Below are 70829 nucleotides of genomic sequence, written 5' to 3'. Positions count from 1 at the left end.
CAAGTAAGGGGTCTAAGATAGAGTTCCAAAAACTGTTCCAGGATCTGGCCCCACCTTCCAACAATGTACAATGTAAAAAGCTTTAGGCAGGGCTAAGGCTCAGACAAGAGATTAGGTGACTTTTCAGAGTCCTAAAAACCTTGGCCTGATAAAGGCATGCTAAGATTGTCCACTTCTTCTCCCAGTAAGCAAAAGAGAAGGTGGAAGGAGGCCCAAATACTTACACAAAGTGGGTCTTTCAGACAAAGAAACTCTCGCCCCCAAAAGCAAGACAAAGAAACTCTCACCCCCAAAAGCAAGAAAGTTAAGGGTTTTATAGCAGAAGCCAGAGAAGCCTCCAGGGCTGGGCTACAGGCTTGTCTTGTACCTCCTATCTTCCACTGACCACTTGTTCTGCTTACAGAAATTTGCTATAAAAGAAAAAAAGCAGGGGTATGATTATAATATAATCAGTTAAAATTGATTCTTCAGGGCCTCAATCTGAGACCATATACATGACAGGATAAAGCATCCTTAGCAGTTTGCATCTCATAGCCAGACTAAGAAATAATCAGGTGGGAAGCAAAGAAACAGAATGGGAAATTGAGTCAGAAGGATTCCCACTTTAAGCAGAGACTCAAGTTGTCCTCCCAGTTCTTGCCCAGATACCACATCCACCTATAAAGCAACCCTCTGAGTAACTTATGGCATATTTCTTTCTAATGGTAGACCACTGGTTTGATGATCTATCAAGCAATCATATCCAAATTTGAAACTCAAAACAATATTAGTTACAGTCCCAAGAGACTTCATCTCATTAGCAAGTTTCATCAATCTGCCTTCAGATCTATATAAAAACAAAAAAATCTTACAAACCATTGTGCATAACCCATCAAATGCAACTGCAAAACAGTCAAAACTAGTGCAGGGATATCAGGTTAAAATTCTGCTGTAGGTACTTCAAGAAAGCTATAGACCACATTTGTTATCATATTCATTAAACAAGGAGATCATTATGCACTTAACTAAATATTAAATAATCTGCTGAAGACACATGGAGACCTTGGTAGAAACAATCACTTTCAGAGAACTTGCAGTTCTAAAAACCCTCTTAAAAGTTTCTTGCATTGCTAAGCAGTGGAATATTTGATAAAGCATCAAAAATTACCTTGCCTTCAATTGGAGAATGGCTGAATAAAATGTGGTATATGAATATTATGGAATATTATTGTTCTGTAAGAAATGACCAACAGGATGATTTCAGAAAGGCCTGGAGAGACTTGCATGAACTGATGCTGAGTGAAATGAGCAGGACCAGGAGAGCATTATACACTTCAACAACAGTACTTTGTGATGATCAATTCTGATGGGCGTGGCCCTCTTCAACAATGAAATGAACCAAATCAGTTCCAATAGAGCAGTAATAAACTGAACCAGCTACACCCAGCAAGAGAACTTAGGGAAATGACTGTGAACCACTACATAAAATTCCCAATCCCTCTGTTTTTGTTCACCTGTATTTTTTATTTCCTTCACAGGCTAATTATACATTATTTCAAAGTCCAATTCTTTTTGTACAGCAAAACAACTATTTGGACATGTATTTAATTTATACTTAATATATAATATAATAATATATACTTTATTTTTATTTAATTTATACTTTACATATTTAACATGTATTGGTCAACTTGCAATCTTGGGGGGGAGAAAGGAGGGAAAAAATTGGAACAAAAGGTTTGGCAATTGTCAATGTTGTAAAATTACCCATGCATACATCTGGTAAATAAAAACTACATAAAACAAAACAACAACAACAAAAAAACATATTAGAGATTTTGCCACACACCTAGCAAATCAAATCAATACATTTAATTTTTTAAAAAATGACCTTGCCTTAAAGAAATCATAAACTTGAAAAATAAAGACAAACATTCAGTTATTAACATCAATAAAAGCAATTAATGTTAAAGCAATTTCATTTAAATAGCAAGGGAAGGCAGTGAGCTCCAGTGAGTGCAGTTTGTTCTCTCACTTCTAAGAAATAGCCACACCCAGTGGGGATTGGGAGGGAAAGAGGTTGAATTAAATCTTCACCTTTCCAAGCTGAAAGATCTTTCCCTTTCCTGTCCCCCTACTTCATGTAGTGTCTCTCCCAATTCCACCATGCTTCCCAACCCCACTTCTTTTTATTGCTAACTCTTTTAGGGTGCCAAGTCCCCTCAGGACCCAGTCCTCTAGCCCCAAATCATGAGGTGTCTCCTTTTCCCTGGCAAATAGCAAGTACCACTAGGAGTTTTCCTTTTCCATAATAAATCTACCTTTTACCAAAGATAATGGCGAGTGCAAATTCCTCACATGACCAAACCCCAACTTTGATGCCTATCATTTGGTGTCTACATATACCACATAATACCCAATAATTTTTAGGTTTCAATATTATGACAATAACTCCAAATAATTTAATTAGCAATTTCACAATTTTTATAAGTGATAGCCAAATAAACATAGGCTTTCACAAAAATGGTAATTTATAGTTATTTACCATTTTAAAGTATACACCAATTTAAATTTTTTTTTTTAAAAATCAATACTTGGGGGCAGCTAGGTGGCGCAGTGGATGGAGCACCAGCCTTGAATTCAGGAGAACCCAAGTTCAAATCTGGTCTCAGACACTTAACACTTCCTAGCTGTGTGACCCTAGGCAAGTCACTTAACCCCAGCCTCAAAAAAAAAAAAAAAAGAAAAGAAAAGAAAAGAAAAGAAAAAGTCAATACTTTACCTTTTGATTTTTTAACTAGATATTCCATTCAAACTATCAATTGCTTTTTAAAATAAAGTTTTCTTGTCCCTTGTATTTAAAATCGCCTTTTTTGGTCTTAAAATGACCAATTGACAAAGTCCCCAATCATTGCTCTCAAAAATTAGCTAACTTTTTCTGCAGCCCCCAGCTTGGCCAGAGCTGAAGTCTATAGGAAAAAGTCAGCCCGCCCCTCCATTTAAAAAAAAATTTTTTTAATTTAGATATATCTTTATTCCCTTATATGCCATTTTTTAAAATTATTTATTTTTTTAAACTTTTTTTTTGACAGTACATATATGCATGGGTAATTTTTTACAACATTATCCCTTGCACTCCCTTCTGCGCCAAATTTTCCCCTCCTTCCCTCCACCCTCTCCACTAGATGGCAGGCATTCCCATACATGTTAAATATGTTATAGTATATCCTAGATACAATATAAGTGTGCAGAACTGAATTTTTTTTTGTTGTTGCACAGGAAGAATTGGATTCAGAAGGCAAAAATAACTTGGGAAGAAAAACAAAAGTGCAAACAGTTTACACTCATTTCCAGTGTTCCTTCTCTAGGTATAGCTGATTCTGTCCATTATTGATCAATTGGATCTGAATTAGATCTTCTCTTTGTTGAAGATATCCACTTCCATCAGAATACATCCTCATACAGCATTGTTGTTGAAGTGTATAATGATCTCCTGGTTCTGCTCATTTCACTCAGCATCAGTTCATGTAAGTCTCTCCAAGCCTCTCTGAATTCATCCTGCTGGTCATTTTTTACAGAACAATAATATTCCATAACATTCATATATCATAATTTACCCAACCATTCTCCAATTGATGGGCATCCATTCATTTTCCAGTTTTTAGCCGCTACGAAAAGGGCTGCCACAAACATTTTGGTACATACAGGTCCCTTTCCCTTCTTTATGGGATATAATCCCAGTAGTAGCACTGCTAGATCAAAGGGTATGCACAGTTTGATAACTTCCCCCCCCCCCATTTTTTAAACAAAATCTAGCTCACAGAATAGATATGACATAGACATTCTGCACAAAGACACAAACACAGACAAAAATTAAAAGGAAGAACACCATCCCTTCCCCACACAAAAGAAAAAAATACCTCATCAAGTGCACACTCTGGTGATATTTAATTTTTTTTTTTTTTTTTTTTTTTTGGCTCCAAAGATTTGGTTTGGATTGCTCCTTCCCCTCTCCCTCTGGGGAGAACAGCTCCAATCTCATGGTTTCAGATCCTATAATACACAGATCCAACTTCTCCAGATCCCAAAATCACCCCCAATCCAGCAGTCATTCAGAGTGCCCCTGGCTCTGTGCCATTTATTAGGACTTACTAGGTGCCACCCCATAACCTTGCATCACCAAGCCTGATCCCAGGATACCTTTCTACTTAAGGAAAGCCCAAGGACACAGGCAGTGCCCTGGGGAGAACAGCTCAGATCTGATCTCTGGGCTGCTCTTTCCCCTTCCTTCCCTGGATTATACCTGAATAAATTATCTGATTGTTCACTTGCCCTTGGGCTTTTTCTTGGGAGACTTGTGCTTCTGTTTCTATTTGGATGCCTCTGCTTCAGGTCCATACTTCACAGAGAGGGAGGCTGAGAGTCCAATCTCAAGGACAGTGAGAGAAAACCCAACCTGGCACCTCACCTATATCAGCCAACTCTCTGGGAAGTCAGATCCCAGAACAAGCTTCCATAAACTGTAGGATGGGGTGCTAGATCCCCTTATCCAAACTAACTACTCAGAGGTATCTTCAGTTACAAACAGAAAACATTTCATTGATCCTTGCAAGGAGAGGCCCAAACATACTGGCCCAGAGCCCTTCAGCTTCCATCTCCCAGCATTGTGCCTGAGCTAGCAAGCCAGAAATGGTGAATTTGGTTAAATAGCAAAAGACCCAACTCTTTTCATTAGATGGACTGAAAAAATAACCATAGAACAATGGTCAGGAATGCTGTTTACTTCCTGTGGGTCATGTAACTTCCTGAAGCTTAGACCTAGGGCCTGACCTACTCCATCTCTTTTTTGAGAAATCTTGGACTGATCCCATTCACATGTAATTGGAAAAAATAAATACTATTAAAAATAAAATATTATAGGTGATTTAAGATAATTTCAATAAAGAGGTCAAAGGCTAGATTAAAAGGGGTTGAAAGGAAGTGAGAATAAAAGAAAACAAAGACAAATGCAGAAAAAAGATACAGAATAATAGTTTGAGGAGATGGTAGGCTTTTGTAAGGCTGGGAGAGATCTGGTCACTGGCAGCAGGAAATAAGATAGCAAATAAGGAAAGATTGAAGATAAGATTAAAAAAGAAATTGAGAGCAATCTGCTAGAAGGAATCAAGATACTAGCACAGTTGTTGAGTCAAAGGGCCATCTTTTCCTCAGAGAGAAGGAGGAGAAATTGAGGACATCAACAACTATTAAGATGTAGACAGTTAATGTATGAAGAGAGATCTGTGAAGGAGGAAGGAGCTTGAGGAGAAAAGTCACTGTGAGGAATGGGAGAGAGAACTATTTAGAAAGAAGTATCAGGATTGACATACGGCTAAGAACCCAAATGATATTCTATATCATAAATCTGTGGTGGAGATAGTCAACAGTTCTTGTCATACCCTTCAGGAACACACAAACAGAAGTCACAGTTGTTAGTGGTAGGAATTATACAAGGTTGAGTTTTGGCAAGGCAAATGAAGTGATAAAGAGAAGGCAGCAAGAAAACGAAATGAATTAAGGAGGTATGTGCCTTCCTTCATAAAAAATTTGCATGTAATCATTGACACTAAGGGAGTATAGTGTTCTCTTGGTTTGGTTTCCTTGGGGTCTCTGGGAGCAGCCTTTGTTTCAGTTCAGTAATCACCACACAAGTAGCCAGGGGTTAAGGTCCAAATCCTTTATTATCTCTTTTAAAGTCTTGTCTCCTTTCTTGGGGTCCTGTTAGCTTTCTTAGAGGCCTTTTGGAGTCTTGGTTTCAGTGGAGAAGCTAAGGAGGAGAGCCTGCCACCAAGTGGTGTGAGATGGGATGAATGAATATGGCTGTGAGTCCTCAGGCTTGTGCTCCAGCCACTAGCCTTCTGTCTGCTTGTCTTCTCTGGCTCTGCCCCTGGCTGAGTTTGTCTGAGTTTATATGCTCTCTTATCATAGGTGTGAATCTTGTAGAACTATATTAAGTACTAAGTATTTGTACTGAACTACCATTGTCTTTATCAATTCTACTGACTTATCATCTTGTAAGAATCCTTTGTTTCAAGAATTCTGGCCCATAACATCTCCCACTTTCTTTTGTTTTAGTGGTTACTCTCCCTGACTTCTCAAGGAGGTGAGAATCCCCAAAAAAGAGGTGATCATGCCTTCCCTGACTGCTCAAAAAAGGGGTGAAAACACCATAAAAGGAGGTGATCACACCCTCTCTGATGTCTCAGGAAGGGAGATGAAAACACCAAAGGAAATGGGAAATTAAATCAGATTAGTGGGTTTCTGAATGGTCTCATTTGAAACAGGTATACATAAAACCATCAACATGGGAGGTATTATACATAATTACATAATTTACATAAGCACATAATAACAGTCTAATCATGATGTAACAAATAACATGAATCAACATGAGAAATTATACATGTCCATAAATCCTAGAAATAATCCCAAACCAATCTATTGTCCATTAGTTCATGTGTCAGGAAATCCAATGATTCCTTCAAGTTTTGAAGTCCTGCAATAGTCTTATCATGTCTCAGAGAATCTAATGATTCCTGCTGGTTTTGAAGATCTGCAACAGTCTCATTATCAGCCATGCTCTTTCAGTGTCAGATCTTTCTTAGGTCTTCTCCTTTTTTTGAGATTTTTCTCTTTTTCTGTCTCTCTCCAGGTGCTCATTGGCACCCATCTGATTCCTTCTCCATCTGTAGAAATACAAGCAAATCCTTTCTCCCATGTAATTAACCTTTCTAGTCCCTTCTATTTACCACTTTCAAATCTCTCTTCATCACCTGGTAATTACATTGGAGCTGCTTTCACTGGACACTGCCCTTCTGTTGGGTTAAAAAACCTATATTCTCTCCAATTGTAATCCTTTTCTCCCATCTGATTGCTTTTTGGCTGATTGATCATTTCAGAGTCCTGAACTTCTAAAGACTCTCTGGGTGTAACCTCTGCTGCCATCATGCCCCACCTGGTTTTTTGTTTGAGGTCTTAGAGCTGGGCTCCACCTCTCGTTTCCCTGGGTCAATCTACATTCTGAGGCCCAGTGGAAACCTCGGTTGCATTTTAGACATAGGGTTTTGGGTTTTATTCTTTCATCCTGTCTTCTCGCTCTATCTCTTTGCCTACATTGAGCTCTCAGATGCCCTATTTTTCTACATTGAAAGCATTGACAAGTTTCTCTGGAAGTCCCTTGCCAAGAGGGACCCTGTCTTCCCATGTTCATCACAGTCTGGGTATAATAAGCATTTGGGTCTACTGTGGCACAGCATCTTATGATCTCCTCTAAAGGAGCATCTTTGTGTAGTCCCCATACAAACCTCATTAGCATTTTCCTTAGCCAGTTGTCTTATCATTATTTCTGTAGCTGCATTCTCTCCAATGGTTCTTGTGACAGCTATTTGCAAATGTCCCACAAAATCAGCAAAGGGTTCATTGGGACCTTGCTCTATTTTTGTGAAGGTTTCTCCTTGATTTTTCCCTGGGAGGGAACCCCAAGCTTTGATTGGAGAGCAGCAATTTGCTCATATGCTGCTATGGGGTAATTAGTCTGTGCTGAATTATCTACATACTGACCTTTAGCTGCTAGTTGGTCAAAGGTGACTTGTATGTTAATCTAGTTTGCCTATTTCATTGGGCTTGTACCCTGCAGAATTCACTATACTCTGAAAGCCACAACAAGTTTTGTCCAGGTTCTAAACATGTCCTTGCTATAGGTTTCCAATCATTAGGGGTTAGGATTTCATAAGCCAAATTCTCTAGTAGCATCTTAACATAAGATGATGGAGCCCCATAAAGAGTGCAACCCTTTTTCAAATCCTTAATTTTTTCCAGATCAAAAAGAGTGTATCTTCTCCTTGGTTGACCTGAAGAGTCAAGCTCTTTAATCACAGAATATCCATTTATTTTTAAATCAGATATATCCTGTCCTTTTTTTGCTTTAACTAATGCCTTTTGTAATCTTGTCATAGGCTGCTACATAGGTGGTGCTGATTGTGTCACTGTCTCTTCCTCTCCTCCTTTTCCTCCACCCATGAAGGATTAATTGAGGGAGGGAGGTCAGGAGATGGGAAATGCCCTAAGGGCTCCTGCAGAGAAGCAACAAACTCAGAATTGCACTTAACTCCATTCTTATCTGTTTCTTCATCCTTTTCACCTAGCTTATCTGGATCCTCCTTCTCCTGTACTTTCTTCTTTTTTCTTATTCTATAACTCATATAATTTCCTAAAGCCAATTGTATTCTTACCTGATTTTTCATCCTTTTCACCTAGTTTATCTGGATCTTTCCTCTCCTGCACTTTCTTCTTTTTCCTTATTCTATAATTCATATAATTTCCTTGTTATATGGAAATTGAATCAGTTCCATTATCAATGTAGAATTGACATAGTTGCCCTCCTACTAATTTCCATTTCTCTAGATCCAATTCTTTTTCCTTAGAGAACCAAGGAGATGTATACTATACTGTTTCTAAAATCTGCTCCAAGTTACACTCAAACCTTGGTTTTTCATAAGTCTGACAATGTTCTCTACACATTTTCCTTGAATTGAAAATGGCTGTTTTCTAAACATCTGTCCCATTTTAGCTGAAGCACTAGTTTATCCCTTTCCTTCTTGTACTTACTCTAATTTCTGGGTCACAGATGAAGGTCCTTGACCCCATACTGGGGGCCAAAATGTAATGTTCTCTTGTTCAGTTTTCCTGGTGGTCTCTGGAGGTCTTGGGAATAACCTTTGTTTCAGTTCAATAATCTCCACAAGAGTAGCCAGGTATTAAAGTCCAAATCGTTTATTATCTCCTTCAAAGTCTTGTTTCCTTTCCTGGGCCCTGGTTAGCTTTCTTAGAGGCCTGTCTCTCTTCTTGGTTCTGAGAGCTTGAGCTCCCACCTGTCTTCTCTGTCTTCTGAGTCTTTCCAAATGAATCCTGACTGAGGCTCCTAGCTTATATGCTCTACATTGAGTATAAACCAATCATTATATCACTAGGAAACCATTATTTGTTGTAAGATTAAATCAATCATACTGAACCATGCTAAACTAGATAACCATTGTTTCTATCAATTCCACTGACTTAGCACCTTGTAAGAATCCTTTGTTTCAAGTTCAGAATTCTGGCCCATAACAAGGGAGAATAACTGAATAGTTTCTCAGAGTGTGTTATCTGTTATACAAACCACTGTGTAGATTTTAAGCTTGACTTTTAACTCACTTCCTCCAAAAAGCAGGAACATCCTCTGAGAACTCTATTTTTTCCCTTTCTTTCTTTCTGAAATTTAATAGTTTTTTTTTATTTTTCCAAATACATGCAAAGATAGTTTTCAACCATTTACAAAAGTTTTCACTTTTACAAAACCTTGTGTTCCAAATTTTTCTCCTTCTCCTTCTCCTTCTCCTCTCCCCAATACACCAAGTAATCCAATATGGGTTAAATATATGGAATTCTTCTAAACATATGTCCATATTCATCTTGTGCAAAAGCCCAAGAAAAATTAGATCAAAAGGTAAAAACAAACAAAAAAACCCAAGCAAACAATAGCAACAACAACAACAAAAGGTGAAAATACAATAACTATTCTTTCATCCACATTCAATGTCCATAGTTCTTTCTCTTGATGTAGATGGTACTTTCCCTCATGTCTACTGGAATGGCCTTGAATTACCTCATTGTTAAAAAGAGCCAAATTCTTCCAAATCACTATTGATCAGAGAAATGCAAATTAAGACAACTCTGAGGTATCATTACACACCTGTCAGATTGGCTAAGATGACAGGAACAAATAATGATGAATGTTGGAGGGGCTGTGGGAAAACTGGGACACTGATGCATTGTTGGTGGAGTTGTGAAAGAATCCAACCATTCTGGAGAGCAATCTGGAATTATGCCCAAAAAGTTATCAAAATGTGCATACCCTTTGAACCAGCCATACTACTACTGGGCTTATACCCCAAGGAACTACTAGAGAAGGGAAAGGGTCCTGTATGTGCCAAAATGTTTGTGGCAGCCCTTTTCATAGTGGCTAGAAGCTGGAAGATGAATGGATGTCCATCAATTGGAGAATGGTTGGGTAAACTATGGTATATGAATGTTATGGAATATTATTGTTCTATAAGAAATGACCAACAGGAGAAATACAGAGAGGCTTGGAGAGACTTACATCAACTGATGCTGAGTGAAATGAGCAGAACCAGAAGATCATTATACACTTCAACAATGATACTGTACGAGGATGTATGCTGATGGAAGTGGATTTCTTCAATATAGAGAAGAGCTAATCCAATTCCAATTGATTAATGATGGACAGAACCAGCTACATCCAGAAAAGGAACACTGGGAAATGAATGTAAACTGTTATTTTTACCTTCTGAATCCAATTCTTCCTGTGCAACAAAAAATTCGGTTCTACACACATATATTGTATCTAAATTATACTGTAATATATTTAACATATATAAGACTGCTTGCCATCTGGGGGAGGGGGTTGGGGGAGGAAGGGAAAAAATCTGAATAGAAGTAAGTGCAAGGGATAATGTTGTAAAAAATTACCCATGCATATGTACTGTCAAAAAATGTTATAATTATAAAATAAAATTAAAAATTAAAAAAAAAAAAAAAAAAAAAGAGCCAAATTCATCACAGTTGATCATCACATAATCTTGTTACTGTGCACAATGTTCTCTTGGTCTGCTCACTTCACTTAGCATCATTTCATGTAAGTCTTTCCAGGATTTTCTGAAATCAACCTGCTCATCATTTCTTATAGAACAATAATATTCCATTATATTTATAAATCATAACTTATTCAATCATTTCCCAACTGATGACATCCACTCAGTTTCCAGTTCCTTGCCCCTATTAAAAAGGGATGCTACAAACATTTTTGCACATGTGGATCCTTTTCCGTCTTTTATACATCTTTGGGATACAGACCCAGTAGAGACACTGTTGGATCAAAAGGTATTCACAGTTGGATAACTCTTTGAGCATAGTTCCACATTGTGAGACCTCTAATTTCTGAGCAACTTTGCATATGAGTGGATGGGACCTTTGGTTTTGTTTTTTTGACTCACTAAGTGTATTGGGAGTTTGAACAATTGTGTCCACTTGAATCATTTGATGAAATTTTAGCATGTAAGAGCAGGTGTAAAATGACAATAAAACATTAAAGCTTTTGCCCTTTTCAAACTTCAAATGATTATACTGACTGCCTTGTGAAGGGAGTGAAATCCACAAGAGGATCACATTATAAATGACCAGGTTTAAAAGTTATGAAACTGAGAGGACTTTTCTAATTTTAGAGTTTATCTTTTTCAGCCAGTGCAAAAGGAGCATAAAATAATTCTCCATATCTTTATACTTTATTAATAGGTATGAAGGAGTTTCTCAGTTTGATGGAAATTTGGGCAGCTAGCCATTGGCTTGCTAAAGGCTTAGTTCTGGTGACCTTCAAAAAAGAGCATATTCTAAGAGAATCTTCTTGTAAAGAGAACTAGTCAGCTTATGGAGGAATAATCCAGCTCTTGAAAGGAAATAGCATTTCACTTTTTCCCTTGCACCTGTTCCAAAGTAGGTTGGGGGGATGGAAAGAAGAGCAAGGGACCTCTCTCTGTCCTACCCACCCCTATTTACAATGGCATCTTGAAAAGGAGTAGTACCCAGTAGGAGATGCTATACTTAACAGAGAACAGACAGAAGTCAGCAACAGAATATGTTTTTTTGGTGTCAGGATTGGGGCCAGAAAAACCAGAAAGAAAAAAAAATCTGACTTGTAGAAATGTTATGTGAAATAGTAATCACAATTATTTTGAAATATCTTCATGAACTTCTTTAGTCATTTCAGTCATATCCAATTTTTCATGATCCCATCTGTGGGACAAAAGGTTAAATGACTTCCTCAGAGTAACATACCTATTACCCTGTTCAAGGCTGTTCAAGTATTCAAGGCCACATTTGAACTTGGATCTTCTCCTTGATGGACTGACAACATACAAATCTCTCAATCAGCTAGCAGGCTAATTAATAGTGGAAAATAAGGAGAAATTTTAAAATTACAGTAAAGCAGGTATCATTCACTGTTGTAACAAATATTTGCTATCCTTCTCCTCTTCTGATCCTTTACTAAGGCATTTTTTCTTATTCTGGTAATAAGTGCTGCCATTCTAAATACTCTCCATTTCTCCCTTGCCTGATCTTTTTCTCTACCCCTAGTGAAATGCTTTCCTTATCTATCCTAAATTGCCCCAGAATGTTAGTTACTAAGTGGGCCTGAAAGGTTACAAAAACCAAGTATCCCAGGAATCTAAATCTGTAATAAAATTCTGCCTTTCAGATTTGACCCACAGTCATCAGAACTTTCCTAATGAGTATACATCTCTCGAGGAAGATATACTTACCATTTTCCATTAGCAGTTTTGCTTGGTTTCCACTATCAGGAATATCTTGCTTTACCCAGGATAAGCTGATCACTTGAAATCTCATGATTCTCAAAACTTCAATTTCTTCAGTTGTTTTTCACCTCTGATTGGAGGGCTGAAGAGAACACTGAACTTGTCCCGAAATCTTAAAGGTCTGGATCTGCCTTCCTGGGAAATCATACCCCTGGTCTCCCGGCCTCTCTCCTTTGTGGATTGTAAACTCTTTGAGAGCAGAGACTATTTCTCTTATTTGTATTTCCCACAACTTTAGCACTATGCCTGACACATAGGTGCTTATTAATATTTGTTGGATGAATTAAATTGCAATGAATTGAAAAAAGTGGACAAAGTTTCCCAACATGGATCTCCCAAGACCTTTTTTCAGACTTCTTAAGTTTACCACCAGACTAAGATACATTCCCTGGATACTCATTTGCTTTATATCTATCTGAAAACAGCAAACATAAAAGACCAAGGTAGTCATGGCCTCTGGAGTCCTCTTGAAGGCAGAGTTGGGACAGAGTAATCATTCCTCTTTCACTAGTTTGTCTAGATGTAGCTAGAAATGATCTATCATATTTCATAGTTTGAAAGAAGAGGGGGCAGCTAGGTGGTGCAGTGAAGACAGAGCACCAGCCCTGAAGTCAGGAGGACCTGAGTTCAAATCTGGTCTCATTTAACACTTCCTGTGTGACCCTGGGCAAGTCACTTAACCCCAATTGCATCAGCATTTAAAAAAAAAAAAAAAAAAAAAACTAATGGCTTTTATCTATCCAATAAGTCAGCTTTTCCTGCTTAGCAGCCAATTAAGACACTTCATTATTCCTCACTACACATACCTGAGTTATGCCCAGCTCTGTGTCAACACCCAGAGCTTCCTTCCATATGGTCCACCAGAGGCAAATAGTGAAAAGTTTGCACATATTCTGTATAAAATGCACTGTTGCACAGAAATTGAGGACTAGAGGAAGGAAACAATTTGCTACAAGTCAACTGTCAGTACTGCATCTAGAAACTGGAAATACAGAATTCAAAGTCATTGCAACCATCCAAGACCTAAAAATCTGGATTCTGTCTTCATCCATACATGGCTTTCATTGTTAGCTAAGGGTGACCTCCTGGCATTCATTGTCCTCTTCTATTCTGTCTTTGGACCTTTCCTATTTTCCTGCTTACTATTCTTCTCTCCCTATTTGATTGCAGGGACACTAATCTAGTTTTCCTTGTCCCTTTCTGATCAGCTTATATCTCCTTTTTCCATTTTCTCATGCCACAGACTTTGTTCTATTGTTTTCATTTTTATTATTTCCATTTTAGGGTAGCAGCTAAGTAGATAATAAGAGTGCTAGGCCTGTAAGTAGGAATATGAGTTCAAATCCAGTTACAACCATGCAATAGCTAATATGATCCTAGACTTAACCTCTATCACAGTCTCACCTGTAAAATGAGGATACCACCACCTACTTCTCAGGATTATTGTAGTGCCAAATGTGGAAAATATTTGTAAAGCACTTTTGCAAACCTTAAAGTACTATGTAAAAACTTGTGGGAACTGACCCAAAATGGCTCTGGAAGAGAAAAAGTGAGGCTGGTGACTTTGCACAGCCTTCCCTTAATACCAATTCATTTGCATGTCATGGCATCACCTCTCTGATGCCATGGCCCTCTTTGAGAATGAAGGGCAAACAATTAAGTCATATATTAGTAAGAATGTAATCCACATTTTCAGACCCTCTGTAACAGTAAACTGATAGGAATAGGCTTTAATTCAGAACGCATGGTTTCTTCTCAGTTCTAACAGTTGTGAAACCTGGTAAAATCATTAAATATTTTTGCAAGTAAGCATGTCATTTCTCCAAGTCGGATCATAATGTTAAGATTTTTAGAGACCTTATAGTTCAGCCCTCTCATTTATGTGAAAACTAAAGCTCAGATGGCTTAAGGTAACTCAAACAATAGGTAGGAAAGTTGGGACTGACACTTTAAAGAAAGGAAATCTTTTATCTTCCCTATAACCACTGTAGCAGAAAGTTGTTTATAATCTATATATAGATTATATATATATATATAATAATGGGAATGCTGAATGAATTCAGACCAGCTTAAAAACATACTATGGATTTTCCACTTCAGGCTCTGCACTTTACTAAGAAAGCATTGTTTTTAAGTTGAGAAAAAAATTCAAATCCCTGCTCTGACATTTACTAGCTACATACATCAAAGGCTCCTAAAATCACAGATATAGATCCTGAAGGCAGACCTTAAAGGCCACCTAATCCAAACTTTTTACAGCTGAAGAAATTGAGACCTAGAGATTGACTTGACTAAAGCCTCACAGGTTTTAAGTCCGAGTTTAGTGCTTCAACTCTTGCACTCTTTCTACTGTAATGTGTTGAACCCCAATATTAGTGTCCTTTCTGGGAAAAGTGCTTTATGAGTTTTTAGTATTCCATGCTTTTTTTGTGGGGTAAAATAAAGACATAACACGATAACCATATCATAAAGATGAGTATTTGAGCAGGATTTCAAGACACCCTAGTCCCAAATTGTACTTGAGATTTTCTCTTGGAGACTTTATTGGATTAAATTGAGGGCAACAAGCCAGAGAAATGGACAGTTTGGGATCAAGCCTTAATCCTTGGGGGTTAGTTACTAGGCTACGGGATACATTACTGACCCTGTTTTCTCACATATAAAATATATTACCTCCTCCCAGAATTTGAGATAAGCAACTGTAAACTTTAAATATATAAAACTTTTAAGCCTATTGACTTCCCTCAGTCCCATGAAGTGTTCTGATGACAAGTCTTTTTCTGAGATCTAAAGAATAGTCTTTTATTCTCTCAATGTAATAACCATCAAAGAAATTGGATACAATAGTTCTCTTGTTCTCCAATTAGTCCAAGTTACATTTCTTGAGCTCCAGAAATGGGAAGCTAAGGAACACCCTGAGGACAGTAGGAATTATGAAGATGAAAAGAGGTTCAAGAATCAAAGGATTTAAAAACTATGGCTAAGGTTTCTTTCCCCATTCTTTCTACTCTGGGTGATTAGGAAGCTAATAGAAATATTTAGCAACCTCATCCAAGGACCAGTAAAAATAGAATATGGATACACAAGGATTATTAAGTGTGATTTTATTCTTCCATTTCATGGAAGTTCTGGTATTGTCCATCTTCAACTTCCTGTTACAGCCACCAAATGATGGCAGAAAACACAACTCTGTTGTCATCCTAGTTGTGGAGATTCTGGAAGAACTGATACAGGAAAAACAGGATAGAAGGAGGTAAGAATATGCTCTGGGGGTGACAAACAAGAATTAAGATAAAGATGGAGAGAAAAGGTAAATCTTTGGGAGGATAGTGTTATCAGAACAACAAAAATAAAAGAACAGAAAAATTACTGATCCACAGGAATCATGTTAAATGAACCAAGTCTTATATGCATGAGAGAGGGGAATTGAGAACACTCAATTATCTGTATTCCTCTCTGGGTGGATCAAGGTCTGACTCATCATGAGAGTCAGCATCTATCTCACGGCCAAGAGGCCATGGATTCTCCGGGGGCTGCGATCCAGCAGGCCAAGGGTCATCGGGCAGTGGAGGTTGGGAAGTAGTTATTGTAGGGGGTTCAGGGGGCCAGACTTCACTTTCATCCTGATCTGTCCAGGTATGACTAGGGCCTGGAGATGGAGGGTCTTCAAATATAGGAGGTATACCTGGCCAGGGGTCACCAGGGATTGGGGGACCTTGTGGCCATGTTGGCCCACCCTTTTCTTCATGAGCCTCCAAGGCTGGTGGCAAAGGGTAGTCATTGTTGCCTCTGATGCCTGTAAAGGAGAGAAAATACATTGGAATAGATGATGCCCTTCCCACAAATACTATGAATGACAGAATTTGTCTGATTCCTGAAATGGACATTTATCCTGAATACTGAGAATATTGATTATAATACTAATTTCCACCACAATTCTGATCCATTAACCTCCCCACCAAACCAGATCCCTAAAGAGAAGAAATCCCTCAAGTTTACAAGTCATGACTTGTATCCCAAAGATGATCTGGCTCCAAATTCATATCCTAAAACTTAATACCCTGAAATAGTCTTTGTTCCGTTTTTTAAAAAATCTACAAAACCCTCTAATTTCCCCCTCAAAAACTTTCCCAACCTGTCCCTCATGTCACCTCCTCCTTTCATCATTTTCCTTCTCTACCTCTCAGATCACCAAGTTGTTCTCCCTCCTCCATTCCATTATCTTTTTCCCTGTGCTTACCTTCTGAAAGGAGACAAAGAAACAGAATTTCCAGTAGCTTCCAATTTAGCATGATTCTGAAGCTCTCTCTCCTGGGCCCGAGAGGAAGGGCAGATTGAGTCTGTAGTGCCCAGGAACTGATTTTATGGGAGAGAGAAAGAGGAGGAGCCCAAACTCTGAGAAGGAAAAACCCCAATGACTCAACTGGTACCAGAAAAAGTGTAAGGGCATAACTGGACAGACTTGTTGGGAAGGGGAGAGGGAAGAAGTCAGGGTGTTTCTTCTGTTTAATAGACACTCAAGTTAAGCTTGCAGTCTCAGGGCCCAGCTGTCCAAGTTGCCTGCTTTGCTGGATTTTCACTTCAGCAATTTAGGCACCTAAATTCTTTGTCCCTGACTTCTACTCATGTAGCTTCCAAGTCAATACACACTCCTCCCCGCTCAAGATTCATACGAGTTCTCCATTTTTGTTGTCCTACCTCAGTCAGGAGTAAAGGGTGTATACAAATCATGTTAAGGAAGCAATCTAATTACAGAGTCAATGAAGCAGAAATATATATGACGCCTGGATTTTAAGGGGGTGGGGGGAAAATTGGAGGAGAGGAGGAAACAATGCCATATGCCCTTTGAACACAAGGGTCACAACTGGGACATTATACTAATATACCATCTCTCAACTCTTTCCGCAGAATAAAAACACCTTCCCAAAGTCCCTGTTTTTCTCAAGAACCATCTTTATTCCACATTCCTACCCTTTCTCAAGGATCCATGTGCTATATGAGTATATATACTCATAGCCTTCTAGCTATGAGTATAAATTTCACCCTGCATGAAACAAAATAAGAACCTGGAATAGATTTAGAATGACTCAGAACAAGGAAATAGGAAAACATAATTCCCCCTTTTGTGGCCAGATTATTCAGCAGAAGCACTTAATTATAGTCATCTGTTTAGCTCATCTTCCTTTTTTCCTGTCTCTCAGAACTACTCCTTTTCCTTCCTTAGCCCTTTGTTCTTTTTTATTCTCCAGCACTCACTCTTCTCCCCTACCCTCTTTTGCCTTCAGACATCCTTCTCCTTGAGCCTCATTCCCATTTCTAAGTTTGTCGTTCCTTTAATGCCTAGAAATCTTTGTTTCATATTCAATTGCCTCTTCTTTTTTCCTTTCCAAATTATTACTTTTTAAGGTACTGCTTCTTAATTATATGAATTGATGCAGAATCAAGAGCATAGAGCTAAGAGAACAATTTATACAATAACAAAGTTGTAAAGATCAACAACTATGAAGAGCTTATGAGGAGTCATGACACCCATGACAGAGAGGTGATGGCCAGAGTGTGCAGGTTGAGGCATACATATTTTTAGATACGGACAACTCAAGAATATGTTTTGTTTGACATACTTTTTACAAGGAGTTTGTTTGTTTTTTTCTCCCCAAGTTAGGGAGGGATAGGAGGTTGATTTTAATTGTTTTAAAGATTTATTTTAATTGAAAAAATCTTTATTTTGTAAAAAATTGCTTCTCAAAATATTGAGATCCAACTAGGGAAAGGAGGATATGGAAAAGAATTTTATTCTTGAAAGCAAGTTACAAAGGAAAAAATTACATTTCATAGGAGGGGGGAAAGAGGCATTTGCTTATGGAAAGACATCCTTAAATCTTTGGAGACAATATTTCCAAACTAATAGATCCTATTAAAACCTCCTTTATTTGATGTAAGAAAATTCAGTCACCAAGACAGATGTAGTTCAAGGATTAGAGCCAGCAGGTGGCCACATTTGCTACCTTCTCCACCTGTTAAGTTCCCTTTTACAGCTTACAACTGGTAAGAGGAGGCTCCTACAATTGAGCACTTCCCATTGTCTCCCTCCTCTTCCCGAGTGATAACCTCACTCATTTCTTGCAAATTTTCCAGCAATGCAGACAGATAGGATCCTGAGAAAGAATGTATAAAAGGGGAATTACATAAGATAAAGTTCTTAAATTTGGTGTGAAATGAGGGGGAGAGGAGGTCTTAGTGTGGATACTAAAGAAGAAAAAAAATCTAAAGAAATATTGTGGGAGTCCCACCCTTTGAATTCTACCTTTCAAAAGTTGCTTGGTGGGATGCAGAATTTCAGAACCAGGTTCCAGTGATAGGGGAGGAAGAATTGCAAATAATCGCTGTTGTTTATATTGGGAAAGGAGACCCTCCTGCTTTAGAGTGGCCTAGGAAGAAAAGAGTTAAGATTTTTCTCCATCCCTAGTAGTAGATACTTTACCTTCAATTCCTCCCAGGATAGGGTTCCAGTTTCCCTGCCTCTGATTACTAGAAAAAAAAATTATAGCTCACGGCCAAGAGTAAATCATACCAACATTAGGTTTTTGTCTCGTTCCAGCTCCTGAAGCCTCTGCCTCAACCGGAATCCTTCTTCCCTCTGGGCTTCCTCTTGTAGACGTCCCAGTTCCTGGCTACGTTCCTTGTCTCGGGCAGCTTGGCATTGGGCCTGGTGCAAGGAAACTACTGGAGGGGATGGAAGAAAGATATGTAAAGAATGATCCAATGGCATGGTCAAGTTGTTTCCAAAATAAGAAATTGGAAGACTAGAATTCTACTTGCTGATTTCTAGCCAACAGTTATTTAACTTTGATATATTTTGATTATTTAATATATTCCTCCAGTTACATTGAAAACAAAATTTTTTTTATATTTGTTTTTAAAATTTTTGAGTTCTAGGTTCTCTCCTTTTCCCCCCTTCTCCCTCTCCTCTACAATTTTTTTTTTAAATTATAGCTTTTTATTTACAAGATATATTCATGGATAATTTTTCAGCATTGACCCTTGCAAAAACCTTCTATTCTAACTTTTGCCCTCCTCCTCCCCCATCCCCTCCCTTAGATGGCAAGTAGACCAATACATGTTAAATATGTATATATAGCCATATAGTTATTTTGCTGCACAAGAAAAATCGGACTTAGAAATAAGGTAAAATTAACCTGAGAAGGAAATAAAAAATGCAAGCAGACAAAAACAGAAGGAGTGGAAATGCTACGTTGTGGTTCACACTCATTTCCCAGAGTTCTTTCACTGGGTGTAGCTGGTTCTCTTCATTAATGAACAAATGTAACTGATTTGGTTTATCTCATTGCTGAAGAGAGCCACGTCCATTAGAACTGACCATCATACTATATTGTTGTTGAAGTATATACTGATCTCCTGGTCCTGCTCATTTCACTCAGCACCAGTTCTTGTAAGTCTCTCCAGGCCTTTCTGAAATCACCCCGCTGGCAATTTCCCATAGAACAATACTCCATAATATTCATATATGACAATTTATCTAGCCATTCTCCAATTGATAGGCATCCATTCAGTTTCCAGGTTCTGGCTACTACAAAGAGGGCTGTCACAAACATTCTTGCACATACAGGTCCCTTTCCCTTCTTTTTGAGTATAGTTCCAGATTGCTTTCCAGAATGGCTGGATGTATTCACACACAATTCCACCAACAATGTATCAGTGTCCTAGTGTTCCCACATCCCCTCCAACATTCAGCATTATATTTTTCTGTCATCCTAGCCAATCTGCCTCTCCCCTACAATTAAGAAACTATGAAGTTATGCAAACTATTTCCATAAAAGTCAAGTTGTGAAAGAAAATATAGCTCTTACTTTACTGAAAATTAAACTCTCAAGAAAAATTAAGTTTAAAAAAAAAAAGAGAGAGATAAGGGGCAGCTAGGTGGTGCAGTGGACAGAGCACTAGCCCTGAAGTTAGGAGGACTTGTGTTCAAATCTGGTCTCAAACACTTAACACTTCCTGGCTATGTAACCATGGGCAAGTCACTTAACCCCAATTGCCTCAGCAAAAAGAGAGAGAGAGAGAAAGAATGTTTCAATTTGTATTAAGGCACAATCAATTCCTTCTCTGGGTATGTATAGGATTTTCATTTTAAGTCCTTCAGAGTAGTCGTGAATGATTATACTACTGAGAATAGCAAAATCAAGCTATGTAACTCTAGACAAGTCACTTTACTTATCTAAGTTTTATAAAATGAGATATGCTGATCTTTCAATTCAATAATCTTTATACTTGCTTCTACTATTAAAATTCTATTCATCTACAAATCTGTAACCTGAGAGGAATAAAAAGACTCTAATGCTATTCTCCCTTCCCGTGTTCATACCCCCAAGCTCACCAGCTTTAGCATGTTCCCTCCGAGCTTCATTCAATCTTCTCTCCATCTCTAAAAGTTGTTCCCGAAGCCTTGACTCTACTTCAGCTACCTTCTCTTGTAAGTCTAGGGACAGAAGTAGAGATCTGAGTCCCATTCTACATTAGTACCTTCCCTGGGAAACCCTTGCCTCAGAATAAGGACCCATGAGCTAGGTATGGCACTGCAGAAGAAATTCCTCACCTTCACTCCATTCAAAATTCCTCATTTTCCCCTGTACCTTTCCCATAGATCTCTTGCTGCTGAGTTAGTTCCCGCCGAAGGCAGGCAGCCTCTTCTGTGCTCTCCTTCTGGCTCAGTCGAGCTGCCTTCAACTGAATCCCAACCTCAGCCAAAGATTCCTGGGTTTTCTGCAGCTCCTGCTCCAACTGCCGGGCCTCCTCATTCAACCGAATCCGCTCTGCCTCTCCTGAGTATCAAATAATTAATATTGTCATATTATCATAGCAGAACCTAGATCCTTGGTTTTTCCCCACCATCACTGGCCCCAATTTTCCTTCCATAGGACATAAGTATCTATTTTAGTTCTCTATACCTTTAGAGGGAACCCAAGCATTCCAAAGCCATATGTTACCTTGTTCCCGGGCCCGGCCCACTTCCTGTTGGATAAGGCGGGCACTCAGCTGTAGCTCTTCATCTAAACGATTCCTTTCTTCTCTTAGCTGCTGTAACTCAAGTCCCATTTCTTCAGATGGTGGGGGTGGAGGGCTGTAAGAAATAAACAGAAAAATTAGACCAAACAGAGAGAAACTAGACAATGAACCTTAAAAACACACCTTTCCCCTCTACTACCCTTCAGGTTCAAAAACATCTAGCCCCTGAAGTCTCCTTTTTCTCCCCTTGGTTTATCTCCCAGGACCAATGGTCTTTGTCTTCTAATTTTACCTCTGTTCCTGATGCAGCTGTGCAAGTGCTATTTTCCGAGCCACAAGGCCTTAAAAAATAGGGGGAAAGGAAAAACACAGCTGGGTTACTGGAAAAAAAAAAAAGAAAGAGAGAGAGAGAGAGAGAGAGAGAGAGAGAGAGAGAGAGAGAGAGAGAGAAAGAGAGAGAAAAGACGAAAACAGAGAAAAATAGGAAGAGTGTTATGGCTAGATTTGCAAAGAGATAAATGGAAGGAAGATTATGGAATCTAAAAGGCATCAGATAAACATGAATGAAGGGGGAAAATAATTAAAACCAGAAATAGGGCCCCTGAATGGAATGACCTTCCTACCTTGTATAGTACGGACCTGTCGGGAAGCATAGCCAAGTCGGTTGTTGAGGCTAGGAAGCTGAGCTACAGCTTCTGCCACCTTAGCTACCCGATCCTGTAGCCAGTTATGGGAACTGAAGGGACAAGAGAACATCAAGTACTTCAGGAACAATCATTTTTCCTCCCTTCCAAAATCTCTATTTCTCTCTCACCCAAGATTCCTTTATAGACAAGACCAAAAAAAAAAAAAAAAAAAAAAAAAAAAACCTATCCACCTCCTCCTCATCTAAAATACCTGCTCACTGCATTAGCCACAAGCTTCATATGCTCCTCAGCTATCTCTGTCTGTTGCTGCTGCCACAGCCTGGCATCCTGGGCTCGACTCAGCTCCCCTTGAAGGACCTGGAAATGATACAAATGACTGGGGGGTCTGATGCCTCAGCTCATGCTTCCTTCTCTTTTCCCATGTACCCACCTTGTTGTTAACTCTTTCTACCTCCACTTCAGCAGCTTTGTCCTGCAGGGATCGATGCAAAATAGTTGATTCTTGACCCCAGGATGCTACCTCACCTTCAAGTTCTGCCACCTAGGATAAAGAAGAAATTGAATGCCAAGTTCCTGGATTCATAAGAAAAATGACAAGTGAAGACACAGAAATAGGGTGCCCTTGGTGCCTTGGCAGAAGAATGCCTAGGTTCTTGAAGTTAAGTGGGGACCAATTAGGGTTACTTTCTTTTTGTTTTATTGCTGAGGCAATTGGGGTTAAGTGACTTGCCCAGAGTCCACACAGCTAGGAAATGTTACGTATGAAGGAAGATTTGAACTTAGATCCTCCTGATTTCAGAGATTACTTTCTTGAAAATATATCTTAATGATCCAAATATAGGCCACAATCCCTTCCCTACTCCCACTCTAATCCTCCCAAGAGTTAGCTCTGTACAAAATCTGAATATGGCTGATAGGTAAACATTGAGAATTAACACAAAGTATTTTTTCCTTTTAAAAGACTTCATTTGAGCAATATAACCTATATTTGGGAGTCTACATTATGTGAAAAGTCTAATTCAGTGTGTGTGTGTAGAATGCAGTGCTAGAACTTGAAAAGACTACAAAATTTGAAATGTAATTCCAGCTCTTACATACTATATTGTTTCTCTCAAGGTTTTCTTTTTTTTTTTTTTTAACTTAATATTTTATTTTTCCAATTACAAATATAGTTTCAACATTTATTTTTATAAGATTTTGAGTTCCAGACATTTTTCCTTCCCTCCCTTATTTTCCCCCTTTCCAAGACAGCAAGCATATTGGGCTTATATCCCAAAGAAATTCTGAGAAGGGGAAAGGGACCTGTATATGCAAAAATGTTTGTGGCAGCTTTTTTTGTAGTAGCTAGAAACTGGAAGATGAATGGATGTCCATCAATTGGAGAATGGTTGGGTAAATTATGGTATATGAATGTTATGGAATATTATTGCTCTGTAAGAAATGACCAGGAGGAGGAATACAGAGAGGTTTGGAGAGACTTACATCAACTGATGCTGAGTGAAATGAGCAGAACCAGATCACTATACACTTCAACAATAATACTGTATGAAGATATATTCTGATGGAAGTAGATATCTTCAACATAAAGAAGATCCAACTCACTTCCAGTTGATCAGTGATGGACAGAAACAACTACACCCAGAGAAGGAACACTGGGAAGTGAATGTAAATTGTTAGCACTACTGTCTATCTACCCAGGTTACTTATACCTTCGGAATCTAATACTTAATGTGTAACAAGAAAATGGTATTTACACACATTATCTAGGTTATATTGTAACATATGTAAAATGTATGGGATTGCCTGTCATCAAGGGGAGGGAGTAGAGGGAGGGAGGGGATAATTTGGAAAAATTAATACAAGGGATAATATAAAAAAAAAAAAATTACTCATGCATATATACTGTGAAAAAAAATTATAAAAAAAAAGACAGCAAGCAATCTGATATGGATTATATATGTATAATCATTTTAAATATATTTCTATGTTAGTCATACTGTGAAAGAACAATGAGAACAAAAAGGAAAACCCACAAGAAAAAAAAAAGGTGAAAATAGTATGCTTTAATCTTTATTCAGTCTCCACAGTTCTTTCTCTGCACACACATGGCATTTCCTACCCCAAGTCTATTGGAATTGAAGGAGATGTTCTTTTGATCCATAGAAGCACAATATTAAGCACTTTCTTTATATCCAGCACCATGCTAAGTACTAGGGATGCAGTGAATGGAAGATAAGAAGTAGGCCTTCTGCAGAAGGTAGGATTTGAACTGAGTCTTAGAGGAAGCCTAGACACATAGGTGACAAATGAAAAGGGAAACTATTCCATGTACATGGGATAGTAAGTGAAAAGACAAAGAAAGATATATTGTGTCTTCATACGCAAAAAGCAAGCCAATATGTATATTGTGTATAATGTGTGTATAATTTTTTTTTTTTTGGCATGACACACTTTTAAGTTTAACCTACATTATTAACATTTTCCCCATCACTTTCTTAAGTCAAGACAATTAACAAAACAATAAATGCAGTCCTAACGTGTAAAGTGCTTACACTAAAAATTTAACAATAGGCTTCTGCTAACCAATCCAACCTAGCTCCATCTGTTATGTTCAGAAGTTAGTACAAAACTCAAAAGTTAAAAGAAACCGCAAAGGTCATTTCAGAAAGCACTTTGCAGATCTTGAAGTACTATATAACTATGAATTGTTGATAACAATGACTTATCTAATTCAGCAGTTTTCATAGTGGGTTGTCACAATTCTTTCAAGGAGTGCTCAAGGTCAAAACTATTTTAATATTAATTTATTATTAAGTAAATTACTTATTAATGAAGTATTAATAATTACTGTTGATTATTAATAACATTGTAATATTAAATTAATATTTAAATCTCTCTTGTGTCCTCACAATTCTTTCAAGGGGTGCTCAAGGTCAAAACTATTTTAATAATAATACTAATAAGGTAAATAGTGCTAAATCTGAGCAAACTAATTTCTTTGGAGTCCTCAAAAATTTTTAAATGTAAAGGTGTCCTGAGACTAAAAAATTTGAAAACCACTTATCTAGACTATCTCTTACCCTCCTAGGGAAATCACACAAGTCAGAATATATCCTAAAGCCCCCTAACATCTTTTAATAATTTTAATTTTTTTCAACCAACAAAAATCTGTTTCCTTATTCTCTCACCCCAACAATCAAGAACCTAAATAAAAACAAAATCCATTACAAAAATGTATAATCAAAACAAACACCCACAGTGGCCATATCCCCACCCCAAATTGTCTTCATTCTACAGTTTTTCACCTACCAGGAACTAGATAGTATATTTCATCATCAATCCTCTGGAATCAGTTATTATGCTGAGTTCCTAAATTCTTTCAAAACTGTTTACCTTTACCATATAATTGTCATTGCATTAATTACTTTCCTGGTTGTTTACTTCATTAGTTCACATTACATACATTACATACATTAGTTCACACAAATATCCACAGGTTTCTCTGAAATTTTCTCTATTATTTTCATCATATATACCATTATTTACCCAATTAACAATTTATAAGCACTCCCCCACCAGATTCCATTGTCATGTCAGAAAGAGCTGTATTTTTTTTAACATTGTTACAGAATGTGTTTTGCTTAAAATTAATCACTCCCTTAATCTACTCTCTTTTAATTCACCCTCTTTCCTTCCCCTCTCTCCCAATTTCCATGTTGAGTGAAATATATTTCTGAATCCAACTTGTGTGTATTCTTCCTTCAATCAATTCAGATGAGAGATTGAAATGGTAAGCTATTCCTCCAATTCCTCTTCATTTGCATCTTTATTCCCATTATCCCACCACAACCACCTTATATTCCTCTTTCCTTTATTCTTTTTTTTGTTGTTGTTGAGGCAATGGGGGTTAAGTGAATTGCCCAGGGTCACATAGCTAGGAAATGTTAAACGTCTGAGACCAGATTTGAATTCATACTTCAGGGCTGGTGCTTTACCCACTGCATCACCTAGTGCCATGGCCCCCTTTATTCTTTTAGTCATATGAAGACATAGCAAAGCTACTTACATACTAATTACTGTCCTATGATCCCTCCTAGTAACAGGATTCAGAAGAGTCACATGTAACATTTCCTCATATTTGAATGTTAATTTATGTAATCTTTTACATTTGCTTGTGCTGATCCTGCTGTTACTTTCTTGGGTTATTCCAGTATTGTGTTATTCAGAGACAAACTGAGGACCTGGCATGCTTTCAGTGTTCCCAATGGGATCTAATTCACAATAAAGTCTAAATGCTATTCCCCTTGTCTGAGCTCTGCAAATTCTTAAGCTGAGGACTGTGTCTGAACAACAATAGACAGCTGCTGAACTCAGTTTTTATAAGCCACCTAGAAAGTTTTATTGATTTAGTGACAGAATTGTAGGGAAACTTAGATTTGCAATTTTCACCCTGGTTATTTCTCTGCAGTCAGGGCTAGATGCTAGAAATAAGAAATAGCCCTTCTAGGGACTAAGCCATATCTTTACTACTTTGTTCTAAACTTCTTCCTTTCTACCCAGTGTCTCCCCACCTGGGAACACAATCTGGGGTACAGGTCCCTTCTCAGTAGATTCTGGATCCAAGACGCAGGACTGTGTCAAAGGTAACAAAACTATCAATTTCTCCGTCTCTGTCCTAGTGCCCTGGTATGAATCTAGGACCTCCTCTTTTTCAGCTTCTTTCTCTGCTTTGGAGTGTTCCACACACAGCATATTCCCAGCCCAATTCCATTCCTATCCTAGAGTCAGCAGATCTCTAGTTTCCCTACGATGATCTGGGCAGATCAAATGACTACATGGTGACTTTCTCTGAACATCTCTATTAGGAATTAATCAAATACATTTGCTAAATCTATTTGGAGTTTTATGGCAGAGAGCTCAACTGTACTGCTTCCTTCTATTTCTTCATCTTTATTCTGCCTGCAGTATAGAATATGTTATCTTCGTTGTTTTACCCCCTCTCTTTCTCCCTGAAGTATCTTATATCTCCATGGTCTATATACCTATAACCATTCTTGATGAAAAGACCAAAACTGTGTAGACACTTTGAAGTTCAAACACATGGGATAACAAACATAAAAAAATGAATGTGTATACATGTGTGTTGGAGAGATGTTACCTTTCCTTTAAGCTTTTGAGTATGTTGAGTATGTTCCAACTCCTGGGCTTTCAGCTGCACCATCAATGCAAACACTTTTTCCCTCCAACGGTTCAGCAGGGCCTGAGCCTTCTTGGCTGACTCAGACTTTAGGGGGTCTGTAGGCTGGACCTTCAAAGTAAGGAAGAAATATGAGGTCAAGACTTCCATGGAAGATAAATATTCCTTACTGTTCCTACCTTATCTTAAGCAACAAAAAAAAAACCAAGGTAAGAATGAAGATCTACAAAGTAAGAAGGAACAAAGATAAGAGTGAGGAAAAGAAGAATCCAAGAGGAAATTAACTAGTAAAGGACATTTATGTCCCAGTAGGGATTCTTGAGGCAATAATACTTCAATTCTGTGAAGAGAACCATGTTTACCTTCCAACCCAGTTCTTCTTCCTGAAGGACAAGGATATCCTGGAGGCTCTGCACTCGAACTTGTAGCAACTCCAAAGTGGCACACAAGGCATCCCGATCTTCCTGCAAATGCTGGCCAGGGGAAGGAGATTCTTACTTATTCCTAGAATGTGCCTGCTTCTCCCACCCCTCGGGTTTTGGTGCACCACTAGGTAAAGTCCCTCCTCTCTTAAAGAATTTCTCCAGAAGATCCAAAAGAATCTCTCTATCCACTTCCACCCCAAAGATAAACTCACTCCTCTAATCTCTCACCTGCACAGTTTCTAGTAGCTGCTTCCGCTCCTGTTCCCATGTCTGGTTCTTGCTCTCTGGTGTTATTTGATCCCCTACATACTTCCTAAGCTGGTCAACAAGAGCCACCTGGGTATCGAGTTCTGCATGAGTCTTACTAAGATTGATGGATAAAAGTAAAAAAGTAAAGGCTATGAGTGCAAGAACCCAGAAATCTGCTCTTCCCATATAACTGCTGACTCCTTTTATTGACTCTGTATTTCTCCTCACCTTAGTTCCTCCCTTAACATCCTAGCCTCCCTTTGTACAACGGCCAACTCCTTGGTCTCTTCTTCTCTCTTAGATTCCATGGTTTTCACTTTCTCCTCCAACTCATGGGTCTTGTTGGCCAGGGCAGCAAGGGCTTCCTGATGAGCTGTGGTCATGTGGGAGATCTCAATAGGAAAAAAACAACAGAGAAGAAGTTGAACAGGAAGGAGCTTCTCTTATACCTTTCCTCAATAAATTCTTCAAACTACTTCTCTGGAGCCTATTTCTCTTCTCTACCTTCTCTTCCTCAGTTTCTACTTCTATCTCACCCACTCTCTTATTGTAATCAACATAATATCTGACATATATTAAATGTCTACTGTATTTAAAGCACTTTGCTAGGCATTGGGGAAGATATAAAATTTAGATTAAGAGATTGTCCCCTGAACTCATCAAGCTTAAGGCTCAAGAGGGAAGACATGCAACTGTTGATTGTGTGTGTGTGTATAAGGGTATCAGAGAAGTGTAAAATAAATGCTATGTATATGAGGAGAATCGGGGAAGTTGTGGGTTTGAAGGGCTTTATTTAAAGAAGGATTTAATCTAGTGTATGTACATCTATGATGTAATAAAATTGTGTCCCCAGATCTATGTGGAGGATGGGCCACCTGGCCTGGAGAAATTCCTAAATAATGATCTCCACCCACCTGAATCTTCCTTGGGAAAGCTACTTGGTTTCCCAAGGGAATCACTCACCTCCAATTAATCTTCAAATCACTTTGGTCTGAGAAACAATCACAACTCTTATTGATTTTAAAAATTAGCTCTTAATTGCTTTCTAGCCCCAAACTATAGAAAGCTAATAAAAAACGACTCTTACCCCAAACCTTTGCTAATTCTTATCAGAATTTGGCCCACTGAGGAAATAGTTTCTCAGTGAATAAACCCATTTTTTGCCAAAAACCTCGCCTGGAGATCAGGACTGTGAATTCTTTCACAAAAACCAGCCTGGGAACCCCATCGCTGTTAGTGTATCTCTCACCCCTCATTTCTGTTTCTTTGAAGTAGGTTCAGAGAAAGATTAAGTTGTCTGCTTTCTCTCCTCTGTGAGAGAACAGGAGATGGGAATTAATTCATGACCCAAATATTTGACAAGACTGACAGGTGATGTGGGCTTTGGATAAGGTGATCCTGTAGCCCCTAGAGGCCAGAAAATTGAATTTTTATGGTTACGTCTAAGGAGACCTCTCCGGCTGGGCGGCAGATCAAGATATAATCAACATAGTGAATGATACTGCTATTAAGCAGCTCTAAATCCCTTAAATCTTTAGCCAATGCTAAAAGTTAGTGCTTAAGAAATTTTTCAACGGGAGTTGCAATCCCTCCCTAGCCTCTGGCTTTATTGGGTATTGGCATTTGTAGAGGAATATACCAGGGTCCACAGCCTAAGGCGGGGGTGGCCTGAGTGGCTCGCCCAGGGATTCCTAGGTCCCAGACAGAGAAATCTATTTTCTCCCAAATTTCAGACGGAGCATGAGAGAGCTTTGAAAGAAGCACAAAAAAGGTCACCTGGAGGCCTGAGAAGAGAAAATTAGGTCCCTAATTTCACCATTAAATCTCCAATAAGGGAGCAGGGCAGGAGGGAATGATAAGAAAGGAGTGTTTAAACAACAGGTCACCAAACTGGCAGGGCAGAGGGAAAGTCTCAAAACAATTAAGTTTCCCTTCAATCTCCATTATTTTGTGGGGGGGAGGAGGGGAAGGGATAATGAGACCAGAGTACCAGAGCAAGACAAAGAGAAGCCCCCATATCAAAAAGAAATTCAGTGATCTTACCTGCCATATCTGGGTGTTTGGCCATCATGGTGGAGCAAGGGGGAGCTTGACCAAACTCCAAAATCCTGCTGAGGGCAGGACATTGGTAAGGCAGCTTGTCTCCTGTGAACATTCTCTCCTTCAGTGCCTCTCCTGATTGCACTTGGGGAGTTTCCTCCAAGGACAGTTTCTGGCTTGATGGCCCTGTCCATTACACCTGAAGCACAAACTCCTATGGTTCCCAGATATGGCAGCAGCTAAAATTTGGGACTGTTCTCCATTTTTTGCTTTAACTCTGAACTCTTCCTCCTCTACTGTAGTTTGGTCCCTATTATTAAAAACTCCAAAAGCTGTTTATAACAGCTGAGTTGGAGAAATTTGAGGGCTCAAAGCTGGCTTCTGCAGCTTCCTCCATATATCTGGAACGGATTGTTTAATATTAACACCTCCCCAGGAAAGATCCTTAATCTAGGAGAGATTTGACATTAAAAAAAGGCACCTGTACCCCGAGTGTCTCTCCCTGAGAGTCAGCTGCTTCTCTCAATGAGCAGAAGTTAGAAAGGGTAGCTGAATCAGGATCCTGAGAAAAAGGGGTCCCATTCCTTGTATTAGAGGGATTGAGGAATGAGAGTAAAGAAGTCTCAGAATCTGGTTCTGGAGGTGAAGGGGACAGAGTTGAAGAAATATTGCTGGACATAAGGTCCTGTCTTTGATAAGGAGATGGTTCTAAATAGGATTTACAAGCCTCCTGATAAGGACTGCAAGGGCACGGCAGAGGAAGGATCCTATTTTAAAGAATAGGAAGGAGGGAGTTATTTAAAAGGTTAGTATCTAATTTTAATTTCCCTTCAGCAAATTTTAGCAGCATCCTGAAGTGCTGTTTTAATCTAAGTTTTTTAGTTTTGAGATCTTTTAGAACAGACGGCTTAAGGGAGAATCCTTAAAAATGGAGGCAGAGGTGGATTTTTGGGCTACAAGTCTTAGATTTTCCAGATGCCATAATGCCCTGTCCTCTCAGATATCCTCCCCTTGTAAAATATCAGGAATTTCTATAGCAGGCCACCAAATGTTGAGGTGTGAGAAATGAGGTAGAGACACCCTAACAGTGATGGGGCCCCCGGGCTGGTGTTGCAGGTTTTTGTCAAAGAATTCAAATCTCGATCTCCAGGCAAGGTTTTTGTCAAAAAAAAAAAAAAAAAAAAAAAGGTTTATTCATTGAGAAACTATTTCCTCAGTGGGCCAAATCCTGATAGGAATCAGCAAAGATTTGGAGTACAGAGTTGTTTTATTATAGTTTGGGGCTAGGAAGTGATTAAGGGCTAATTTCCAAATCAATAAGGGTTGTGATTATTTCTAGACCAAAGTGGTTTATGATTAATTGGAGATGGGTGATTCCATGGGAAACCAGGTAGCTTTCCCAAGGGAGATTCAGGTGGATGGGAATCAATTTTAGGATTTTCAGGTCAGGTGGTCCACCCTCCACAAAAAATCAGGGGACACAGTTCTATTATATCATTTAGAGAATAGGTAGGTATTCAACAGGCAAAACACTCCATGTAGGCACAGGGTAAAATTTAAACAAAGATATGAAGGTGAGAAAGAACAGGCTATGTATTAACAATTTAATTAGCTGAAACATACAGTTTGAATAGAATCAGTTTTTAGACAGTCCTGAAAGTCAGACTAAGGAGTTTTAACTTTATTTGGGCAATAGGAAGCTCCTGAAAGATTTTGAACAGAAGGATGACTCAATCAAATGTACACCAAAGAAGGGCAAAAAAGAAAGATGAATTGGAATGGGCAGAGAGTTGTGTTTGGACGACCTATTAGGAGCCTACCATGATAATCTAGGCAGATGTTTAGGGCCTACTTTGGGCTTCCAAAAGGAAAATAGAATACTTGAGTCTCAAGAAGTAAATTAAAGTTTTAGAAGAGAAGCAAGGTATATGAATCCTGAGAAGTGGGGAGAGAGAATAAGAAGGATGAATGCCCTATCTTAACTGTACCAGCCTGTGTCCTTCAGATTCTTCCTTACTCTGGATTCTCAACATCTTCCAGATCAGGTAGATTAGTATTCTAATCTCATATCAAAGGATCTTTGCTAAAGTGTAATTATCTCAGATTAATAGTCTACAATGTGGAACAGACAAATCCCAACCAATCCCTAATATTTTCTTATTCTAATTTACCTGTTCCTTGTGCAGCTTTTGAGTCTCTTCCAGCTCTCTTTTGTTTCCTTCTTCCAATTTCTGCCGAATGAGCTCTGCCCCAGCCAAGGCAGCACGAAGTTCCTCTATTTCAACCTGCATAGCTTGCTCTGCCTGTCCCAAAACTTCAAGCTCCTCAGCTTGAGTTGCCAGTCGAGTCTTCTGATGGACTGAAGCCAACCGCAAGGCCTGGCTCTCCTTCTCAAGTCTCCAAATCTCTTCTAGTTGCTGAGAGACCAACTCAGTCTGGGAATTCAAGCTCTGTGGCCCCACATGGTCCAGGGACCTTTGGGGAAAGTTATAGGTGAGATATGTCCTCTTTGCTCTCATGTTAGAAAGGGATGAACAAGTGGGCCTCTGTTCCCATCTGGGTGGTTATAAGGACTTCTCTGCTCTGATATGTAGGAATGAGGAAGGGACAAGGGTGCTTCTGGGTAAAATAAGTCAGACACAAAAGAGGATGCAAAACCTAGAAACAATAAGGATTCTGTGGATTCTAAGGATTTTACTCGTTAGAGATAATCCCCAACAAATGTTTATTTAGTACCTTTTATGTATAAAGCACTAAATTAGGGATACAAAATGGTATATGCCATAATCTATGTCATCAAGGGCTTTAATCTAGTTAAGGAAGGCATACAAATACCTAAAAAGATAAAAGATGCATCTATTAAATATGGTCCACTAATGGCAACAAACAATGAGTGATAGGATATCTGGTTCACAAGCAAATGAAGACATTTTGCATCTAAGAGTTCTGCTTGAGATAGAAAAAGGAAGGCATACTCAAGTTTTCTGTTTTAGCCTGAGAGAAGGGGGAGCCTAAGTTCCATCTAGAGGTAGAGATGAGGAAATGGATCCTCTTGTTCTAATGTGAAAAGAACAGGGGCAAGCTGATGATTTATTGAATATTTACAGTACAAATTGTAAGCCCTCTGAAGAAAGGCATTTACAAATAAAAGAGATGGTCCCAATTCCTGAGAATCCACTCCAATTTCATCGTGATGTGTTCAGAACTATGACATCTTATAATAAAGTCTTTTGGTAACTCAGGAGCAAAACCCTAGTGGATCTAAGACAGACCTATATATAAAGTCAATAGGTTTATTAAGACATTAAGGTACTGTTTAGAAGAGGCAAACACACACACAAATATAAGGAAAAATACCCCACCAAAAATCAAATAATATGGTTCAAATTTCATACAAAAGCAGAAGGCACATAGAATCAAAAAACAATCAGGACTGGAATTGTTTTGCTTTGTTTTCCTATCTTTGTTACAAGGAAAGGTTTTCTGGATAAGTTAGGGGAGAAGATTATATTTGGAAATTAATGGAATGTCAAAGAAAAAGGCATTAATAAAACCTTTTTAAAATAATTTTTTTTTAAAGTAATCACATAAGGCGGGGAGAAGAATACAGGCAGAAGCTAGGATAACTAAGTCCCTACCTGGTCCTTCTTTTGGGATCATCACTATCACCTGCCCCATCTTGTTCTCTCAAAATCTGTAGTCTATTCTGCTCCCATCTATGGTCACTCTTATAACGACCAAGATGGGATGAAGGCAGGACTAGGGGTAAGGGTGGGGACTGGACAGAGGTGATCCTGGACGTGCCTGGAGGGGGCCGTGTCTGGAAATGAGATGGAGGCATGAGCCCACTGAGACCTGAGTAAGAAGAGAATAGGAGGATCAGTACTGCAAGTATAGGGATAGGACGTACAATCTCCAATTCCATAGCCCAGTTCTGTCCCTTTTACCTGAAGACTGGAGCATCCCAAAAGTGGATGGGGGTTCCAGGTTCCTTCTCCTGCCATCCATTCTTTCCTGTGGAGCAAGAGAAACACCTCAAGTTCCAACTTATTTTCCAAGTTTCCAATCAATCCCTAGGAAAGATCTATAATAACCCACCCAATTCCTTAGACAATTTAATGGGTTCATCCAGCTGACAGTTCTTCCCTTCATTTCTCTATGCCTATCACTCCCACTTATGAAAGTGACGAACGATCATCTATGTAAAACATCATTCATGACATAAACCATAGGGCAAAAAATTCCCTTTTTTAAGGGAAAGCAGGATCTGAGGTTAAGACCTCCAAGAGTCTGCATGGCATTCACACAACTCGGGGCAGTGCCCTTCCTTTCCCTTAAGAGTGTAATTTCCCTGAGTCTGTGATTTTGAGGAAAGTGAGCACATCTGGAATTTAAGGGCTGGGGAAATTCCCTCCTCACTCCACTCTTCCCACCACGGATTCTCCCTCCCCTTTAAAGAGCAGGCATACAGCTTGGCACCAGATGAAGTCTGTGAGATGCAGAGATCCCGAGTTACCCTTAACAGCATAGCAAGTTTCAGAACCATCTTCCTGGGTAAGCAGGAAGTCTAGCAGTCCTTTGCTTATTTTTAGTCTTTTGCTCATCTCTAGGCCCTCCGATGGATGTTGGTCTTTCATCCCACCCTAACATTCCCCCCTCCTTTCTTCGTTACCCTTTCTACCCATTCCAGATGTTCTTCTTCCCTCCCCTCCTCCCTTCTCCCACTTGGCTCCTCCCTCCCTCCCTCCCAGCCTGCCTGCCTCCCCTTAATTTACTCTGCCCGGATCTCGTTACAACTGCAGCCTCTGCCCCGCTCAGTTGCTCAGCTTCCCCCACCCCCCCTTTCCCCAGTCAAACCGACTGATCCCTTCCTCCCGATCCCCCTTCCCCGGAATATGTGTCCCCGACCCTAGTCTCTCTGTGGCTCCTACGCCCCAAGGCCCCTGACCTCCAGCACTTTCTTTGTCCTGTCCTGCCCTTCCCTGCCCAGTCCCCTCAGCTCCCTAGTGCCCACGTTGCCCAATCCCTCTTAACCCCTTCCCGCCCTCAACTGACTCCGGCTCGCGCTCCCTTACCCAGCGCGAGACCCTTCCCTCCCCCCGTAGCTCCGCCTCTTCCGCCCTCCTCCACAACGTAGCCTCCATCTCCCTGCACACCCTTCACTGCCCGACAGCGCTTGCGCAAAGAGGGCTAGCGGGCGGACTCCCGGACCCGCGTACTTCTTCCGGAATGGAGAGGGAATCTCGACACGCAAGCGCCGTACGTCCGTATGGTAGACCAATCCGGAGGCTCGATCGATCCACCCACCCTCCTCTCCCTGAAACCCGGGAATATTCGATGACTAATCGGGAAAGGAAGGCGGTCTCGCCGAGCCCTTTTTGTGCCCTTCCAGACCACCCCTCAGTGGGGTCTGGGCGATGATATGAAGACTCAATGGGGAAAGGCATGGGAGGGGGCGGGGCCTCTGAGGCGCGCGGAATTCCGGCCCAGGGAATTAACTAGGTATTAGGCCGCGCCAGACCTCTGAAGCCCCTCCCCGCTCCGCTGCCATCCCAGCCCGGCTTCTGCTTGAACCATTTACTTTTGCCTACCTTGTCTAACTGTTGCGCGCACACGTAGGGTGGGTTGAGCGCCCCTTAGGGGCGGTTTGGAGTCCTCGCCTTCTCCTCCATCTAGGCTTGTATTGCCTGAGGGAAGAGTACGATACACCGAGACTGCCCGACTCCGGTCCGAAATCTGATTACTCCCGCTGGGGACTCCCGCGTTTGCCTAGCTTCGGAAGCTGTAGGACCCCAGGTTTGCACGCGCTCCAAGAGGAAGGAAGGTAAGAGACCTTGCTTCGCCTCACTCCAGAAATAGGGAGCCTCGTCCACATTTTCGGTACCACCTTGAAAGATCCCCCTAGTACGAATGAGGTGTTCGGCCAGGAAAAATACCTGCTGAAGAGGCGCTTTGAAAGGAAAGGCCACCTGGCCCCCCAATTTCACTGACGACTGTAGGTTAGGATTTAAGATTTGCTCCTGCAGAATGGCTCATTCCCACAAGAAGTCCTGAGATACCAGGCCGTATGAAAATGTTTAATATCAATGAATAACAACAAGGAATGATAAAAAAGGAAAACAAGATTTGATAGTGCATTTCTTACAACAAAAGCACATAATGCAGCCTGTGATTAATATCACTATAGAATACAAAGAGATACATAGACTGAGGGGGAGAGAAAAAAGAACACCTCCCCGACCGGGAAACACCTACTTTGCAGATCTCTGGCTGGGGGATCCCAGACCCTCCCTCCCGGGAGGCCCCACACAACGTCCTCTCCATGGGCCAAGTTAAGTATTGATCTGTCATGACTTAAATAGCCCAGAGAACAAACGTGGCCAAATGACAGCAATACTGACGTCCCTTTCTTGAGTGAGTCCAGAAGGGGGGGGCCAGTCCTGCCAGAGTGTCGAGAATGAAACTTTACTCCTGGAGCGGCTGGTTTCCGTATATCGCGTCCTTAGTGGATTTGGCCGGAATCCACCTAGGAAGGTGTTCTTTAAACTATATTTGTTCCCAGGGTTATTCTGCAACTGCAAAACAGGGGTGAATAATAGGTCACTGCACTGTAATTACCCCATAGACCGGAGGGAAACTGAGGGTGGAGGCCTGCAGAATCTTATCTTTATACCGTTATCTTTCAGTGACCTAGTTAATATTGAATGGTGGTGGAAACTGACCCCATTACGCCCTCAGCTAACTGCCCCCTTATGTTGCATTGCACCAACTGAGTGTACTCTTTGTAGTAGTTGTACATGTTATGAGCCCATTCTTAATTTAGCATGACACACGTTCCCTAGTTTTGCATTGCACAGGGGATGACACCTTGATTTTTTTTTTTCTTTCAAGGCCAAGTAATAGTCCCCCTCGGTTTGCATAGTTCTCTAAACTAGCTAAGTGCCTTCTAAATTTATATTGTGCTGAGAATGCATCTCTAGATTTAAATTGTGCAAGAATTGTACTTCTAATTTGCATGGAATGTCTCTTTCTGCCCAAAAGCAGAAAGAGCTCTGTATTCCCAGATTTTTGTAGAGGGTTGTAGGGGAAAGCCTCTCCCTCCCATGTTGCCCTGCTTCCAATTGCATTACATAGGGGTTGAGACCTCTATACTTTTCATCTCTCAGCTGGGGCTGGCTGTACCTACCACTTGGACCTCAGGACTGGTCTGTGCGATGTGGCACTTTGGCCCCAGCATGTACCTGTCTTCATCTCCCCCATTAATGCTAATTTGCATGTTGAAGGCCAAGGTGAACTTTGGAGAGTCAGCCTGGAGGACTGCAATAGCTATGGTGAGCCTGGACTTGCTGGCCCTGTTTTTACACAGAATATATTTAAATAGGTGTGATAGGTATTTGAGAAGTACCACAGAACCTTGACCTGACTCAAAATAGAACTTCTCCTATTTGATTTTGCCTTTAGAATTCCTCTTCCTTTGATTTTGACAGCAAAGACCAAAAGACTTTGATGGTCTCCAAAAATTACCTGCTATCTGTTGGAGTAATGTGTTATATATGATGCATGTGTGTAAGGCTTACCTGAAAAGGATGAAAGCCTATCAGAGCAGATTAGTTCCACAAATGAGTTACTCAGAAATTACTAATAAAATAATACTTCTTTATTTATAATGTTTTTACAAAATTATTTCATTTATCCTATATCATTTAATCTTTAGAATAATTATGTGAGATAGGAAGTACAAGCAGGTATTATCCTCATTTTTTGTTTTCCTGAGGTTCAGGTTAAGTTAATTAATGTTAAGATTTATTGGCCATTTTCCTTTCTGCAATCCTGTGAAGTATATAATATATTACCTTTGTTATGGGGAAGGCTTACAAGGTAATGATATGGTTATTATTATGCTTTGCCCTCAAAGCCACATAGTAAAATCAAAGGAAAAGTAGAGCTCTCTTTTCAGATTCTATATACATACTCCTTCTGCTTTAGCAGATTAGTAATAATAAGCTCTCTCACTTTGGAAAGCAGAAAAGGGCACTGGACACAAGATAAAGATTTTTATTGTGGAGTAATAAAAAAAGGGATGTACATGAAAATAGGTTTTCAAGGAGTTGGCAGTGAAATTAATTAAATACAGGTTTTTTTTAAGATGACCTCTCTAAGATGGACATTACTCCCTCTAGCTGCTCATCAGTAGTCCAAGTTCCCAAAGCATTAATATTTTTCTTTATTTTGGCCAGACCATTTTGTTATTCAGCCATTTAACTGTGTCTGGCTTGAGATGACCCATGGACTTTTTGTCCATGGGGTTTTCTTGGACGTTGGAGTATTTGCTTCTTTATCTGGTGAATTTAGGCAAATAGAGGTTAAATAACTTGTCCAGGGTCACACAGTAAGTGTTTGAGGCTGGATTTGAACTCAGGTCTTCCTGACTTCAGGCCCACTAAAATATCTAAATGTACATAGATATCAGGAAAGATTCTTCTTGACCCAAAAGAAGCAGTACATACTTCCTTAGGATAGCCCTAGGGTCTGTATGGACCTCTAACTTCTTTTGTTAACAAAGACTAAGTTTTTACAGAATATTATTTTTAAAAAATAAGGGAAGGATTCCTAATTATTTGCATTCTGTGCCAGCTATTAAGAGCCTACTTCCAAGAGGGGTAAACAAAGATAATTGGGGAAGCCAATTCCTCCAGTTCATCAGGATCCAGAAAGGATAGAAAACTAGGGAAAAGCTAATCCCATAGACCTATGAACTCATTCCTTGATAGAGTCAAGATCCAGATTCAAATTCCAGCTTGTGTTGTGCACTAAATGAATGATAGTCACTTTTAGCATTAACAGTTTACAAAACAGTATCATGGGAGAAAAGATGTTAACCAGTTCCTCAACCCTCTTGATATCACCTTAGGAAATCTGGCTATTTTCCATAACTTTTAGACTGATCTTTGTCTTGCCTTTTCTTTCTCTACCTTTTCTTCTTTGAATGTTTCTTATCCCTCCCCCCTCCCTACTTTTTCCTTCTTACAGGTACCTTAGTCAGCAATATCAGGCTTCCTAGAGGTCACCAATTGGAACTGAGTGACAGTGACCTTCTAACCTTTGGCCCTAAGGGGCCTGTGGGGGCCAGCCCTCCTGAGTTCTACTTCATGTTTCAACGTGTCCGTGTCCGACCCCAAGACTTTGCTGCTTTCACTATCCCCAGAGCTGGGGGGGAATCAGGAGGTGGAGGTGTTTTTTGGCCGATGCTGCCCCCTCAGGGGGCCCCACAGCATCCCCTCAATACCTTCTCCCCTTCTCCCAAGGCTACCCTTATCCTCAGCTCTATTGGCAGCCTTAGCAAACTCCAGCCTCAGCCTCTTACATTCTCCAGGAGCAGGGGTGGAAGACAGAGCCTGACCTTTCCTGTGACTCTTAGGGAGTCAGGAGCTACCCTTCCCACCCCACTTCCAGCCCCTCGGAATCGTCGGAAGTCCGCACACAAGGTGCTGGCTGAGCTAGAGGATGAGAGAGGAACTAAGGAGAGCCCTCCCAGAATTCAGGCTGAAACCAGGAAGAAGCCTCGAGGAATGAAGACTACAGTCACTCCCAGTGGGTAAGTGAAGTGACTTCAAAGAGACAGGGAATTTAGGGCTGTCCCCATCCCCATCAATATCTTTGTTCTCTGTAACCTGCCATTATGTCACCCCTACCTCCTCCTCTTCACACACACACACACACACACACACACACACATCCCTTTGCTCTGAGAGGGCCTAACCTGTAGGGAGCTCTGCCTCCCAAGAGAGGAAGGGGAGAGAACACTCTGGAAAAACTCCAGCTCAGATAAGTATTCACCCTTTGACTCTGCAAATTACCTAATATCTTCTGTCTTATCAGATAAAGATGAAAGAAGAAGCAGTAGCTTGTTAGGGACTATGGGGTCACTGTGAGATTGTCACTAGAAGGTGATATTATCCATGTTTTACAGATGAGAAACTAAACCACAGGTTAAATTTGATCATACATGTACCCATATATGGCCTTTTTTATAGGGAGACAGTGGAAAGAGCATTGACTTTGGACTCTAGACAACCTGGGTTCAAATCCTGCCATTGCCACTTGCTACCTGTGTCTGGGCAAGTCACAACTTCTTTGGGCATCATTTTCCTCTTATGAAGAATGAGAGAATTTGAAGTTAGGTAACCTTTACAAGCTCAAAAGTCTATGATGTCCTTGGTTATACAACTCTTTAAGTATCACTGTCAGAATATGAAACCCAAGACCTGTTTTGAACTCTAGATGTACCATACTGTCCTAACTCAGAAATGGGGGGAAAGTCCTTCAATGTATTTTCTAAGTACTAAATCTGCCATACCAATTCAGATGTGACGCTAAAACTCACTTAAGAATAGAGTATATTCTATCTTCCCTTGTTCAGGACTTTTTGTGTTTTTTCCACCAAACCTACTTTCAGAAATCGTCGTGGCCGTCCCCGAAGTACTATCATCTAGGACTGCAGCTCCCCCTCCAATTGGGGGAGGGGAGCCCTGTGCAGCCCCCAGCTGCCAACCACCAAGGAAGAGACAATAGCCTGGGTCCAATGTGATGGTTGTGATGCATGGTTCCACATAGCCTGTGCAGGTTGCAGCTACCAAGCTGCCCAAGAGGCTGATTACCGTTGTTCTGGTTGTCAAACTTAAGGTGATGGAAATTGGTTAAGAAAAATTATGGCAACTTGCTACCACTTCTTGGGACTCAAAATCCAGGGACTGGATATGGTAGGGATGAAATGAAAGAGTTTCTGAAAGAATATTCTCTACTTTCCTCCCAAGGAGGAAAAACTTTCAGGAAGGACTTATAGGTCCCTAAAGTAACATGGAAAAAAGAATATTTTGGCTTTTGCTTTTGTTTCCGGGAGTGTCTAGTTGCTAAATATGAAACTGATTCCAGGATCCTGTTGCCTTAGATACCATATGCAGGAACCAGAAAATTATCCAGCTATAGAAGTCAAGACCATATCAGATGAATGGCTTCAGGAACTCTAGAAATGTATAAGAAAGATTTCAGAAGGCCATTTATAGTGCTTCACTGGGAGAATCTGGAAAATTTCAGACTTGGATGGGAGAAGGCAGGGGAAAAATGGTAATCCAACCTTGATCATGCTGTTTCCAGCATAACAGCTGTTCCAAACTCCACTAGCCATTATGTCCAATTTCCCAATCCTTTGTCTTTTCTGCTCTACTCTTTCCCCTTCCTATTTATTTCTAAATAAAGAACCAGTTACTGATTTGTCTCTTTGTAAGTTGACTTAAACTTGGCTCTGGGGAGAGGTATGAATAGCTTCTATCCCAACTTGAGGAAATCAATGAAATAGATTTCAAAGTAAAAGAATGCCAAATTCAAGTAGAAAAGGAAGGCCAGTCCAATAAACATTATGGAAAAAAATTGTCAGCATTTGATGACAATTTGAAAAAGGAGGGAGGATTCAATCATGACACTTTTCTCTCTTTCTTATAATCGCTGATTTGATCATCATTGCTCCCTCCAATTCCTCTATCCTTCAGTTTTTCCCAAATTATCATCCTGCATTGCTTACATACATTCTCCCTTGATTGCTCAGTAAACTAATTCAACTGTATATTGTCCTCTTGAATCTCTATTCTGTAGTTGATCTTGTCCTATTGAATTCTTGGATTCTTCCACCCACTGCTTTATTTGTTTCTCATGCTGCTGAAGAAAATGCAAAACCATTTTTGCTGGACCTACTACAAATTTATATAATTTTAATAGGGCCCTTGCTATGACAAGACAGTCCTTTTATACCTCCCTTATTAAAGTGATGATCCCACTCCCCAGAGTGACTGAAAACAATAATCCCCCTCAAATAAGAATCTTTCTTCATTTTGCCTTCAAAAATAAGACCATTTCCTGGCTAAGAAATAGAGTAGTGGATCAGTAAAATAAGTCAAAAGACATAATAGTTGATGATAATATTAAACTAGTGTTTGACAAACCCAAAGACTCCAGTTTTGGGATAAAAACTCACTACTTGACAAAAATCTCTGGGAAAACTGGAAAATAGTATGATAGAAAGTAGGCATTGGTCAACATCTAACACCCAATACCAAGATAAGGTCAAAATGGGTTCTTGATTTAGACATAAAGAGTGATACTATAAGCAAATTAGGAGATCAAGGGATAGTTTAGATCTGTGGAGAAGGGAGGGATTTGTGGCCAAAGAACTAGAGAATATTATGAAATGCAAAATAGATCATTTTGATTATATTAAATTATATTGTTGGCACAAACAAAACCAATGCAGCCAAGATTAGCAGGGAAGCAAGAAATGGAAAAAAAATTTTTACAGCTAGTGTTTCTGATAAAGGCCTCATTTTCTAAAATAGCCCATGATCCCAAATTTCCTTTTCAACAAAATCTTACTGTAGCCAAAGCATTCATTCTCATTCTCATTTTCCTCTTTCTCTCCATTGGTCTTTTCCCATCTGACTACAGGCATGTTCAGTTCTCTTCAAAGCTAAAAAATTACTCCTTTGACAATATTTAGAAGAGCAAGTGTCTCCATTTTTAAGAAAGCAGTCTACAAATTGTAGACCAGTGCCTTGATTTCAATTACTGGTAAAATTCTGTATCATTAAATAGATAGTGAACATCTAAAGAAGGGTACTGAAAGTCTAATTGCATGTCTTTTTTCATAAGCTTTGGAACTGAGGCAATGCCATAAGTAGAATTTGCTTAGATAAGGCAAAGCATTGGGCTGAGGTAAGTTTTACATATTCCTTTCTTCCGTTTTCTTTCACTTCTCAATCCTTTGAAATTTGGCTTCTAGTAAAAGAAGGAAAAGGATTTACATGTTCAAAAATATTTATAGTAGCTTGTGCAAGCAAGAAATTGGAAATTGAATATCTATTCAGCCCATCAATTGGGAAATGACTGAATAAATTATAGTATATGAATGTAATGTAATGAAATACTATTGTTCTATAAGAAATGATGAGCAGACGTATGAGTGCTGAGTGAATGAGCAGAACCAGGAAAATATTGTACACAGTAACAAGATTGTATGATGATCAACTGTGACAAACTTAGCTCTTAGTCATCCAAAACAATCCCAATAAACTTATAAATGGAAAATGCCATCCACATGGAAAACAGATCAAAGCATTATTTTCATATTTTTTGTTTTGTTTTTTTCTTGTGGTGGTTTTTTTTTTTCCATTCTGATTTTTCTTCCCCAACATGACTACTATGGAAATGTGTTTAAAATGATTGTACATGTATAGCCTATATCAGATTGCTTGCTGTTTTGGGGAAAAGGGGGAAAAAAGAAAGAGAGGGGAGAAAAATTTGAAACTCAAAATCTTAGAAAAATTAATGTTGAAAACTATTTCTACCTGTAATTGAAAAAATAAAATATTATTGAAATGAAAAAAGTTGGCTTCCAACCTCATCATTCATTTGAAACATTTTTCAAAATTTAGCAATGTCCTAGAAATATCTTAAATCCAACACATCTAAAACAGTATTCATCTTTCTTTTAAACCCAATTCTCTTCCAAATTTCCCTGTTTCTTTGGAAGGGGCAACCAATTCAATTCAGTAAATATTTATTAAAAGTCTAAATTTGAGTCTTTTATAAAGGAAGATTTTGGGAGAAGTTTATTGCTCTACCCTACAACCTTCCAGTCAGAGAGAAGAGGCAACTGAGAGAGCTGAGAAGCTTTTGAATATCAAGAACTGAGTCAGCCAGCCAAGCATGGGGCTGAGAATTCTGGTGACCCCACTTAGACTGGGTGAGACATTTTTTGGAATCAAAACCAAGCAAGGTACTTGCTGGATTATTAGCTGGAAAGTTCAGATCTGAGCCTTCTATATAGGACAGTTTTGGAAGGAATTTAGTATTCCATCTTCTAATCAGAAAGTAAAGGTATTGAGTATCAAGAAGAGATTTTTCTTTTCTCTCAACCTTATATCCTTTCTCTCTCTCATCCCATAGTCAATTCACTACCCCATCTTGCATATAGGTCCCTCAGGAGACTTTGAAGATTGCATCACATTTTGTTGTAATCTATCACATATTGCTGAAGCCTAGTTTGCAGAATTATAAGCATATTCTTGCTGGCATATGAAATTAACACAATTTGTTTAGTAATTTGCGTGGCTCTAAATCAATAACCACCATCATGGTTCTTCTATATATTCTTGCCACCTCATCTTAGTCTCTTTTACTTAGGTTAAATCCCTACCATTTTTGCCTTTTATCATGCTCATTTTTGCATGAAACATCTCCTTGATAGCTCTAATTTTCTTGAAGAGATCTCGTCTTTCCCATTCTATTGTTTTCTTCCATTTCTTTGCATTAGTCCTTTAAGAAAACCTTATGTCTCCTTGCTGGAGATATCTGTATGTAGAATAGCCTTTTGAGTTGTTGAAAAGGAGTATTTGCTATGTATGACCATGGAGTTATCTTGACAAAACTTTTTGATAAAGGTGTAGGTTGTCATCTTATTTAGCTTACATGCAGAATATATCCTATAACAGGCTGGGTGAATCAAATATAAACAATCTCAAATATGCAGATAATGCCATTCTCTTTTTTTTCCTATAATAGTATTTTATGATTCCAAATACTTGTAAAGATAATTTTCAACATTCACCTTTTGGGGGCAGCTAGATGATGCAGTATATAGAGTACCAGTCCTGAAGTTAGGAGGACCTCAGTTCAAATGTGGCCTCAGACACTTAACACTTCCAAGCTCTATTACCCTAGGCAAGTCACCCCAATTGCCTCACTTAAAAAAAAAAAAAATCACCTTTGAAAAACCTTGTGTTCCAAATTTTTCTCTCTCTTTTCTTCCTTTCCCCCTCCCCAAGATAGCATGTGCAATTATTCTAAACATATTTCCATATTCATCATGCTACACAGGAAAAAATCAAAGGAGGAAAAAACAAGGCATACAATAACAACAAAAAGGTGGAAATACTATGCTTTGCCTAAGGTCCTCTCCAACTCCAGAATTCTGACTCCTGTTGATCAGCAGTGGGAGGATCTGAATTGGTTTTCCAGAAGAGGGATGGGATATATTGAACCATTCCTACAATTTCCCCCAGTCTCCCTTGTAAACCATATATTTCTCAGAATCTCACAAGTAGTCATCTAGCTTCTGTAAGAAAAAGTGTTCATGGACAGGAAATTCATTACCTCTTAAGTCAACTCATCTATTTTCTATATAGCTTTAATTATTGGGAAGTTTTTCTTCATATAAAATAGAAAGCTGCTTCTCTGTGATTTCCCACTCATTGTTCCTAGCAGAACAAATCTAATCCCCCTTCCACATCCACAATTAGTCTTCATAGTTCTCTCTCCGGATGTAGGTGGCACTTTCCATCACAAGTCTATTGAAATTGCCTTGAATTACATTGTTGGGAAGAGCCAAGCAAGACCATCACAGTTGATAGATGAAAATTGTGATGGCAAAAAAAAAAAAAAAAGAAAAAGAAAAAAGTAAGAAACCTCTTGATGCAGGAGAAAGAAGAGAGTATTATAATTGACTTGAAACTTAAATACCTAAGATCTTGACAACTAGTCCCATTACTTCCTGACAAGTCAAGGGAGAAGAAATGGAAACTGTCTAATTTTATATTCTTGGCCTCAAAGATCATAGAGGTGATTGCAGTCATGAAATTTAAAGATGCTTGTTTCTTGGAAAGAAAGTTATAGCAAATTTTGTCTAGTCAAAGCTATGGTTTTTCCAGAAGCAGTATACTATATTTCCAGAAGCAGAGTTGAACTATAAGGTAAGCTGAACCCCACAGAATCAATGCTTTCAAATAGTGGTTCTAAAGATTTTAGGAGTTCCTTGCATATTAGGAAGATTTAATCAGTTAATACTTTTAAAGAAATTAATTCAGACTGGATTAGATCAGAATGGAAGGTCAAATATCAAAGCTGAAGCTAAAAATAATGAGAAGAAAGGACTCATAGGAAAAGACCCTAATATTGGGAGAGATTGAAGGGAAAAAGACAAAGGGACAGCAGAGAATGAGATGAATGTCAAGGAACATAAACTTGGACAGACTTCCAGAGATAGTAGACAATAATGTACTTGGTGTGCTTTGGTTTGTGGGGTCAATGTCAGACAAATCCAATAAACTGAACAACTAAGGAATCTTCATTATAACATTTTGGACAAGGGACATCCCCTCTCTGTCTTTTTTATGGAAGCAGCCCATTCTGATTTTGGATATCACTTAAGGAATTTTTCCTGACATCAAGCCTACATCTGATCCATGGCAGTTTCCACTTTCCATTGCTCCAGATTCTTCTTGGGATTAAACAGGCCAGATCTAATCCCTTTTCCACATGGCAGCCCTTTTTGTGTTCTTGAGAACAATCTTCATTTCAGGCTAAATATCCCCAGTTGCTTCAATTAATTCTGTCTTTGAAAACTGACTGGGAGACAACTCAGATAAATGACTCATTCATTCATTATCACATAGCCAGCATGTGCCTGAGACAAAATTTGAACCCAAATATTGGGTACTTTCCCCTCCTTTCCCTTTTTAATTCTCATTTATGTCTTCTTTCTTTTTGCTTGTATTTGTATCTCCAGTTGCCCTCCCTCAATTAAATCCAACTCACCTGGATATCATGGCATCACCTTCCTGATGTCATGGTTCTCTTTGAGAATGAAGGACAAACTACAATATCCTCAGCCCTTAACAAAATATCTAGAATGTACTTGGATTTACTTGACAAAGATTTTAGTATGGCCTTTGAAAAGTGTGAGATTCCTAAGTAAAAATTACCTCTATGGAAAATAGGCAAAAAAAGAAAAAAGAAAAAGAAAAATAGGGAATGAAGGACTCCTATCAAATTCCTTTTATGATGCAGACATGGTACTGATACCTAAACCACGTAGGATGAAGACAGAGAAAGAAAATTATAGTCCAATCTAATTAATATTGATGCAAAAATCTTAAATAAAATATTAGCAAAGAGATTACAGAAAATCATCCCCAGATGATACCATACCACAGCCAAGTAAAGATTTATACCAGGAATGCAGGGCTGGTTCAATATTAGGAAAACTATTAGCATAAATGACTGTATCAATAGCCAAATTAACAAAAACCATATGATTATCTCAATAGATGCAAAAAAAAGCATTTGATAAAACCCAACACCCATTTCTAATAAAAACATTAGAGAGTATAGGAATAAATGGACTTTTCCTTAAAACAGTCAGTAGCATCTATTTAAAACCATCAGCAAGCATCATATGTAATAGGGATAAACTGGAATCATTCCAATAAGATCAGGGGTGAAACAAGTTTGCCTACTATCATCATTACTATTTAGTATTGTATTAGGAATGCTAGCTTTGGCAATAAGAGAAGAAAATGAGATTAAAAGAATTCGAGCAACGTAATGAGGAAATGAAATTATCACTCTTTGCAGATATGATGGTATACTTAGGGAATCAACTAAAAAACTATTAGAAGCAATCCACAACTTCAGCAAAGTTGCAGGATACAAAATAAATCCACATAAATCATCAGCATTCTTATACATCACTAACAAAATCCAACAGCAAGAGATACAAACAGAAATTCCATTTTAAATAATTGTCAATAGTATGAAATGTTTGGGAATCTATCTGCCAAGGGAAAGTCAGGAAATAAGCAAAACTACAAAACACTTTCCACGCAAATAAAGTCAGATCTAAGCAATTGGAAAAATATCAAGTGCTCGTGGATAGGTCGAGCAAATATAATAAACATGACAATACTCCCTAAACTAATATATTTATTTAGTTCTATACCAATCAGACTCCCAAGAACCTATTTTACTGACCTAGAAAAAAATAACAAATTCATCTGGAAAAACAAAAGGTCAAGAATTTCAAAGGAATTAATGAAGAGAAAGGCAAATGAAAGTGGCCTAGCTGCACCAGATCTAAAATTATATTATCAAGCAGCAGTCATCACAACCATTTGGTACTGGCTAAGAAATAGAGCAGTTGATCAGTGGAATAGATTAGGTTCACAGAACAAAATAGTCAATGACTATAGCAACCTAGTATTTGACAAACCCAAAGGCCCCAGCTTTTGGGATAAGAATTCCCTATTTGACAAAAATTGCTGGGAAAATTGTAAACTAGTGTGGCAAAAGTAGGCATAGGCCCATACCTAATGCCGTATACAAAGTTAAGGTTGAAATGGGTTCATGATTTAGAAAAAAAGAATGATATAAAGAAATTAGAAGAACATAGGATAATTACCTCTCAGATTTGTGGAGGAGGAAGGAATTTGTGACCAAAGAACTAGAGATCATTATTGATCACAAAATAGATAATTTTGATTATATTAAGTTAAAAAGGTTTTATACAAACAAAACTAATGCAGACAAGATTAGAAAGAAAGCAGTAAACTGGGAAAACATTTTTACATCCAAAGGTTCTAATAAAGGCCTCATTTCTAAAATAGAGAATTGATTCAGATTTATAATAGTTCAAGCCATTCTCCATTTGATAAATGATCAAAGGATATGAACAATTCTCAGGTAAAAAAATTGAAACTATATGCAGTCACATGAAAAGATGCTCCAAATCAGTATTGATCAGAGAAATGCACATTAAGACAACTCAGATATATGCAGCAAGATAACTGTATAAATATGTATACATATATTGGATTTAATATGTATCAGACTACCTGCCTGCTAAGGCAGGGGGTGGGGAAAATTTGGCACAAAAGGTTTTGCAAGGGTCAGTGTTGGAAAAATCACCCATGCATAGGCTTTGTAAATTAAAAAAAAAAAAAAAAAAAAAAAAAAAAAAACTTTAATTTTTAAAAATTTACCTTTATGCAATTTTCAGTAACAATCTTTGTATTGACCTGCCCCTGACAAGCATTTTTTTCTTCCTAGCAATAGTTTACAGCTATTTTTTTTATTTTGCTGATTTTCTTGATTATTCAAAAGTTATGTTTTGACCCAGCAGTGCCACCACTGGGTCTGTATCCCAAGTATTTTATAGAGAAAAAAAGGACCCACATGTGCAAAAATGTAGCAACTCTTTTTATGGTGGCAAAGAATTGGAAAATGAGTAGATGCCCACCAGTTGGGAATTGTTAAGTAAGTTATGAAATATGAAAATAATAGATTATTATTCATAAAATTGATGAAAAAGCTGAGTTCAGAAAGATTTACAGAAACTGAGGGTAGGAAAACAAGCAGAACCAGAAATACATTGTACAGAGTAACAGCAAGACTGTGCCATGATCAGCTATGAAAGACTTAGTTCTTCTCAGTGGTTCAGTGATCCAAGGCAATCTCAATAAACTTTAGATAGAAAACACCATCTGCATCCAAAAAGAGAACTATGGAGATTGAATGTAAATCAACACTAAAATGTTCACTTTTTTACTCATGGTTTTTTCCTCTTGTTCTCTCCCAACATAAATCCCAAAGAAATGTGTACTAAAAAAAGTTTATAACCAAATGTATAACAAAAAAACTATGCACCAATAATTAACTTCTCTACCTCTGCTATTAGACTATATTTCTGAATTTATTTTGTTTTTGGATTGTTCATGTGCCTTGACCTGATGAAATGAAGGATTCCTGTTTACAAAATCCAAATGTCAATGGTCAAACACACTGTTGAGTGGGACAGCTAGGTGGCACATTGGATAGAGCACCAGCCCAGGAGGGCCAGAATCCAAACCTGGCCTCAGACACTTTACTAGCTGTGTGATCCTGGGCAAGTCACTTAACCCCAAATGCCTCAGGCAAAAATACTGTAGAGTTATGGGGAAATATTTAATCTTTATTGGGCAATTCATGATGTTGTAAATTCCTTGGTGCTTTTTCTGCTGACTTGTGCTATTTATTTTATGAAAAGGCTTTAGTTAATTTTGTAAGAGTCTATTTTATAGCCAGAGGTAAATATGGGCTTTGGATTGTATATACACACAGGTATCTTTCATTTATTTACATGACAGGTCAAGGCATTTGAACAGAGAGCAGAGGTAAAGGCTTCTGAAATAGTTACCACTCACCCACCATCCTGAATTCACCAAATTCAGTAAGGTTTTTCCCTCACACCTTGACTTCTGTCTGAGCAACTCATTTACTCCGAACTTCCACATATCACATCCAAATCCTTTTAATCCTGCTCCCCCCCCCCCACCTATATTTCCAATAGTTTGAATAACTTTTGGATATTCTTCCAATACCTCAAACTTATCATTGACAAAATTAAACCCATTCTTTCTGCCAAACTTACAACTAATTGGAATTTAGAGGAAGACAGAAGAAATGGTTGAATTTAATAGACATTAGAAATGTTGGATTTGAAATTAAAGGACCTAAATTCAAAGCCCAGCCTTCGCCCATATTAACTATGTGAGCCTGAGCAAGGTTCTAAATCATTAACAGCAATTAGCGATGCCTGAATTTTAACAAGTCCTTTGGGACAGCAGATAAAATGCTGTTTTTTGAATCACAAAAACCTGGATTCAAACCCTTCACATACATTGACTGTTAGGACAGATAGATGGTGCAGTGGATAGAATAAAGAGCCAAGTTCACTTAGGACACTTAACACTTTCGCTGACTCTTCATAATAGCAAACTTTTGCTGAGCATCTTTTATTCCTAGTTTGATGTTTAGGGGATTCTTTTATAGATCTTGAGGTAATTTTGAACTATTATGGGGAGATCCCTTATTGAAAAGGTTTATAATGCACTGCTTTAGAGGCTTTGCTCTACTGTAGCAAAATATTTTTGTAATCAAAAAATATCCAATGTTCCTGTATCATTTGAAATGGTAAAAATGTAATATATTGATTATTGCTTCCAAAAGACTACTCCTCCCTATTTTCCTTTCAGTAATGTCTCCATCATTTATGCATAAATGATCCTTCAAACTAACTTACAGAGTTTCTGGAATAGGGATGTAGATATTGAATAAAGTTCCCCTTTCCTTTCCCCCCTTGCATTCTTCCATGCCCTTACAAATTCAGAAGCACAAGTCTCCTCCATACTTTTCAATTCAGCTGTTTCTCATTTGTTTCTTTAGTGCTCTATCTCTACTATAATAAAGACTGAGACTGGAATGTTCAAAGTCAGTGTAGTGATTTCACTCTTCTGGTACAATGTCAAGACTTCTTAAATCTTTTTGCATCTTTCTTGTTACATGATGTACTCAAAATAGCTCAGAGGAGATATTTCTAAGGAATTTAATGTCTACCCTATAGTCAACAAACAATTCTTTCCTAAAGCAGCTGATAGTAAGTCTTACATGAAGTTTCAGCCAAGCTTTGAAACTACAATTGTGTATGAAGGCTAGTCTGGTAAAAAAAATGAAGACTTATATTGGATGCCTAAAAGTACCTTGGATCTAGATCCATAATCCAATAATCCTATTGTAATAGTGCAGCATCTTAATAGTACTGACAAGACTTGGCAACTTAAAGTGAGATTGACTTCCAGACTCCAAGTTGAACTCAATAAATTAAGATAATAAATGTACTCAATAAATGTATTAAGAAAAATTCAACTTTAAAAGAAGGTGGATCTGGGGATCTTTATCAATCCGTAAAGCTCCATATAAATAAATTATATGAAAGCAGCAGAAAAAGCTACTGATACAATCTTAATAGTAAATTTACATTAACACTACATTAAGCAATTGATAAATAGGATCACTTGATTCTCATTGCAACCTTTCATTTTACAGTTGAAGAAACTGAGGCAGAGGTTAAGAGATTTGTCCAAAGTCACAAAGCTAGTTAAGTATCTGAGCCCAGATTTGAGTCTTCCTGGATCCAGTCCCAATACACTGCATCCAGCTGCTTTGTCTTAGTCACTCCAAATTCAAATTGAGTGTATAATGTTCAGTTTGTGGTGCTCCATTGTACAATAACTAAGATGATGAAGTACATGATGATCATGTTATATGACACAAGCAATTTAATGTATGGATTGTTAAGACTAGAGTTTAAAATTTTACCTCAAGACACCCAGAGCAAGTCATTTAATTTCTCTTGCCTTAGTTTCTTCTCTGTAATATAGAACAGCAGCACTACCTTATAGGATTGTTGTAGGGATCAAATAAGATAACAAATAGCAAAGCTCTTTGCAGATCTTGAGATCCAATATAAACGCTCACTATAATGTAAATAAATGGTTGAGGCAATGAGAAATGTTTAATTTGGAGGAGACATAGGGGAAGCCAAGATAGGTCTTTAAATATTTGAAGTGTTTTGATTCTATTAGGCTTGCTTTAGATTGCTTTATTTAAGAGTTGGGAGATAAAAGAGATGTGGAACTAACAAACAAGCAAACTTTTATAACTTTTCCCTCACCCATTCCCCTCAAAAATCTGTTAATAATTTCTAAAATAATAATCCCATTCTTCCCTGCTCCTAAATGCTCCAAAGATAGAGAACACAATCGACCAACTAACTAACAGACTTTAAAAGAATTTGTTGGGTTCCTCATCTCTATTCTCTCACCTCCTCTGCCCAAAGATGGGCTTAGCCTTTTAGCTTGAATGCATGGTTGAGCCCAGAGTGTTAACAGGGAGAGGGGAAAAGGCATCCCCCTCTGTGAAGGGGGCTGGGGAATAGAGAGTGGTGAAATGAGGGCCCCCATAAGTGGGATGACTGAATGGAGGGCCTGGAGCAAGGGGAAAAGGCATAGGTCCCCCAGGGAAGGAGCCAGCTGCCTCAAAATCTTCTCGGGGTGAGTTGCCATTGCTCCGCTTTCCCTTTTGACGACGATTACAGAACCAAACTCGGACAACCTAAAAATAGGAAGAGAGAAGAAGTGTAAGTGAGAGAAAGACTATATTGAATAAGAGACACACTTATGGAATGATGGATGTTTGTGGGAAAGAGGACACTTTGAAAGATGAAATACCTTAGGGACACAATGATTAGGCCTATAGATGAACTCACTTCATATCTTCTTTTAATCAGGAATGAGCACCTTGAAAAATGGGTAGGGCTTAAAATAGAACTAGGTCAATGATCAATTTGTGTCTGATTCTTACTGATCCCCATTTGGGTTTTCTTGGTAAGCTCATTTTATGATGAGGAACTGAAGCAAACAGAATTAAATGACTTCTCCAGAGACAGTTAGCAAATGGCTGAGGCTATATTTGAACTCATTAACATTCGTCTAACTGAATCCAATCTACTAACTCACCTTCCTGCATCATGAATCTTTTTAAGAGTCCAATTTAAAATCTCTACTTTCACTATGGAGTCTTTCCTGCCTGCTATTTTAATGTTCCTTCTTACTATATCCCACTCACTCCTCAAGCACACTAATAGTTTTTACCATAAAACTGTTGGACCAGACATTAGGAGACTGGGTTTGTTTTTAGCTCTGCCATTGTGTGAACTGGGACAAGACAGTTCACTGCTCTAGTCTCATTTTCTTCCTTGGTAAGAAGTCAAACTAGCTCAACTCTAAGGTCCTTTTCTAATTGCTAGAGCTATATGATGACCCCTTGGCATAGATTTTGATCTCCTTTCTCTCACATTCCTAGTGGAATCAGTTTGTCACTTCTAGCTTGAGCTACCAAGTACCAAAAGATAGAAAGAAGTGGAATTTGATCAAGGCTTAATCCATGGATTAAAAAATGACCAGTAGGGGCAGCTACGTTGTACAGTAGGTAGAACACCAGTCCTGAAGTCAAGAGGACCTGAGTTCAAATCTGGCCACAGACACTTAGCACTTCCTAGCTGTGTGACTCTGGGCAAGTCATTTAACCCCAATTGCCTCAGCAAGAAAAAAAAAAGAAAAAAGAAAAGATGGGTGGCAGAAAACTGATAGGTTAGCAGTAATGGGAGGTCAAGGTGAAAAAGATTCAGAAAGTCAATGAGGGAAAGAGATAGTATTAGTCAGTGGAGGAAGAATATAAAGGAAGAGTCCAGAACAGAACCAAGAAGGGGATAAAGTATCTATAGGTGTCTTATGGAAGGGTTGGCAGCACTCACATCTTTCTCAAGGCCCAGCTCCTCAGCAATATTACTGATTTGCTGAAGTGTGGGTTTGGGGCACTGGAGAAACATGGTCTCTAAGTTTCCCCGAACTCCATTCTCAATGCTTGTACGCTTCCTCTTTCTGGCTTGTTGAAGGACTGTCTCAGCCTTACACAACTGAGGTAACAAGGGATGGAAAAACAACAAAATAAAAAACATAAATTAGGTTCTCTCTTCTAGAAATAAATGTTCTAAACAAGCAAACTCCTATCATGGTAAAAAAGAAAAAAAAAAAAGCAGTAATAACATTTATTATCTATAATAGGAGTTCACATTAAGATAGAAATCTTATTCCCATTTTACAGATCTCAAAGGTTTGTCAGAGTAAAATTATACTACTATGCATAAAACAATGAATAGACCAATTTCAGAAAAATCTGAAAAATTGCTGAAAAGTGAAATGAGCAGAATACATAGTAACAGCAACATTGTGTGATGATCAACTATGAATGGATTAGCTATTGTCAGCAATACAATGATCAAAAAACATTTTTAAAGACTCATGATGCAAAATGTTATCCATATCCATACTCTGAATGCAAATCAAAGCATACTATTTTCTCTTTATCTGTGTTTTTCTTTACTTTTATAACCCTAATATGAAAATGTTTTATATAAACTACACATAAATAATGCACATCAAATTGTTTACTGTTTTAGAAAGGGGGAAAGAAGAAAAGGAGGGATAAAAATGTCAAATTCAAAATGTAAAATTGAATGTTTTAAAAATTGGTTTTCACATAATTATAAAAAATAAATTACTATTAACAAACAAATTGTCCAAATTTATGAGATGAAAGACTGAAATTGGGTATGCAGTGGTAGGGTTATGGAGTGGTAGAAAAAAATAAAGACAAAGAAACTGGAAACTGGTATACACTAAGTCTAAAAAAGTTCATAGGTAGAGTAGAAAAAATGATATGCAAACTTGGATTCAGGAGACCTAAGTTCAAATTCTAGTTAGGATGCTATTAGAGTGTCTATAAGCAAATCTCAAGCCATTATTTTTTTTGTCTGTAAAATGGGGATAATAATGCTATTACCCACTTCACAAAGTTGTTTCTTGAGGAAAGGAGCTTTGTAAAAACCTTAAAAGCACTATATTCATGAGTTAAGAGAAATGATCCACAATTTTTCAGGCCTATTTTGCCTTCATTCCCACTCCACCTCATTCCTTATAGTTCTGCCCCTTACCTCCTGAAGGTGGTCATTGTCATCAGCTGCTTCCAGCCACTTCTGTAGCAGAGGTCTGAGCTTACACATGTTCTTGAAGCTGAGTTGTAGTGCCTCAAAACGACAGATGGTGGTCTGGCTAAAAACCTTGCCTGGTGTTTGGAGAAGGATGAATTGGTACTGGAAGGAACTATGATCAAGGTAGGCCTATTCCCCTCACACTCTGGTATCCAACCCTCCAACTGCTGCTCTCACTCTTGACACCCCCCCCCCAAATCCTCATTTCTCCCACTTAGACGTCTCTCCAATTCTTAGTTTTTTCTAAGCTTCAGAGAGGTGGCAAACAATCTTGTTCTCCCTTCTCTGGGGCACCCAGAATCTAGCTCCCCCCCCCCCCCACTTAGGGCCAGGATAAGTTCCAAAAAGTTCTGTCCCTAGTCATAAATGAAGTCATTAAGTAGAGAAAGGAGTCCTCTGGGTGACATGTATAGAAAAGGACCCACCAAAGAGAGCCCCCAAGGTGATGCCCACATCAGCCTGGGTATAACCCAGAGTGATCCTTTTCCGCTTTAGCTCCTTGGCAAACTGCTCCAGTTCTTCTGGTGAAGGGGTCTCTTGTGCCTGCTGTGGAATTTTGAACAGGAAATTTCAGAAAACAGAAAAAAGCCTGAAATAAATAGGAGGTAACACTCATACCAAAACTGAAATTGATGGGGATAAATTTCTCTTTTCTATATCATCAACTTCAGAAAGTGAATAAACTCCCTAGTATCTCTTATCCCAACTCCTTATGAATAGTTTTTAACAAATTTCCCCCTTTCTTTAATCACCTATATACACATTCACTCAACATTTATTAAATGCCTATGGTAAAAAAAGCACCGGAATTAATGCCAAATCTGTCACTAACTTCTATTCATTTAACAAACTTAAATCAACATACAATGTCTTCCTTGAGGTACAGAAATAGAGACATAATCATAACACAAAACAGAATGCTTTGGAAATTCTAGAAATAATCGAGGCTGACTCCCTTCATTTTACAAACAAGGCTCAGAGGGGGATTCTCACAAAATTGATGTCAGGTTAGATTAAAGCCAGGCCCTTCTGACTCAAATGCATCACACTATTGCCTCTATTGTTATCAAGTTGCTTCTTCTCCATCCATTCAATATGCCAACATGGGGTAGAAAATTCCAGGCAAAAGAAAAAAGTTTAAACAAAAAACAGTTGAGCTGAAAGGAAAGGTAGGTTAGAGCCAGATACACTCGAGGGGAACAGGAAAAGATTTGGCAACAGCCTATTTTTTTACAGTCCAAATGGAAGCTAAAGAGGGCCTATACTTGGGCCCTAGTAGCAGAAATAGAAAGATCCCAAAGGTAGATGGGCGCCTGGATGTGGAAAGTGGAATTCAGGGGATGACAATACCATTAATACAACTAGAAAAGTCATATTGAAAAATAGATTGGGGAAAGGAAAAAAAGAATAGGCTCAATTTGACATGTAGAGGGAACACTGAGAAAAAAAAAAAAAAATATATATATATATATATATATCCCATAGGCAAATAGACATTAAAGCAAAATTGAGACCTGAGAACAGGGCTGGAAATAGACTTTGAGTTACCCAGGTAGCAAATGAAAAGCTGGGAGTGGAGCAGTACTTTGTATTTATCTGAGGCAGCCAAGTAAATTGCTCAGAATCATACAAAAAAATTATCTGGTCTTCCTTACTCCAGGTCTGACACTGCTGCCACTTAGCTGACAGGCTGAATTCAATTCAACAAATATTAAGATAATGAACTAAGGATATAAGAAAAAAAATAAATAAATAAACCTTATTAAGAGGTTATTGATGTTATTGATGAATGTGAAGATTCTTATTTCAATAGAATTAACAGAAACTTATTGGGGGGGTGAAAAGGCCAGCATGCAATGGATTAGTGGTGAGTGGTAGTGTAGATAGCAAACATGTATAAATTTGCTTCTTCCACTTCATTCCCATTTGGAGAAATTGAACAACCAAACATCACTTTTTAAATAGTTTATAGACCAGACAAGATCTGATAACTTTGTAGGCAGAAAGGAAGAAGCCAGTAGAAAGGTGGAGATTGAAAATGCCAGAGGGAATGGGAAACATGTGAGATAGCTAGCAATCAGGTACAAGTTTATGTGGGGTGTCAACCCTGGGGAAGAGATCTCCTTCCTAGTCCTCTAAGACAGGAAGGCGTGTAATGACAAAAAGAGTTGGACCTAAGAAAGAGGGGCCATAATGAAACAGCCAAGTTGCAATAATTATTCTATATCATATTATATGTAACATAAAATGACAACTGATTTCTTGCTTCCAAGTCTTCATTCCACTAAGATCGATTCTGCATGTTGAGGCCAGATTAACTTTCCTAAAATAGCATTTTCTTTATCACTCCCATTACTCCTCAACTCTATGTATAATAAGCATGAAGTCCCTGGCTGGGCATTTTTAAAGTATTTCACAACTCTACCTATCTCCCTATCATCTGACCACATTTCCAACTCCAGTAGTATACCACTCCTCTTAACTTCTTTGACAACTTTTGCTCAGGCTATTCCACAGCAGGTATGCTTCAACCCTCCTCCTTTCCCTTTCCCTCCATGCAAATCTTGGTAAAGTGTAGCTCAATCCCCACCCTAAAACCCTCCCCCAGCTTGCTTCTCTCCAAAATCCTTTGCATGTACAAAATAATCCTAAAAGATTTAAATCATTGTTCTTCATATTTGTTTTAAATGACTAGATTTGGTCTCTCCAACTAGATGGCAAGTTCCTTAGGAATAAGGCCTACGTCCTTTGCATTACTGTCCAGTCTCCTTCCCACCAAATGGGTTCATCATTCAAGTCAGTTCATTCACACAGTTCCAGTCAAAATAATCTAGTCAGCTCTCATCAGGTTACTCTCCATTGTTCCAAAGAAATTCCCCTATTGTCTATTCAACACAATATACATTTCTTATCCTGGCACTCTATTCTAGGACCCACAGACTTGAGCCGGCAAACTCATCTCTCCCATCCTCCACCCCTACATTCCAGCCAAACTGGAATACTAGTTGATTCTTTCCTGCAAGTATTTAATCACACAGTCCCCATATCTGAAAGGAATTCAACCAAACTCCTGGGTCATTTTAAAAGAAATCCTTCCCTTCCTTCAAGATCTAACTTGCCTCCATAAAGTGATACCTTCTGTATTATGCATTTCCGGTTCCCTTTTAAACTCTCACAGCACTTTATCTGAATTTCTCCTAATTTATGTCTTTTCATTTCATATCCATCCAGGCCTCACCTACAATGGAGGTGATTGCAAATTTGAAGACAGATGCTTTATTTTCTTATTTTCAATGTCTAGCTCAGTAAGATCTCATTAAATGTTTGACATTTGTAGCTTCCCCAATTTTATATGTAACCCATAGTCGGTAATTCCATGAATACTTGTATGGCATATTTTGCAATATTTTATGAATTGGAAGCGAAGCTTAGAATTTATTTCAAAGCACTCATTTTACAGATAAGGAAACTGATACCCAGAAGTTAAGCAATTTGCAAAGTAACAATGATGGTGTCAGAGCCAGTTTTCCATCTTTACCTTCCAGAAACAAAAGTTCTCAGAGTTTAGTAACACAGACTCCCCTCATAATTAGCATCCACATCATGCTCAGACATCTGGATTCTCCACCCAAAATAAGATACCAGACAGTCCCACCCACCATTTCCAGGGAACAATACCTCAGGAGAATGGGTGTTCTATCAATCTGAGCTGATAAGGTGGTTAAGCCTGGGGCCACAAACTGGGATACACCACCACCCAACCCAGTCTCGGGGTCTGCAGGAGACTGGAAAGGGGATAGAGATGATGTAAGATTGGTAGGAGTAGTACCTCCTAGGAACCTAAATGCAATTACCTAAGTACAAACTAGACTAAAAAGGGAACCTCAAAATGGACCCGAAAAGAGGGAGAAACTGTCTAATCAAATACTACACATTCAGGATCCCTTCAGCAACTCAGTACTCATTTTTCCTTCCTCCACGCCTCTAGCTTCAGTCATCTTATCCCAAATTTAAGCCCTTCCTTTTCGTCCCAGTTACTAAAAAGATCTAATGTAATTTTATCTTACCACTTCCCAGGTTTAGGTATTTTTCGGGACCCCCATGTCCATGCCCGGAGTTGCTTTTCGATATGCCAGAGAAAGGTGGGCCTTTCTGGCCTCCTCCAGCCTCGACCTGACCGAGAAGGCCAAGTTCCTACCTTTCCTCATCACCAGTCTCACCTCGTCTCCACTCTCCACCGGCTCAATCTTGGTGACTCGAGCAGTGGAACGGGATTCTGGGGAGCTGCCCTCGGAAGGACTCTCTACCCCCGGTCCTGCATCGCCGTCGGGGACTGCGATCTCCTGAGCAGGCTGAGCCATCACTCCCACATTGGGCTGAGGTTCACAGTAGACACCCCCTCCCCACATATCGTACAAAGGGTGGTAAGGGGCCATTCCCCACCCGTCGGGTCCCGGCCCCGTTCCAACCCCACCGAGTGGGCCTTGAAAAGCCGACCAATTCCACGCAGGTTCGGACCCACCAGCCCCGCCACCGCCCGGGGGTGGCGAGAAATATTCAGGAGCCAGGTGTCCGGCCATTCGGATGCAGGGCACCCCGACCCGGGGTTTTAAGGACTGAGAGCAAAGGGGACAAACCGACCCCACCCTCCCAATCCCACCCACCCCGGCCTTGACCTCTAGCCCCGCCCTTGCCCCCGCCCCAGGTAGGGGGAGGGGGAGAAACTGAGGCATGAAGCGAGACTCCGCCTAAAGTCAACCTGGACGCTTCTGTTGCGTTCCTACTCTATTCACTAGTCTTCCGCAATAGGTTTTTTCGTTTTTCTCTTCTCGATCTAATACTTCCTCTGAATTGTATCTTGTCCACTCTCCCCTTCCCGCCCCACACAGTTGTTTCTTCAACGATGGACTCAAAAAGCCACATTAACCGCATCCTTCATTCAAGTAAATGTTCCCTTCATGACCCTACCTCTCAGGCACTAAGCAAGTAGATGTAGTTACTTCACGGATTAAAGATCTACCTACTCACTGGCCCCGGGCCTGCTCTCCCCACCAATGTCCCCTTCTTCCAGTACCCTACAGGTCATTCCTCTCACCCCCAGTCCCCTACTTAGGGACAGAACACAAGCTTCTGTGGGGCTCAGCTCCTCGCCCAGTTCAACTCAGGTACCCAGCCAAAGTCAGGTCCCCGTCTGCTCTACCCCTCAGGGATACTCCCGTCTGACACCCCACCCCAGTTTCTCTTTTTCCCTCCCCAGTTCAGATAGCCAGCCCCAGGCTGCAGAGGAGAGGCGGGGAGAAGGGGGGAGGGCGGAATCTCTGGAGTCAGGTTCAAAGGGGCTGGCTGGGGAAGGCGGGGGAAGGGAGGACAATGGTTTTGGCTGGACAATCCTGATCCCCTGAGGCGACAGCCCTAACCCTAAACAAGTGCTCAGCCCTTCAATGAGCCCTGATGGCTCCCCTGGGGCCAGCTTCCTGCCCCCCAGCTTCAACTACCCCCATACCCGGCATCTACCTCGGGGACTCCGACACTATTGTCCAGCTCTCCCCCACTTCTCGGGATTTTCTCCCCGCGCTTCCCCCCACCCCCAGAAATCCAAAGGGTCCACGTTCTCTCCTATAGGCTGTTCTTTTGGGCCTTTTCCCCAAACTCTTCCATTTCGGAGCCCAGAGTCCTCCCTTTAATTTCTTTTTTTTTCCCTTTTCTTTTCTAAAGAGACAAGTTAGCTGTTGGATAGGTCAGTTTTAGATTCTTTTACTCTGGGAACAAGCTGATTTGGTTTGTTTGGTTTTTTCACTTCTAGATCTGGGCAGATAATTAAGAAGTTCTGGAACTATTGGTGCAAGATGCCTCACCTTTCAAGGGTTTCTTCATCTATGCATGTCATATTCCTTTTTTATGAAATTTCACCCAAGGTTCCTGATGTACTTTGAAGGTGATATTTTTACTGAAACTCAAAAGGAAACGTAGAGATTTTTAGTACTGGAAAGTAACTTCCCTCCCTTCCCAAATATTTCATTAGATAGAATCCACACTTAGAATGTAATTCCTTTGGCACAAACCTGGGTTAACTCTCCAAAGAGAGCTCACACATTATTAAATTATTATGGGTCATTTATACTTTTGTGTGACTGAGTTTTGGGCCTGGAGAGAAGAAAATGTGTGTGGGAGGGGAACCACAAAGTGTCAAGTTGAGGACGATAAACTTAAAAATTCAAATTTTCAAGTAAAATGTTTATTATTTAAAGAAAGAAAATGAATTTGCTATTTTCCTGACGAAGAACTTCTTTTCCACTAAAACATTGTATTGTCAGATTCTGGGTTGTAGTGTATCTTGCTTGACTTTTGTATCTGCTTCTCCCTGGGTATTGAGAATCCATGAATTTCCCAATACTTGTGTATTTGTGCCTCCTCTATGTCTGTCTGGTGGTAAAGGTTCACCTGTGGGAATTTATCTTGTCTGCAGGGTAACAGTCTCCTGTCAGTGTCTTCATGTTTCTGTCTCTACATTTGTTTCTGGGTACTTATATAGGTTTCTTATACTGACAGGTATTTCCCTCGCTATGCAGCCTCTTTTCTTTTACATACACACACACACACACACACACACACACACACACGGCTGTCTCCTTTGATTACACACTCATGCATACTAGGGTGTGTGGCTCTATCCCTATCTTTTTAATAAAGTGTTACTCTGAGAATGAAGGTTAGGATGCTTCTGGAGGTTACTGGGGGAGTTATTATAAAGTTGGGGCCATATTCACCTCACTTTTTCCTTTCCCTAGGTCTTAAGATGAATGTATGATGGAAATGAGGAAAGGAGTTAGTGGAAAAATCCTTGCAAAGGAAGGAGCTGGGGCCCCTCCCCAGCCATTTTCACCTCCCTTTCCCCCACAGCCATCTAAATCCCTTTGTCATGCATCAGTTCTGCAAGTCTGCAGATCAATCTTCCAGTGGAGAAGGGAAGGAAAGGGAGGGGGGAGGGCTGTGGGCAGCGGCAAGGTGAGGAGATCAGGTCTCAGTCTTGGCTCTTACCTTTATAGAATATTGAATTCTCTGACCCCAGAAGTTCACAATAATTGATTATATAATTACAATAAGACTTGGAAGAAATCTTAGAAATGAAAAAAAATAAGATGGAGGAGTACCTGTGTGCCCTGACTTCTAGGCTAAGTAATTCTTTGTCCTATATTATATAAACTCACAGGTGTATTATGCTAAAATCACTTTTATGCATGCCTGCATATGAGCCTAGCTCAAAGCCTTTTTGATAGAAAGAGCAAGTGATTAGCCTCAGAAAAGAGACTAGGAAACAAACACTGACAGGTCAGTTGGCTGGCCCACTTTAGTAAGCCAGTAGAGAGGTTTATTTTGTACTTTCTTGGGAGAAGACATTGTTTCCTCCATCAGGCCTTGGAGACAATCTCTTGGGGAAAAGAAGCTGACTCAGATCAAGGAATGGAAGTCAAGGATCTGGAGAAGAAAGCCTAAACTGGTGTACTTTTTGCCGTTCAATCCTACAGACTCCCTAGTCAAAGGGGAAGAAATACCAGGTTAGTATGGGTAATGGGAAGGAAACAAGTTGGGGTCAGTACAAGACATCTGGGTCAAGGATACGAGTGGGAAAACCTGGTTCTACTGACCCTTGAGCTTCCATCAGTGTGTCTGAAAGGCAAGAGAAAAGAAGAAACTGGTCAGCCACTATCTATTAAAAAGAACTCCTTAGATCCTCCCCATACCAGTTCATATCAGAATTATTCCCCTATGACTTAATGGCCCAACCCAGCAGCACATATCCTTTGACCCAGAAATGTTTCCCTCCTCCCAATCATCTTACTCAAAAAGAGGATCAGCTTTGTAGTTACAGACTAGGGACTGAAGGAAAAAAAAAAAAAAACCAATGCCAGATGAAAGATAAGATTTTGCTGGGTGGGGGGAAAAAAAAAACAAAAACTAAAAGAAGCTAAGGAAATGCAATCAAAGAATCATTCCTCTCCCCCATCCCATTTCTTCTTTCTCTTCTTGACTGTCTGGAGAAGAGAAAGAAGAGGAAGCAGCTCCCAATAGACACAGTGCCTTAGAAGGTGTTTTATATAAATCAGTAGCAAAAGACAACATGATGGAAATAATGGGAGAGAGAAGAGACTAGTGTTAGTGTTAGAGTCTTGGTAACAAGTCAGTCTCCCTTTCTGGGTCTTAATCTTCTTGTCCTTGATCTAAGTTCTCTTTTAGCTCTGCTTCTGAAATAATGGTTTTCCCTTTTTCCTTCCCCTACCTCTCACTCATCTAGCAGAGACAAATATTGATCTCTTTGGTCCACTTCAATAGGAGGTAATAGGGAAGAAAGGAAAGATATGGAGTAAATTAGGAAAGAAGGATATAAAATAATATAGAACTTTAGAGTCAGTCCTAAAAGGAGAAGGAAGAAAAGGGGAAAGGGCAGTCTAGGTAGAAACTTCGGGAGGAAAAAAACCTGGGAAGGGGTGGCAGAAATGCAGGTCAAAGGCTGATGCATAGCAAACAGAGACTTTTACCCACCACCTACCCTTCAAACATTCTCCTTGATTATAAAACCTGTTCTCTTCCTTCTCCAACTTTTCCAGATAAAGACACATGTAGTTCCCACAAGGACCAGTACAGAGGTCAGGCATACCAAAATGATTCAGACTGGAGGAAGTTTAGGATGCTGTGACTCCTCACACAAGGACTGAGCCTCTATAACCTCACCCCAGGTCCTAATGAAAGTACCATTTATTTATTTATTCCTTAGTATTTCATAAGACAAACATATCTGGATTTTTCTCCAGAGGGGGTCTCAACATTCACAAAACTCTTGATAGATTCCATCCCCTAGTGGTTGGACAGATTGAGATTCCTATGTACCTTTGCTCATTGGCTTCAGAAGCCATATCAGAGTGATGTGTGGGGAGTAAAAATTGAATGCTTGGCAACATAGGATTGACTTTTTTACTGAAAGCTCCATAGTGAGTCACACGCACAGATGGAGGAACTGTGTCAAGAAGAGATTTCAAATTAGTTATCAGATTTTCAGTCCCCCAATCCCTTGCCCTATAGTTTACTGGACCCCAATGTTCAAAGCAGGGTCTGGTCTCCTAAACATATAGCTTTTTTTGAGAAGTAATAAAGTCAATCACTTACCACCTTGAACTGAATTCTCCCAGAGTCAAAAGCTTCCAAATCCAAGGAAGCAAAGATGGGGGAATCAATAAAAAGAGAAACAACTACTGAGCTAAGGAACTCCTCATCTAATGAAGGAAACACAGTCTTCATCTTCAGGAGCTCCCCATGAAAAATGATAGACAAGACCTCAAAACAAATGGGGGGAAAACCAATATGAACTAAGCATAAAAGAAAAAAAAAAGTGAGCTGAGAAGATTTGGTAAAAGAATCCAGGTAACTGTAAGCAGTAAAGCTGAGCTTTGACTTGTAGATTTGATTATTTTGGGGGGTGATTAGTGAGATTGGGAGTTTCAAAAAGTGGACAGAAAACATTTGCTGTATAAGTTTTTATTCCCTCCAGTTATTCAGGAGTCCCAATTTCTAGTACCTGTTTTCTGCTGTATCAATACCCCAACTTCAAAGTATTTCCCAAAAAGTCCTGCCCTGGGCCAGCTGTCATCTGGTAATCCTTGCACTCCTCTTCTCTCTTTATTGTGGCTTCTGTTTCATTTAAGCACCACTAAGTTCAAGGATGTGAGTTCCTGTCCACCATAACCATACCACCAGAAACCAAAAGTGCTCTGGTTTCCTTGGAACTCACAAATTGCCTTAGCTTGGAGAATGTGAGAGACCTTGGGACCTCCCCATTCCAGACTCCATCCTGTTAAAACAGAGAAACATCACCCCCAGTAATTATTTCACCAGGATTTTCTTAGCTACAATCCTAGATTGATATTTTGACTTGGGAACAAAGGTAGGTGTTAATTCAAAGACTGCTTTATTTCATTTCAATTATTAATAAATAACTCCTTTCGAGAAAAAGGCCTTTCAGAAAGTAGGCCGAAAATTTACTAAGTCAACAATGTGACTTAACAGCTAAAAATAATAATAATTAAATGAGCTGAATTAATGGAAATTCAGTGCTCAGATTAGGAAAGGTGAAAGTCTTGTTACATATACTCTGTTCTGGTCAGACCACATCTGAGATATTATGGTTAATTTGAGATACTATCTTGACTTTACCTTACTGGGCCTCAGTTTCCTTCCTGTAAAAATAAGGAGTTTAGACTAGACCAGACCTAAAGATCTTTGATAAACAGAGGAGGTCAAGCAGCATGGTGATAGTATTAGAAATCATTCCGTAAGAAGAGCCAGCTGAATGAATGTGAATGGTTAGCCAAGAGAACACCAGAAGACAGAGGGGAATGTGGTATTTAAAGTACTGTCACGAGGAGAAGGAATTAGATTTGTTTTTAACCACCAACACTCCCACCCATTTCCAGTACCAAGTGGTGGGTGAAAATTTTAGGGAGGGTAATTTCAGCTCCACGTAAGGAAAACTTCTTAACAATCACTTAAGGTATGGAGCTCCCCATTCTGGAAGTACTTATTCAAGGTCGATGTGTTTTCTAGACTGGGAATGATACGGAGATTATTTTTCATGTGAAATGGATAGTCTCTACATTGTATTTTAAGAAAAGAAGCCTGAAGGGCATGGGGGAGGTATGCCACTAAGTTCTTTCTCTTGGGGACAGTATCCCTATTTCATACATGAATCGGAGACAGGGTTCATAAGATTAGAGCTAAAAAGGTTTACTAGGAGTTTATCTAGAACTGGAAGGCGTCCAACACCATCACTTTACATACCAGAAGTCACCCCTGATTTTGCAGATGAAGAAACTGAGGTACAGAGAATTTGAAGTGACTCATTCAAGGTCAACATGGATAACAAATTGTAGAGATATAGCTTGAATTTAACTCTGAGATTCTAGAGCCTTTTGCACTCCTCTGTACATCACAAGATTGAAATGATCAAGGGGAGGGGGGTGGAGAAACTGGAAAGAATCTAGCATGGACTTTTTTTGTTGTTTTTGCCCCCAAACCTTACCCTTATAATTTTAGAGAAAGCTTCTCTCTTCCATCTCTCCACAGCTCACTGTCTTTCTCCTTCCCAGGCTGATAGTAAGGCGCTGGGTCATGATCAGTCTTTTCCGGGACCCTTGTACCTGGGGCGGGCCGGGATCAGGGATTCTGCTTTCTGGCCCTCCTGGCAGCACCACGGTTAGCCAACAAAGCAGCCCAGCACCGAGTAAGAGATCTGCCCCAGGCGGGGCTGAGACACAGCACCGAGGCCAGCCCTAGTCTGCGACTGGGAAGGATTCCCCCACTGAAAACCAAAAGAAGGGTGTCATAAATCCGGGCTCAGAAATTTGCCCCAAACCATAACATGGAATGCATGTATTACGTGTGTGGTTTTCAAGTTGGAAAGGTGGGACAAATCTTGGCCATAAATTTGCCCTACACCGTAGCAAATCAGATTGGCAGTCAGAAAACGATGGAAAATTTCTATGGGTTACTTTGTAGACATCCAGTCCGCCAGACCAAGTAGGCGGTGCCGGATCCCAAAGGAAATTCCATGGGGGCGGGGAAAGTGGAGGAGAGCACCTAACCCTAGAACAGAGGAGGGTGGAGCCGGAGTTAACGATCCGGGTGAGAACTGGGGATTGGAGTGTTTACAGCACCAGCCCTGAAGTCTGGAGGGCCCGAGTTGTATTGTGACCTCAGACACGTAACACTTCCTGGTTGTGTGATCCTGGGCAAGTCACTTGACCCCATGGCCTCAGCAAGAAAAAATTGGAGATAGGGCGATGCAGCCCGGACAAACCGCCGCCAAGTGCAGCAGTCCCGACACACCCAGCGCCCGGGGCCGGGATCCTCCAGCCTAGGCTACACGGCCAGCTCTAACAATAACAGTAACAACCGCAGCAGGGCTGCGGCTGCAGAAAACTTGAGGGGCCGGCCGCCCATTTCTCCCAGATTCCGCGGCGATAGCCAACTTCAGCGCCCCCGGAGCCCGAGGAGCCGGAGGCCCGGAAAGGCTGGCTTTCGTTAGCTTCGGGCCTCCAGTGTGCTCCGATCCCGCCTACGGGAGTCTCTCGTTGGGCCCCAGCTGCCCATCCCCAGAGCGGCCTCCCCTATTTCCTTCCACCCACCCTCCCAGCTGCTCCGGGGAAGTCTAGGACCCCGCGGGTCTGAGTCTAGCTTTTCATCAGCTCTGGGAAGTATATAGAAGAGAAGTGTAGATTATGGAGCACCCGTTGAATTTAAACTTCCTCCAGGAAAAACTACAATCTTAAGCAGTTTTAAAAATTAAACGGGGGGCTGGGACTGGTGGGGGGAGGAGAAATAGGTGGCACTGTGGATACAGCACCACCCTACACTTAACACCTCCTGGCTGTGGGAACCTGGGCAAGTCACTTAACCACAAAAACAAATTAAACTGTGCGGTTGGGTGACCTTAAAGTCCCCCTGCCTCGCGCTCCCTGAGACTGCCTTCAGGGCAGCCAGCCCCGGCTAAAACTTATACCGCCCAAAGCTGGAGTAAGAGCTCTTGTTTCAGACCCGCTGTTACTTCGGTGTGGGAAACTGTCCCAGGGCGAACGCTTTATCAGAAGAGATTAATTTCGGCTACAGCTCGGCGATTTGCTGCCAGAGTTTCCTGGGCATATTGAGAGATTAAGTGACTAGCCCAGGTTTGCATTATTGTATGAGTAGAGAGAGGAACTAGGCTTCTATATGTTTTATTTCCCCCTCCCCCCTTTCGTGAGGGGAGGGAATTTTAGCAGGAGCCACTGCAGAGAGACTTTTACAGACCTTTCTAGGCTGGTGGGACGGGAACGGTTGTCTAGCTAAACTTTTCTTACTCCGTGTGTATGCCCACACACATGTATTGTATATAATTTGTTATTTACATAATGTGCATTATTATTTTTAAATTTTTACCTCTCTGGAGAGACGGAGGCCAGATGTCAGTCAACGAATATTTATTAATTACTTGTCAGAATCTGTACAAGCCAAAAGAGGAAATCTGAGGACATGGCTTAGAATTCTGATCGTGATACTCTGTCCTCATGTGTGAAATCAGCAAATTGAACCAGATCCTCTCCGAGGTCTCTCTCAAATTTGTAATCCTATTACTTATTATGATGAACAGGGGTTCTCAAATTACAGCTCGCTGGCCGGACGCAGCGGCTGAGGACTTTTATTCGCTGCTGGGTTACTGGGTTACGGCAAATGGGCTGAGGGGCGGAGACTGAGTGTGAGCTTTTGTTTTTACTCCCACCGTCTGAGGGAGCGTGAACTGGCCCCGATTTCAAAAGTTTGAGGACCGCTGACTCTGTTATGGGGTAACTACATGGTCCAATGAAGAGAGTAAAAGGTCTGGAGTCAGGAAGACTCATTTTCCTGAATTCAAATCTGGCCTCAGACACTAGCTCCGTGACCTTGGGAAAATCACTTCACCCTAGTTGCCTCAATTCCTCAACTATAAAATGAGCTAGAAAGGGAAATGGCAAACCACTCCAGTGTCTTTGCCGATAAAATGTCATAGAGTTGGACAAAATGGAAAGGACTATCATCAAATCTCAATTGGTAGTCCTTTAAACTCAGCTTGGGACAAAAGGCAGCTAGATGTTAAACCTACTCCATTTCAAGGTCTTCCTTCACCATCTTTGTAAAGACAGAGGGAGAAGAAAAGAGATGATAGTGTTTTTCTTCATTGCCCCTTCTCTCCCAAAGTGTCCCTGGTCTCTGATCTACTTTCATTGATGTGATGTAGATTACTTCTGCTCCCTGTCATAACTGTCTTTAATAGTAAAAGAGGTTCCTTAAACTCAGGTATTTGATTCCTTTTTTACTGTAAACTCTCACTCTCGTTTCTTTTTTTTTTCCATTTTAAAAAAATTTTATAATTATAATTTTTGACAGTACATATGCATAGGTAATTTTTTACATCATTATCCCTTGTACTCCCTTCTGTTCCGAATTTTCCCCTCCTTCCCTCCACCCCCTCCCCTAAGTGTCAGGCATTCCCATACATATTAAATATGTTATAGTATATCCTAGATACAATATATGTGTGCAGAACCGAATTTCTTGTTGCACAGGAAGAATTGGATTCAGAAGGTAAAAATAACTTGGGAAGAAAGACAAAAATGCAAACAGTTTATACTCATTTCCCAGTGTTCCTTCTCTGGGTGTAGCTGATTCTGTCCATCATTGATCAATTGGAATTGGATTAGCTCTTCTCTATGTTGAAGATATCCACTTCCATCAGAATACATCCTCATATAGTATTGTTGTTGAAGTGTATAGTGATCTCCTAGTTCTGCTTGTTTCACTCAGCATCAGTTCATGTTAAGTCTCTCCAAGCCTCTCTGCATTCCTCCTGCTGGTCATTTCTTACAGACCAATAATATTCCATAACCTTCATGTACCATAATTTACCCAACCATTCTCCAATTGATGGACATCCATTCATCTTCCAGTTTCTGGCCACTACAAAAAGGGCTGCCACAAACATTTTGACACATGCAGGTCTCTTTCTCTTCTTTAATATTTCTTTGGGATATAAGCCCAGTAGTAGCACTGCTGGATCAAAAGGTATGCACAGTTTGATAACTTTTGGGGCATATTTCCAGATTGCTCTCCAGAATGGTTGGATTCTTTCACAACTCCACCAGCAATGCATCAGTGTCTCAGTTTTCCCACAGCCCCTCCAACATTCATCATTTTTTTTTTTGCTGTCATTTTAGACAATCTGACAGCTGTGTATCTCAGAGTTGTCTTAATTTGCATTTCTCTGATCAATAGTGATTTGGAACACTCTTTCATATGAGATGAAATAGTTTTAATTTCATCATCTGAAAATTGTCTGTTCATATTCTTTGATCATTTATCAATTGGAGAATGGCTTGATTTCTTATAAATTAGAGTCAGTTCTCTATACATTTTGGAAATCAGGCCTTTATCAGAACCTTTAAGTGTAAAAATGTTTTCCCAGTTTGTTACTTCCCTTCCAATCTTGTTTGCATTAGTTTTGTTTGTACAAAAGCTTTTTAATTTGATGTAATCATAATTTTCTATTCTGTGATCAATAATAATCTCTAGTTCTCCTTTGGTCACAAATTCCTTCCTCCTCCACAAGTCTGAGAGGTAAACTATCCTATCTTCCTCTAATCTATTTAAGATCTCAATCTTTATGCCTAAATCATGGACTCATTTTGATCTTATCTTGGTATATGGTGTCATTTCTTAACCTTTTTGCAGCATATGACCCACCATTCCTCTATCTTTTAAAACCATCTCTTTTAATTTCTGAGTCTATCTGGGATAGATATTGGAGCTGGAAAATGTATTAGCTGCTCTGATGGAAACAAATGAGCCACTCTCCCAGACTCCTATGCTGCTTACTCTCTCTGGCTGTACTGGTAGTAGAGAATTTGGTATGGCAAGGATTATATGTTAGTC

General features: G+C 39.6%; 4 protein-coding genes and 1 long non-coding RNA gene across 21 annotated transcripts; 1 reads left to right on the top strand and 4 right to left on the bottom strand.

The window, feature by feature from the left end:
• Positions 1-15533: 15533 nt before the first annotated feature.
• On the bottom strand, positions 15534-16957 carry PSORS1C2 (psoriasis susceptibility 1 candidate 2). Of its 3 annotated transcripts, none has more exons than XM_074311500.1 (2): positions 16627-16957; positions 15534-16242 (listed from the first exon to the last, which is right to left on the bottom strand). In XM_074311500.1, exons 1-2 carry the CDS (start codon positions 16736-16738, stop codon positions 15887-15889), a joined length of 468 nt encoding a protein of 155 aa, XP_074167601.1. In that variant the 5' UTR covers positions 16739-16957; the 3' UTR covers positions 15534-15886. The 3 variants fall into 3 exon arrangements, with proteins under 3 accessions (XP_074167601.1, XP_074167598.1, XP_074167599.1); XM_074311497.1 differs by having other exon boundaries at positions 16687-16885; XM_074311498.1 differs by having other exon boundaries at positions 16598-16744.
• Positions 16958-18217: 1260 nt separating this feature from the next.
• CCHCR1 (coiled-coil alpha-helical rod protein 1) lies at positions 18218-35209 on the bottom strand. 15 transcript variants are annotated; one of them, XM_074311485.1, is made up of 19 exons: positions 35104-35129; positions 34127-34226; positions 33976-34042; positions 33667-33883; positions 32200-32503; positions 28217-28380; positions 27968-28103; positions 27677-27787; positions 27276-27425; positions 22548-22658; positions 22368-22474; positions 22094-22206; positions 21763-21811; positions 21452-21585; positions 21098-21286; positions 20842-20943; positions 19018-19169; positions 18751-18874; positions 18218-18601 (listed from the first exon to the last, which is right to left on the bottom strand). In XM_074311485.1, the coding sequence occupies exons 2-19, from the start codon at positions 34178-34180 to the stop codon at positions 18483-18485; spliced, it is 2403 nt and encodes an 800-aa protein (XP_074167586.1). In that variant the 5' UTR covers positions 34181-34226; positions 35104-35129; the 3' UTR covers positions 18218-18482. The 15 variants fall into 15 exon arrangements, with proteins under 15 accessions (XP_074167586.1, XP_074167581.1, XP_074167582.1 ...); XM_074311480.1 differs by lacking the exon at positions 34127-34226 and having other exon boundaries at positions 35104-35209; XM_074311481.1 differs by lacking the exon at positions 34127-34226 and having other exon boundaries at positions 19018-19166; positions 35104-35209.
• A 1790-nt stretch (positions 35210-36999) lies between these two features.
• Positions 37000-40854, top strand: TCF19 (transcription factor 19). The gene is given in 6 exon segments (XM_074311496.1): positions 37000-37153; positions 37156-37359; positions 39059-39623; positions 40485-40511; positions 40513-40583; positions 40586-40854. Coding segments are annotated over 6 exon segments (1014 nt in total). The 5' UTR covers positions 37000-37131; the 3' UTR covers positions 40711-40854.
• Positions 40855-51593: 10739 nt separating this feature from the next.
• Positions 51594-59960, bottom strand: POU5F1 (POU class 5 homeobox 1). The gene is made up of 5 exons (XM_074311495.1): positions 59558-59960; positions 55763-55883; positions 55281-55411; positions 54042-54203; positions 51594-52840 (listed from the first exon to the last, which is right to left on the bottom strand). Exons 1-5 carry the CDS (start codon positions 59915-59917, stop codon positions 52580-52582), a joined length of 1035 nt encoding a protein of 344 aa, XP_074167596.1. The 5' UTR covers positions 59918-59960; the 3' UTR covers positions 51594-52579.
• Positions 59961-62493: 2533 nt separating this feature from the next.
• On the bottom strand, positions 62494-66804 carry LOC141541283 (uncharacterized). Its single transcript, XR_012481727.1, has 4 exons — positions 66409-66804; positions 64909-65181; positions 62984-63005; positions 62494-62868 (listed from the first exon to the last, which is right to left on the bottom strand). It is a non-coding gene; the product is annotated as an uncharacterized LOC141541283 (long non-coding RNA).
• Positions 66805-70829: the final 4025 nt, after the last annotated feature.

Source organism: Sminthopsis crassicaudata, chromosome 4, assembly GCF_048593235.1.
Source record: "Sminthopsis crassicaudata isolate SCR6 chromosome 4, ASM4859323v1, whole genome shotgun sequence".
NCBI classification, from domain to species: Eukaryota; Metazoa; Chordata; class Mammalia; order Dasyuromorphia; family Dasyuridae; genus Sminthopsis; species Sminthopsis crassicaudata.
The sequence above is the reverse complement of the archived record's forward strand: the minus strand, read 5'-3'. Positions and strand labels throughout refer to the sequence as shown.

Bases quoted from the DNA above. Each gene is read 5' to 3' on its own strand.
- CCHCR1 (XM_074311478.1), bottom strand. From the start codon at position 34,665: ATGAAAGACCAACATCCATCGGAGGGCCTAGAGATGAGCAAAAGACTA. The intron at 28,381-32,199 runs GTAAATTAGAAT...TTTCCTATTGAG, and splicing joins AAAAGCTGCACAAGGAACAG to ATCTCCCACATGACCACAGC. The intron at 21,812-22,093 runs GTAGGAAGGTCA...CTATTTTTTAAG, and splicing joins ACAGGTCCGTACTATACAAG to GCCTTGTGGCTCGGAAAATA.
- POU5F1 (XM_074311495.1), bottom strand. From the start codon at position 59,917: ATGGCCGGACACCTGGCTCCTGAATATTTCTCGCCACCCCCGGGCGGT. The intron at 55,884-59,557 runs GTGAGACTGGTG...AAAATTCCACAG, and splicing joins CGGTGGAGAGTGGAGACGAG to CAGGCACAAGAGACCCCTTC. The intron at 52,841-54,041 runs GTGAGTGCTGCC...TCCTATTTTTAG, and splicing joins AGCTGGGCCTTGAGAAAGAT to GTTGTCCGAGTTTGGTTCTG.
- PSORS1C2 (XM_074311500.1), bottom strand. From the start codon at position 16,738: ATGCTAAATTGGAAGCTACTGGAAATTCTGTTTCTTTGTCTCCTTTCA. The intron at 16,243-16,626 runs GTAGAGAAGGAA...TCTCCTTTACAG, and splicing joins ACAACTTGGTGATCTGAGAG to GCATCAGAGGCAACAATGAC.